This window comes from Cottoperca gobio, chromosome 4 (assembly GCF_900634415.1).
Source record: "Cottoperca gobio chromosome 4, fCotGob3.1, whole genome shotgun sequence".
Lineage (NCBI taxonomy): Eukaryota > Metazoa > Chordata > Actinopteri > Perciformes > Bovichtidae > Cottoperca > Cottoperca gobio.
Window position 1 is genome coordinate 8,749,250 of NC_041358.1, and position 72,089 is coordinate 8,821,338.

The 72,089-nt window shown below is 40.7% G+C and overlaps 1 protein-coding gene across 1 annotated transcript; it reads right to left on the reverse strand.

Moving 5' to 3' along the window:
• Positions 1 to 2,564: 2,564 nt before the first annotated feature.
• On the reverse strand, positions 2,565 to 52,108 carry exoc2 (exocyst complex component 2). Its single transcript, XM_029430166.1, has 28 exons — positions 51,987 to 52,108; positions 40,736 to 40,893; positions 38,579 to 38,755; positions 37,114 to 37,240; positions 34,362 to 34,475; positions 32,891 to 33,015; positions 25,684 to 25,764; positions 23,796 to 23,941; positions 20,919 to 21,000; positions 20,701 to 20,803; positions 19,146 to 19,264; positions 14,418 to 14,531; positions 13,897 to 14,021; positions 12,963 to 13,031; positions 12,664 to 12,821; positions 12,403 to 12,524; positions 9,920 to 9,981; positions 9,478 to 9,558; positions 8,914 to 8,973; positions 8,296 to 8,357; positions 8,140 to 8,209; positions 7,344 to 7,460; positions 5,475 to 5,616; positions 4,017 to 4,072; positions 3,759 to 3,881; positions 3,470 to 3,531; positions 3,092 to 3,151; positions 2,565 to 2,989 (listed from the first exon to the last, which is right to left on the reverse strand). The coding sequence occupies exons 2-28, from the start codon at positions 40,851 to 40,853 to the stop codon at positions 2,896 to 2,898; spliced, it is 2,769 nt and encodes a 922-aa protein (XP_029286026.1). The 5' UTR covers positions 40,854 to 40,893; positions 51,987 to 52,108; the 3' UTR covers positions 2,565 to 2,895.
• Between the last annotated feature and the right edge of the window lie 19,981 nt (positions 52,109 to 72,089).

The following is a 72,089-nucleotide window of genomic DNA, read 5'->3' on the forward strand; positions in this document are numbered from 1 at the left end:
GAAACACGTGCAATCAAAGTATCGATCTGTTCTGACTGACTTTTGAGTGACCACAACGGAATACAAGCCAGATTTGAGGAGGATTGTTCGAGGCAAGGAATGTCAGAAGTCCCACTAATTTAAAGAAGCACCATGCATAGGAAGATAAAACACTTTTTCACATTTGTTTACTGAGAGTTTGTGTGAGAGTGCACACAATGTTCATTGTTGATAATAACTGGCCTCTGAATATTGGTAGGAGAGGTTTAATTCAATTTCTCTCAATATTATGGTGTGTGACATTTACAATAAATCTGTCTGAGCAGAGCTATAAGTGTCTGTCTGTGTGAGGGTGTGTGTGTCTTTGGGAGGGAGAGTCTTTGAGTGTGTGTGTGTGTGTGTGTGTGTGTGTGTGTAAAGTTTTAGATTTTAATTTTGACTGTGAGAGAGAGAGGGGAGGAAGAGAGTGAGGGAGCACAGAGAAAGGCTGAGAACAAAAGAGAGAAGGGGGGGGGGGGGGGGGGGTGTGCATCTGTGACTGTGTGTACGATGTGGCTCTTTGCAGTAGCATAAGTAACATTTTTGGCTCTTAACCTCTGACTGGTTGGCCACCCCTGCACTAGGGTATCAAAAGTAAAATATATTATATATATAAATATATATAAACTGAAATATTGCACATGTAATATATTAGACATTATTTTGATGTCCATTTCCAAGCACTATCAATTTAATAAATGGTTTATTACAAATTATTACATCATGTAAGAATAATTAAGTGATAACTCTTCCTACGGGCAACAATAAGTGACAGCTGGTGAATGAACAGATAATGAATAGAAATATAGTAAATTATAGCTGTAATAATACAAAATATCTTTGTTGGAGAAGTTATAATTGTTGACAAATACTGAACATCAATAAACACTTATATCTACATTAAATCTCTCTATTTACCATATCTTTTTATATACCATTTATTTTGTGTTTTACCATTTATTTAATATTTATATACTTTCTAATAAATGCTAAATAGTTCAAGTATTACCCAAGAAAGTGATACAAATATAGGACAATGTTGTCAAATGCCACAAATGTGTTTCTTGTTAACTTCTGCTGTTTTTGTAAATCCAACTGCATGAATTCAACTTTTACCAAAACCCGGCAACAACAGTGAAGGTGAGTTCGATGTAAATGTCCTCTGATGTGACAAATTCTCCATTCCTTTTAATTACCCACTCGTGGTAGAAAAAAAAAAAAGCCAGATCAAAGTCTAAAACATGTTTTGCAGGTCTCGTCATCTCGTCTCTTGAATGGAACAGAGTACCGCTGAACATAAAAATAAATGTTAAAAAACTCCCCCTTCTCACCTCTGTTACTGTAAACAGAAAGCGGATAAGGGTTTAGGCTTTGAAATTATTTTGTGAATGAATCCGTGGGAGGGCAGAGAGCTAAGTTTAGAACTCAGAGAATCAAAACAACCTGTCTGCCATGCACGGCTTTCCCCTCAACGCAGTCGGGAAACCAACACAGAGAAGAGGTCTGTGGGGCATGAACAACAGAGAGTTGTAGCTCTGAAATGTAAAGGTGGGGCTTGTACATGCAAAAGTGGAAATTAAATAGGTCAACCTCTGTTGCGACAACAGCAAGTCCACCTCGTCCTCAGAGAACCTCCTCATGTGAGCTGTGGGCGCGTCACCGTCTGTCTCCGCTGCCTGAGTGACTCTACCTACCACAACCGTCCCGCTCACTCTGTAAGTCCCTACACCCACCACCAGAATCACACTTTCTGTTGCCATCATCATTCTCTGGTAACCAACTACAGCCTGTTCAGTTTGCTTCCCTGAATAACGTTGTGCACCGTTCACCACCCTGCACACGCCCTGTACACATTCTCCCTCCCAAAAAGCGAGACGCTGGCGTGCCAGACAGCACAACTGAACTGGTGAGCTGGAGCTCCAGAGATGAATGGGTTAACCCCGCTAGTTTGAATCGCAGTGCAAACAGTCTACACATATGCACCACTGCAAAATGACTCCTTTAAATTACTTTGGTGTTGAATTCTTTGACAAAAGTGCTTTTTCAAAGTTGCATTTGATCAATTCCAGGCTGGGAAATGTACAGTAATATATACAATATAGAAGTTGTGTTGATAATCAAAGGACAACAGTGTACTGGAATAAGACCAAAGTAACAGATCACATTGTAATGATCTCCACCAAGTTGCGGTATTCTGCGAAACGCCAGAGTGCGTACTACCAAAGTATTCTGTCAACGAGTGTTACCGCCAAAATGCCATAAACCAAACAGCAACTCCTCAATGCCGAGGAACAATCGCCTTTATACAATTGTAAAAGACTCACGGGACGTAGGGACGCCGTGAGTCTCGAGCTCTGACGGTACCGGAGAAAAACAAGTATCGTGTGTTTTCAAAATGTTGGTATTGACTTGATACTGAAGTATCAGTACTCGGGACATCCCTACTTAGGGAGCCTTCGCGCTTTACGCAAAATACCTGATGAAGCAGGTAAGCGGACCGTGAGTGGAAATTGTTGGTTTGACGAAAACAACCAAACAGAAACATCTTTTTAAATGTAAGTGTTCTTACTTTATTGGGCAGTACGGATGACACAGTACAAAGCTTCAGCATGTAGAATACATCTTGGTCACAGCTTACATTGCACTGCTGACCCAGCACTTTCTTGAAACTTGCCAGTTGGCCACTTGCACACTCCCTGTTCGTAGTCGTATGTGATTAGCATAACAAACATGACTGGGACTGTCCTACACAGTAACAATGAAATCAACTCATTCTGTGTTAGATTCTTGAAGTGATAAATGAAAAGAAACGGTTAAAAGTAGCACATAGGTGAGAAACAAAGAGTGTAGTATAGTGGTAGATAGAGTGACTGTAGTTTATCTCTTAACAGGCTGGATGCAGGAGGGCTGGAAGCAGGTGAGCTGGAGCTGCATGCTGCTTTTAAACTTGTTCAACAGCTCTTCCAATAACCTGGCGGAAGAAACATAAATCATGTGAAATTAATCTTTAAAGCACGAAGGAAATGCATAAAGAAGAAATATCAATGTTCCTAGTAACCATTACGAGACTCACTTCTTATCGGCTCCGCTGTGTAGCTGAGGAAGAGCGTCCAAAGCCAGTTTGAAGCTGGCACTAGAAACGAGACGCAAAGTCAAAACTTTATTTAAAGTAACAAAGACATTTATTAACACTGGAAACCAGAAAATACAGTTATAAAGTGTAAGCATGCACATGGGCCTCGCCACACTAACACACACATGTATGCACACACATACGTACGTGCACACCACAGTGCGTGCACACAGCAGAACCAGATTACTTTCACTTCCTTTCCAGAACCCACCAAGTAACATAAATAGGGATTGTCATGAGGGATGTGCGACTGCTAAGATTTTTGTTTGTGACAGTCGCTACCATAAATCACTGGGCTGATGTGTGTGCTGCACTTACTTGCTATCAGAGCTTAGGTATGCGGCTATGGCGTCTCTCAGAGCACAGAGTTCAAGTCGAGCCTGAAGACGATGCAGGGTGAAAGGGGGGGGGGGGTTATACAAAAAAAAGACAGAGAAATGAAATGAACTTCTGTAACTGTCAACAGTTGGCGGCTTGAACTGAAATAAGGCATTATCAGAAACTACAGGTAAATCCCCCAACAAGTGTGAGTGTCTACTTATGAGTCAGGGTCTTACTATGAGTGATAAACCGCTCTGTAGCTGTGTGTGCGTGTGACAGTGTTTACCTGCAGGGCTCCATTTTTGCTGAAGGAAGACACACATTGCATGAGACGACACATCTCGTCCGCAACTGACTCAACAATTTTCGACAAAACCCGAGGTACCAGGTCCTTAGACACCGTGAAGACCTGAGACACAGGAAAGTGGAGACGAAAGCATAAGAGATGGCGAGGAGACAATACAAGCTGCCGGTAAATACAGGGTTTTGATAAAGTCCAAAGAACAAGAGTAGAGATCATGGCGTGTCGGAAGGTTGTTTGTACCTCAGCATGAACTGTGATGATGTTGACCAGAGCTTCCTTCAGGTAGTTCCTCACACCTGAGGGAGAAGACGGCACAACGTCAGCAGAAATCCAGTTACACGGGATGATGAGATGCTAGGAGCTAAAAGGACGCACATAGTATTTCAACGTTTCTGTCACCACACAGATACACATCAGGCTTAAATGACGTTGGGAGAAATTCTTGCCAGAGAACGTGAAAGAACTGAAAGTGTGAGGAGGCTGCGGGCACTCCTGAGAGATCTGAGGTGCAACACACTCCAGCTGCACCGCAACAATTGGGTCACTTGAGCCCGTAGCACTCGTGTTTCACTCTTCCAGGATGGGTTCTAGCTGTGCGTTAACTCAGTTACTTCTGTTCGAACGCACATAAGGGGCAAACTGATAGCAGAGTGGTCGGGGCGCATTCCACATCCGGTTTGAATTTAACTACATAGCAATCTAGTGCCGTCTACACAACAGTACATGGCGAATGTAAGACGTTCAGTGAAATCTTCATAGTTTTAATGATTAACGATATTTATTGGTCATTTACGATAGAAATGTGATTAAGTGAGAGGATGATTAAGCTCAAAATAATGTAAATAGATGGAGCTGGAAGTGTATCTTTTTGATTTACACTGACTGTGGGGAGAAAAAGAGACATGAGAGACTTTACTTAATGTGTTAAGTTTAGAATCTGACATGTAATAATCTCTAACAACCAGAGGCAACAACCCACTGAAAGTACTGAAACTGGATCTTGAATGCAGCACACACACACACACACACACACACACACACACACACACACACACACACACACACACACACACACACACACACACACACACACACACACACACACACACACACACACACACACCAAGTGCAACAAGTGAAAGTGTCATATCCTAGAACTGCGGTCCAAAATGTTCCTCTTTCACATGCAGCCCAAACACACAAACTCACACCGGCAGGAACAAACCAGAGCAAGGCCCAACTTTCGATCAATGCTGCCTTTAAAAACTGTGTGATGAGCTGCTGCCCGTCTGACAATTCATGCAGAGCTCTAACACACACTCACGTTGCCTCACATCCTGTGCTAAGGTAAACCACATATACGCATTTAAGTTTCACCTGGGTTTGGTGCATCTGGTGAGCAAAAAGTCAAACTAAACTCATGTGCACACACACACACTAACACACATCGCTGCACACACACAACACAAAAGGCCGGGAGACTTTTAGGGGGACCGATAGCGTGAGCTCAGTGGTGTTTACAGTAAGCCTTCAAAGACACGACACATAACAACACAGAACAAACCAGAGAAGTCGAGTTCTCGTCCCACAGGACCGTTAGGGGCTCATTTCTGATATTACGGGGAACAGTTAGTGGTTTCCGCCGGTTATTTCCCCCGTCGTCCAGGGTTTATGGTGTGAGGCAGTGCAGCACAGTACCTGTAGGTGTTTGGCAGTCTCTCCAGTCAAAGTATCCAGCGTAGATGCCCGGCTCCAGAGAGCCTGCGATCGGGTCAGCTCGTCTCTCGATGTAGGCCTCAAAGAGTTTTCTATCCAGCTCTCGTACGTCGTCCACACTCACCTGGAACGCCAGGTACACAGAATGTTATCACAATATTACAAACACACAATATGTATATTTTACAGTCACGCAGGCTGTGAAAATGTACGAATTAGTTAATAACCATCAATAGATACACGTGATCCATCTCTGTCTGCTCATCGTTGTTTAGCTTTGTTGTCTTTCTTTAGTTGCAGGTCTACATTGGTATTGTGAGACTCACAACCGGAGTCACAATCTGTGTATGTGTCAACATACAACACATCTGCATGTAGGGCCGGGGAATTGAAACCAATATCATGATAGAAACTAGAAGGGCACTCAGAGAGCACAGACCTCCGCCAGGGACAAATGCCCAATGTTAATGAAAATAATGAAGTCGAGTGCATCAGCGCTGTGATTCGGATGAGCTCCAGCATGTGTTGTTCCTTGGCTTCTACCAAGTCTCATTAAAATCGGGCAGGTAGTCTTTTTCCACAACACTGCTGACAAACAGACGTGAAACATAACCTTGTTAATAAGAGTATATTTCCACTAGTGATATAGGTCTTTGATCGCTAACAGTGCTTTTCTAACTTAGCAGAGCTTTACAATTTCCTCTCGTTCACATTTTCACACACAGTCGTGCCCCAATTGTGGTCGAGCTGCCAAACAAGGCCCCGGCCAGGAGCGGTGGGACTGTCAGAGTCTCGCTCGCGGACACTTTGAGGCTCTAACCACCAACCGCACCATCATTGGAAGATTAAAGGATGACCTGCTCAACATCCTCAGCCGAATGTCAGAAAATGATGATAAACGGCCATCACAAGTTCCCAGAGCCAAAGTGGACATCTTTAAATGGCTTGCTTCGTGTCACAAACTAAAATATTCATGTACAACAATACAATCAAATTGTCACATTTCTCAAGCTGGAAACAGAAAAACAACTTCAATAGTAAACTGATTATCAAAATTGTTGTATGTCAATGTTATCTTCGATAATCAATTAAGCATGCACTGACGATACGACAAGGCAACATCATATATAACAAATAATTACAATGTTCATAACATAACATGTCCCACTCTTATCAATTACATTAGCAAGTCCACAAATGTGTAAAACCAAAACTTCAATGAATGTTTATGAAGGTCAATTAACATCTGTATCTGCTTTGAATGAGTATATGAACGTTGTCATGATCACATCATCTCTATATGTTTACCAAGATAACATAATATTGAGCTATGCACCTTTCAAGTGCAACATGTAACTGCTTCAAAGAAAAAGCGTGGGGAATTTGTTTTTCCAGTGTTAATGGTACAGCTGCGCCACACAGTGAGGCAGCTGGGAGGTAGATGCATGATGGGGGATTTCTTATGTTTCAAAGCTCTGTAAATAACTAATATTTGAAGTTCCAAATAACATCTTGCTCTCTAAATACTAATAAGACGAGATGAGTCTAAATCCAATCTTTGAAATGATCTTCACCGGTTATTACTGGAAAACCAACCGAACACTTCTTTGCTTTGTGAATCAACCATTAGTCATTGTGAGTGTGTGTGTGTGTGTCTGTGTATGTGTGTGAAGAAGAGACAAGAGTGAAAATGTCAAACTGAGCTTCCAAGACAATGACTTTTACTTGTTTTATACTGAGAAGAGTCATATTATTCAGCGTCTCTCTGATCAGCTTTGTTGTTAAGGACACCACAACACACTTGTCACCAGCAGTGTGACACACAGACAAAAACTGGAGAGTTAAACTGACCCGTGTGATCTTCTCGGTGCCTGTGAGGCCGTGCTTCTCAAAGTAATTGGCCAGGTTCAGGAAGGTGCGTCTCTCCAGGTATTGGCAGTTACTTAGAATGATCAGTAGACGCTGCTCCTATACACACAAAAACACATGTTTATACTGTTATACTTGAGAGGACACTCGTAATGCATTCCCTCGCCCTGACCTTAGCCAACACATCTACATGCATAATAAATAGTTTTTCACACACAATCTAACTAAGACGACCTACAGACAAGATATGAGACTTTAATGGGTGGATGCAACCTGATCTCCATCTAGTAATGGCAGCCAGGTACCTCCCTCGTGTGTGTGGTGTTTTTTAGTTTGCCAACTAGCCAAACACTAGATATCATATCATGAGTGACACCAATCATAACTCTGGTCAGCCGCACTCATTCGAGTCTGACTGCCTAACCCCTGCTACGCATATTTGGGCTGGGGAAACCCCGTCCGCACCCTGCTCTATTTCCCTTTACCAGAATCACTCTACGCCCTGCTCTTCCTCCTCCTCGTCCTCCTTCTCGTCTGCACTTTAACCCCCTTCTAACATCTCAAAGTAGTTACAGGAAATGAGGACGTATATGCTTCTTGTCCACAACCAGGAAACAGCCTGATAACATTTGGTGGTTTGAATGAGTGAGACACGCGTTGGTCCTGTTGTGTAAAGGAGAGAGAGCCCACGCTTTGGTGACGCTGCCAGATGTGGGACTTCAGGTGTAATAACCCCAAACAGTTTAAAGGAAATAATAAAACAAACCATCACGCTTACAGATGTTGGACTGAAGCCTTCGTGAACTCCAGTGAAGCGATCTGGAGAGGACAGGTCCACTGAAATGTTGCTGCACACACAGAAAAGTTCTAAATATGTTTTCAGAGTCAAACACACTGAAATCAAAAGATATGAAAAGGTCATCAAAATACTCACTGAGATGCTTCGATGTCTCTGTCAGTTTTAGTGCTCAGATGCTCCAAGCAGTTTATGAAAACCTGCGTTGAACACATGAACACATGAACACATGAACACACTACTGAGGTCCCAGACTTATATCTTACTCTGCAGGACAAAAGCGTTCAAGCTTAAGAACACAAGGTGAGTGCGTCAGCGGACAGTGTGTGAGATGTAGAATATTTCCTTAGATAAAGACATGTTTTTTTCAATCAATGTTGACTTTTGGACTTTATAGCACTCTGGAGTTCTTGGAAATGTATGCATCACACAAGTCGGAAACAATCCTGCGGCGCCCCCACTGGAATCGAATTCTACAAATGATCATACTAATAATAATAGTGAAGCCATATCTTTATCTGCAGCTGTGCAGCATCACTGGGTTCAAACAGAATGAACAATCATGCAAAGAAAAAAAAGAAGAAGCCGCACAGCATTCAAATGTTGATCTGTGCCTGACTGATTATCACTTTAGCTCTACCATGTAAAAAGAAAAAAAAGAAACCCTGACGCACGCACAGTGCTTTTTTTGTGTTGGTCAAAACATCCATAATGTGAACATATCTGTCTGAGTGGCTGCACGCTGACAGATCTTACCTTCATGATGCCCACACTGAGCTCTGTGGCCTGGTCCTGCACCTGGTCTAACTGCAGCACCTGGAGACAGTGAAACACACCAGAGAAGTCCGACCATCATATTCAACATACATAAAATCAGACATTGTGCTATTCATTGATTTGCGTGTGTTTTGTTGCCCTGATACGTCGTGCATCTGTGCTCCGCTATTCCTATTTTTAACTGTCCCTTTAAGGATGAATTTGAAGTTCATCCTGAGAACAGAGCAGTATCATGAACGTTTGTCTGAACTCAAGCTCCTTTATTAATTACAGGAATGGAGGATTGTGGCGTATTCAGGACGGCTTTGCTTAATAATGAGACAATTACTTAGGATGACCCTCCATCTGTGGGAACTAAAAAGTTTAACTGCAAGTGTTAGAAACTAAATGTTTCTGACTGGCCTAACAGATTACACTGATGCACCAAAACACACATGTGTCAATGGTAACAAATAAGTGAATTGAGGAGGGTAAAGTTGTGGTTATGATTATTATATGCATACTTCTGCTACTCTAGTGTATTTGCAGTGATGATTATCTCACATTGATTTCTCCAGGTTTGATCTCCAGGGGCTCTTTGAGCGACTGCAGCATCTGGATCATGCACTGTTCAAACTGTGAAGGCTGCGAAAAACACGAGGAAAGAAAAGAAATATTACAAAAACTTGCTCCTGAAAATAGGCTACAATGTGTCATCTGTCATCACAATATGGGTGAAAAACAAAACAAAGACACATTATACTTTATCTTTAATGGTCAGAGGAGATGCTTTACACAAAACACATACACATGTTGGAGAAAGACAATTTCTCTCTTGGTTTTGAACAGAACGAGAAGTAAGCTGCTGCCTAGAAAGTGAAACATTGTCATTTAAAGTGCAATACTTATATTATATTTGTGTGTATCTGACATGTGACCGACTCTCCTGGAGTATGTATCCTTTCTCATTGTGATAGGACATATGGATGCAAGAACACATCCTTACCAGGCTGGTGATTCCCTCGTTATCCACGACCCAGTCCTCCTTCTCAGCGAGCCTCTTGACATCTGAGTATACAAAAATCAGAAATACGACTCAAAAGGGCAATAGCTAAAAACATTCAACGGTTTATTGAACTCCGACGAAGAAAAGAACATTTCAATTGAAAATATAGATCCCTTCAGAAACCACAACATGATATAAAAGTTGAACCTTTTCTGACGGTATTACTATTTGATGAGTGTATGCGGGAAAGTTAAGTGAAAACCAGTCACTCTTCTCAAAATGACCACAAGTGAAACAGAGTAAGTCTGGTTTTAGTTTCATAACACTTTCTCCAGCACAACCCTGGAAGGTGAGGTAAACGGTGACAGTTGAGGACACTGAGCAGAATACAGCAGGAACAGATATGAGTCTTTGTGGGTTTCTACTAAAGAATGGCAATATTATAAATCTTCAGTTTGGATTTGTTACTGTGTCCCAATTACATACAACAAACTACTTTTATACAGTTGGTACTATATACTAATACCAGTGGCGGGCCGTGCATGTCACACTTAGGCCTTCAGTGATGTCCTACACAGTCCTACCTGAATTATTCCACCTCTTAATACCATCATTATGACGCCATGGCTCTAGAAACTATACATTTAGACAGAAACGCAGTACAACCGGTCGTTGCATCACCTTAACAACAGAGTTATATTAATATTAATATTAATATGATATAGCGTCGGGGTTGGCTGTTCTCTTCTCACAATGTCTATCTTTTCTTGAAAAGTTTGTCTTGAAAATGGCGTTGTAATTATATCTGCGACCAAATCGATCTCTTTTCCTCCTTCAGTCATTGTGGGTTGAAAAAAAAAAAAAAATCTAAATTAGCTCGTTCAAAGTTTGCTAGCTCTGCATAGCTCTGCCTCTCAATAAAAGACGTGGACGTGCTGACGTTATCGTACGCCTGCTAGCTGGCCCCGGTGTCCCCAACTTGAAATCTGATTGGTTAACGCCACAGTTTTGTCTCCGTTCACTTTAAGCTACAGGCGCCCGCACTGTTGATTCTGAAGACCTAAGGGCAGATTTCTTGGACCCTGGCAACACATCATGGCTGAAATATGATTGGATAAAAGCTCTAACATAAAGGCCAGACCTCCAAATCTCTATCTGAGGCTGGAAGCAGCGCAACCCAGAGGAAAGCTATGAAATGAAGAGAATAGACTATGGGGAATAATTTAATAGATATTTGTGGAAAAAATATATAAAAATGAAATGTATATTCTGATGATGTTTAGGCCAGCAGAGAAGGCCTTGCTGGCCCTGACGGCCCACCACTGACTAATACATGCTAATTGTACTTATTATACTGTTTTGTCATTAGCACACAAGACACAATTCACTGTTCTGTGCAAACAGGGAATGATACAATACATGCAGCAATCAAACCGTAACTTCAGTATCACACAGCCAATTAAACTAAAGAGAACGCTCCATGTGTTTCTAAAGATTTGATTTTGAAGTTTTCCTAGAGGTTAATATACTCAGTAGAGACGGTTAGTATTTAACCCTTAAACTCAGTTTCTTATGTTAATCACTTAATCAAACTCTGCTTAGAATTAGTAGCATTTATGTATTTTTCACCAACCAAGATGACATGGGCGCATAATTAGCAGCTATTTACATCATGTCCATAACATAACTAAAGATGATATTATTTGCAAGTCAAATTGACACTTGTGCCACATGATGGATTTTACGAGCCCACAGCAGTAACCTGTAGCTCTTGTCACAGTCACACACACGGTGTTGCCACCTTGCCGACTTTCTCGCTAGATTTAGCAACTTTTTAGACCCTCTAAGAGACTTTATTTCTAAAAGGGACGAGCGAAATCTTTACCATCAGGGAAAAAGCGAGAAATATATTAAAATATATTATACTGTAATTAATTCCCCATCCTGCTTAGAGTAATCACAGTGACCGGCTCTATGTCAGTACGTGTGGGCAGGCAGGAGGACGCCACTGGCCAGCAGTTAATATTATATAATGCACACACCTTTACATTTTTGTCAATAGATGCCGATTCATAAATAATTTTGTATAAATAAATCGATAAATAAATACATAGTTTGAAATAGATATTAAATAGTTGACTCTCTATAATAGGCCTACAGACACAGAATAAAATAATATTTTTTTCTGATTGTTTGCTGATATGAAAATACTATTTACACATCATGTTCATCTTTTATGAACATACAATTAAAGTCTCCAGTAAAGAAAAGGTACAACAATGTCTGTGTATGCCGTCAGTTACAGTTCTCAGAAAGAAATCAGACCGGTCAGACTTTTAAGAAATCGGAAATGGCCAAGAAAACTGTGATTGGTGCATCTCTAAACATAACACGTGTCTGGGGACATAACTCATCTTTCAAAAAAAATCTTGTTAATTTACGATGAAGCATGAAGAATTACTGCTCCCTGAGTCCTCCCTTACCTTCTGTCGTGTGCAGCAGAGTCACCATGAGGCAGTGAACTCTCAGCTCCAGCAGCAGATCCTGGATCACCTGCAGCAAGTCATTCGGGATCTCCAGAGCCGACATCGCCTCATGACACGCCCTGGACGAGAGGAAACACAGGCAACAGAGAACATAAGAGAGGGCGGCCATTAAATGGTACGATAGGCATGAGGTTAATAAATAATCCTGCATGTAACCACGTCAAGACTGCACATAATAAATGAGACACATATTCAGACCTGACGGTGTGTATGATTTGTGTGAGCCAGGCTCCAGTGAGCTCCGTCTTGTTCTCCCAGCCTCCGTAAAAACTCAGCTCCCCCTGTGGCAGAGTGGTGGGGAGAAAAGCCCCTCGAATGAGCTTCACCAGCCGATGGGTCATCTCCTCGATCATTTTCTAAAAAACACAGTGAGACGTACAAACAACAAGGTTTAGGTGGCATTCATTAAAAAAATAACTAAAATAAAAAACACACAACTGCGGTGATTAAGAATCTCAAGATAAAATGTTTGTGTAAACCGTCACAATGAAGCATACTTTGAAGTCGTTCTGTCTCTGTCTGGCGTTCTTCTTGGATTTCTCCACCTGCCCAGATTTCTCTCCAGTCTGCAGAAAGAGAAAAACAAGAAACACTTTTAATATCATCAGCAAATTAAAATAATAAATCATCAGAGTGACAATAACCTTTCATAGATTCTTTTTGATTAGCCTTTTTGCCTTATTTCTATCGTTGGCAGTGTAGACAGGAAACATCAGGGGAGAAAGAGGGTTATGACAAAAACATTATTAACTCGGAGGGATGGTTTGTAATTTGACTATTTAAAGTATATCTAAATAAAACTTTATTGCTTTTTTTAACGTAACATTTAGTTTGTTGTTAAAGCATCCCGTACAGAACCATAGAGCACTGAATATCATGTTTTGGTGTTAACTTTTAGTGCTTTTGTTAGACAAGTACATTTCCAGAGAACTAAAACATAGTATGCAGACAAACAATCTCTTAATGTTATGTTATAGTGAGTGGTGTCCCCGAGAGGGAAACCCTCAATGAAAATCAATAATTCATGTTTGTAACGTAAAGCCGCAGTGAAAAAACACTTTATTTCCGTCAGGCTTGTCAAGACGTTGGGTTTGCCACCATAAAGTTAAACCAGTCCTCTCAAACAACTACGTTCTTTCATAAGACAACATGTTTGCCGACAGTGTTATGAGGATTATCAAGAGTGATATGGACACTTCAGGAAAGACTTGTTGCTGTGGATTTTAAAAGATACTCTTGAGCTCCACAAATTCAATTCCAATTGTTTTGGGGCGGATGGGATAAATCTGAGAGCAGAATATCAAACTATCTGAATGGCTGGATAACACCAGAGGTAAGCGGGACAAAAAAAGAATTGTGAGAGAATTGTGTATCGTATATTTTTATTGTATATTTTTTTGATGTCACTGTAAAAGCTTCTCAGGCATTTACCTCACTGAAAAGACTCCCGTTAACATAAGAGATCCAAAGCTTCCAGAAGTTGGGCAACTGACCGATCACCACATCTGACAGCTTCTCCACAAACTGCACCTGCTGCGGGGTTTCAAAGCGCCAGGCTGGAACAAAGACACACACGTACTGCATTACACTAACCCCACCGACACGCAATACTTATCTGTACCGGGAGGTGACGGGGGATTCTAAGGATGAACTGGCTAACCGCACACACTTGAAAATGTCAGAGTGCTTCTGTAATTCAAAGAATCAGAGAACAAGATATTTAACTTCCAGGCACAGCAGGCGCCAGCTGATTGTTCTTTTACTGTACTGCCCGATGTAAGGAGACACACTGCAGTTCCTTTACGCGTGCCTCTTACATACTGCGATTCCCCTAAGCGCTGTACAGAATGAAAAGTGTTACACACACAAACAAACACATGCACACTCAGACAGGGAAGCCCCTCCAGAGCACGGAGTGTGTGGGTGAGTTGTAATGTGATTGTGGTGCTCACTGCTGGGCCGCGGTGTTCTCAGGCTGCCCCCTCTCTTCAGAGACGCAGTATGGCTGAGTCTGCCGAGGGCCGACGGACGGGCATCCCCCTCCGAGTCCAGAGCTCCGACACTCACTGAGAGACATAACGAAAGGAGGAGAGGGGTGAGAAACAAACTCGGGAGGGAAAAGAAACATACTTCAGATATCAAATAAGCCATTTTCATAATTCCACATTCCTCAATAAGCTCAGCAGGCTTTCACACCAAACAATCTTCCCTCGCCCCTCTCGGCCTTTCTTTATTTGTGTTCTGATCCGACTCTGCCGTGGCCCACAGCTGAGAGAATGCACCCTTGTTTCCAGGGTGAGGAAACAGAGCCGTGGGCTTTGTCAGTGCTGGGGTGAAGCGGGTTTACTTTGGCCCAACTGGGCTCAGTCATCCTTCGGTACGCACCAGGGCTCCACTAGATGGCAACAGGGAGCTTTGCAGCAGCGACGAATGAGAATGACTTTCTGCAACCACACGCTCCTATCTCGGCGAGTGAGGCGACTTTAGTGCAATGAATCTATGAGATAACTTTATGATAATAGATAATGATAACAGGCAAAGTTGACAAAAAGGAATGAAAGTGAAACACTGCAGCGCTGCGAGGGGATCAAACTTACTACAATGAAAATTAAACTTGAAAGATAAGTTTGTGCAACGCTGCAATGTAGTTTGTCTAAACGAAGGCCACATTTCCAAAACATGTGTCTGACACACACATGAGAAAAGTGTTCTGGTGAGTCACCGGTTGAATGAAGTGTGTAAGCAAGTATTGAGAAATCCCCCAGCAAAGGAGCGAACGCGGTTGAGGCGGCCACGCACACAACACAGCCATCCAGTCTAGAAAATGTAAGGAAATTCTGAATTGAGTCAGATTATCTGTAAACACACAAAGCTTTCTCACATCACACACACGCCACGTTGACACACAGCCCATATGGAGCTGGGCAGAGCCTGCCTCTGTGATGTTTTCCTCTCTTTTTACAGGGATGAGAGCTGCTGTTGATCCAGGTGTCAACTGAACCCCCGGTGTCCTCAGAATGCACAAGTGTGTGTGAGTCAGTTTAGGTGTGCGGGGCGGCTTTAAGCGCTCAAACTATTCATTATGTTGTTTCTTGCTAAAAGTCTGAAGGTTAAAATATAGGAAGTGCTGTGTATGTATGTTAAAGACGCTGAAACAATACGCCTCTGCTCACTTCCTCATCAGGTCTGATGCTTCTCTGCAGGTCCGATAAGTTCCTGTTCCCCAAGGGGTCCCTGACACCACACACACACACACACACACACACACACACACACACACACACACACACACACACACACACACACACACACGCACACGCACACACACACACACACACGCACACACACACACACACCTTACTGACTCCTGTTTGAATGTAACTTATTTCTCACGCTACAGAATATACAAGACTCGGACATTTTCACAGATGTTGACCCAAAACGTAGAAAGATATTTTAGATTTTTATGTAATTAGGACCCAAAGGTTGTTAAGCTTCCTTCTTGAAAACACTGACCTCCGTATTTTATCGTTAACCAAAAGTAAAGACAAAAATGGGTATAAAGTGAAAATGACAGTAAGAAAGCACCGGATGTAAACGGCCAGCGTTTTCCATGCAAACTGGATTTTTGTTCACATTAAACTGATGAACAGACATCCTGGATTTCTTGGTGGTAGAAAGTAAGACTTTATAAAAATGGCCCTCAGGAACACACCACCCTGCACTGATACACATGCAAACACTTGGTAAACATCCCAACTGAAGTGTGATAATTAACACAGTTCCTCTAGAGTGGTACGGAGTCTAAAATCACAACCGCATGTTTCCCAGTCAAAAGTACAAACTGTAGAATCCCTCTAATTGTTCTCTGACAAACCGATTTTCCTACGAGCAAAATGTCCTGCTAATTTTATTGATATTGGCAGAAGAAGCGCTGTTCGGGAAATAAGACTTCTGCAGTTTATAATTGAATCGGGCAGAGTCAGATTGCAGCACCGGGGCACGATGGGACTGTTTAGACATACGGAAGCAACTTGCGCTGCTATGCTTCCTCACAAGAAAGCTGGAACTTCAGGCTTTTGTTCCAACAGAGATGGATGGGTCTATTTCACATTTATGGCAATTCATAGGGTAATTAATGGAATCATAACTCCACCAGAACGGCCTCTGACCTCATACTCTGGAGACAGAGAAAAAATGACATGAGTTACTGCAGACATGATCCATCACAGAGGACTAATCCCTGCCACGTGTGATGCTGACAATAGCATAAAGAGATGGCTTATTAACACACTGAGCTGGTGAATGTGACACGAGGAGGAAGAGGAGGCCGCCAGCAGAGGGGCAGGCTGTGAGGTACCGCTAAGGGGGACCCTGGCTATTTGAGAGGAGGGGGTAAGGGTGGGAGGGAGGGGGAGGAAGCGGGGTCGAGGGAATGTAGTGGATGTGGTTTTTATGATGGTGGCTGTTCAAGGGCTGCCTGGGTGGAGGGATGTTTCAAGAGGCACGGGTTTCGTACTTGGGCGAGAGGTGAGCAGCCAAGACCGGGGATGGTAAATAGCTACCAGGTGTGTGTGTGTGAGGGGAAGAGGTGGAAATACAGGAGAGGGGACAGGAGACAGCTGGCTGCAGCAAACTACGAGAGTAGAAATTAACATTGTGCAAGCCTTTAAGTACAACGTGTGTGTATGCTTTGTCATTATGTAGATGAAGACCGTCATCACCAGAAAAATAACAGTGTTGGTCAATTGTTTAATCACTTAAGCGTACCCTGTGGAGCTTTTGACCAGTAGCCATGCTGTTTTGTTTGTATTGTTTGCCAAGTCCGTTTCCAAGATCCGTATAAGTAACTGTTTCTGTGCCATCAGTCAGCCGACTCACACATGCTCAATGTGCCCAAAAAGTTGGAAGACTTTTTTTTGCTGTATGTGCCCAGAGAGCAACTTTCATCTTAGAACCTGGAGTCCAGTTCTCTCAATAAGTCCAAGACCCACACGAGGATGCTCAGGTCTGTGCACGAGCAGGTGGGTGACGTGATGAAACTCACTCCTGCCTGATAGTTTTGCGTTATTCCACTGATCTACAATTATTGCCGTTAACAAACCAAGAAACTATTAATGCGCCAGCAAGAAGTAGGGAAGACGAGGACTGCGAACGTGGATGCAGGTTTCAAAATATTCAATATTCAGTTTTGCAACTGTTTTGACGAGAAACACAATATGTAAACAGAATTGTGTTTATTTATGAGAAAACTTCACAGGGTACCTTTAAAGCGAACCTACATTTACATTTTCCTCACAAGTGGCCTTATGTGGTTGCGCGAATAATGACTGTCCTCTCTCGGTGGCAGAGGCGGAGGTAGCGTGACGTTATTCACAACACCGCAGAAAAGTCTTAGTCCAACAGGGACGGGGAGGATTTATGAATCGCATGACCTCGACAGCGATGACCGCAACTCGTGTCCTGTCTGCTGGAAACAGTTAAGTTTGGTTTATTTTAAATAGGAAGGTTCTCTCACCTTAACCAAGAAGCTTCAGTTGCCTAGACTTAAACACAGCGTCACCTTAGATGTGGCAGATGAGGAAACATCCATTAAGTCTAGTTTGGAAAAGTCATACAGGTCATTTTGGAAGACACTGACAAATGACCGGTTATGTGTTTTAGGTTTAAGGACTTGTTGTGTGCAGTAAATGTGTCTGGTTATGCAGTGTCAGCATTGCATTGTATATAGGATATTGTTTGGATATAATGCTTCTCTTTAAACACTTAAACGTTTCAAATGACTGATACTGGTATATTAAAGTAAATAAACGAACTGTAAATGTGCATTTCTTTTTGCAAACAAGCAATTTTCACAATAGTTGGGTTGCATTTGATGTGTATGCAATTTCAGAATCCCTCACTGCCACAAGTTGTTCTGCTGAGGAATGCATGTGTGGACTGAAAAAGGGGCCATCCCTGACATGATATTTAGCTGTGGAGAGGCAGGGAACACACCGACCCCCAGATCCATCAAGCCTGAGCCCCGGAAACCACTGTTAGCCTTAGCATTAGACATGTTTATGTTCCAGCTGCACTGTGTGAAGCAGCCACCCACTCGCAATGTATTTGTATGGGTGCCTTTGTGTGTGTGAGTATGGGTGTAGGAGTGTGTGTGTGTGTGTGTGTGTGTGTGTGTGTGTGTGTGTGTGTGTGTGTGTGTGTAGGTGTGTGTGTGTGTAAGCGTGGTTGGCGATTCCTGAGCGGACGGTTTCACATTCACATTTTTCTGCTGGCTGATTTAACAGAGGAACAGCTTAATTGGGGTTAATTGTTCCAATCCATCTGTGAAGCCGTGTGTGAGCGAGAAAGAGAGTTTGTATGTGTGTGCGTGTGCAGTAAGATGTCAAGCCCTGAAACCCAAATCCAAAGCCAATGCTCCCTCACTTTCATCTTATTCATACATTCATGAAAAAATAAACACGCGGGCCTGGAGCAGAGCAGGGGATGGCGATGACGGAGAGGGGGAATGCAAGCAGAGAGCTGGTACGATAGAGAGGCAGCTGGCCTGCTCTCTTCCCTCAGCTACCTTCAGACTCACATGACATCCACCAGCCGCTTGATTGGAAATGCTAAACAGGGGCTTTTCACTTCATGTGTACAAAGGCGAGTGATATCAAACATGTGTGTGAGTTAGTCACCTCTCTGGCCACTGATGAACTCATTTCTGCAGTTTTGCATCAGCTGCAGGATCCACTTGTGTTGAGCGTAGATGCACTGCCATGCTGGGTCGCCTGGAGCGTGCAGGTCCGACAGGTACCTACACGCACAAACACACAGGTGTGAAACATTTAGATTCAAATAAAAACATTTTTTAAAAAAAGGAAACACCTCTTCTGGTGGGGAAGCTCTGAGAGGCAGAAATACAATTCTGGTGATTCATTTTTTATTCCTTATTTTTTTTTTCATCCGTGAAACAAGTTTATGTAACTTGTGTTTAGAGCGTATTGAGAAATTAAAACTCACCTAAAAGAAAACATGACCTTTTAGTTCTATTCAGAACATGAGGTAGTAGTGCACTTCAGCCTCTTGGGGCCGAGGTACAACAACTAAAAGTTATAAAAAGGAGCCCGACAAAACTAAACTAAATGTTTCCCACCTGTTGACACAGATGCAAAAAAAGTAACTTAGAAAGTGTTTCTTAGCAAAACCTCTTATTCTCAACTGTTCTTAAGTTATAAACACAGGAGATAAAACTATTTAGATCATACATCAAAAATGATTTGTCTCACTTGCCTCTTAGGGCTTCTGTAGAAGTGCTGTCTTAAAGGTACATTAGACACAAAAAGGAAGGAGCAGAAAGAAAAACACCAATAACGGCAAATTCTTGTCCCTCTTATCCATCTCTCATAATCCAATAATAATTCTTCTCCGAGGAGTTTATTTCCTGGGCATCACTCGGTGACCTGTGGGATGTCAGATGACTCACTCTCTGAGTTGTGGCCTGGCTCCCTCTACTGTCACCAACCGCTCATTTGTTTCTCATTAGGTGGCATCTTTCAAAAGATTGAGCAACCCGCACACACACACACACACACACACACACACACACACACACACACACACACACACACACACACACACACACACACACACACACACACACACACACACCATCCACGGCAAGAGTAAACAGGAGCTGAGTGGGCGTTCAGAGCCGTGCCTAATGCAGCAGGATGAAAGATGTTGCCGTGTGGTTGAGAACTGGTCTCTGTGATCCTGACAGGTCGGTCTTAACAATAATAAATCGGGAGAGACCACAAGTATGAATAGGCAGAAGGACAGAGGGGGAGAGAGAGGCAGGGAAGAGAGAAAAATAGAAACAGAAACAACAGAACGGAATAACAGAGAGCCAATAGTGAACATTCAGAGAAACGTGAGAGGCAGACAGAGGAAAGTGGACGGAGGATGAAGTCCTGGTAAACGATGACACAGACAGACATCAAAGAAATCAAAAGTGTAGCGAAAAGAGTGTAAACTATAGGTCATGAATTTAGATTTCATGTACAGACTGTTCTCAATGTGTGGAGACAATGTGACACATGTCAAGACTGAGAAATGTAAAAACTGCTGGATAGGGTTTAAAAAAACAAAACCGTTTCACATGTAGATAATGAAACTAATCAAAGTGTACGACTGGGAGGAAGACAGACGGTATGACATAGCTGTCGCAGGATTATGAAGACGTAAAGAGACCTGATGTATCTCTTCTGGTCGTGCAGCGTCGACGGGGTTTGCAGCAGTTTCTCCAGTAAGAGACTCCTCAGAGCTGCGATCCTCGTCTCAACCTCAGCATACACTAGAGCAGAGCAACAGGAAAAACATTGTTTTCAAATTGGCATTGACATTTTTTCAACTTCATTTCATAAATTTGGGGTAAAAATGCAAAAAAAAGGAAAACAATATCTGTTTACCTTTTTTGAAAACAGGGACTTCAGTATTGCCAAAGAGGGATTTGGCTTTCTCATAGTCATTGATCACCACATCGTAATCACCCTGAGAGAGAAAAGTCAGTTCAGTTAATAATGCAGCTCAGGCAGTTTCTCTTTTTCCAACTTGACAATGGTGACACACACACACACACACACACACTGTGTATTTAAGCCTCTCTAGCTCCACCCTCTGGATGACAGCCATCCAAGCTGCGCCTTAAAACAAATATACATACTGGTGGGGATAGATGCAAAAGAAACACTGTATTAAAAAAGTACTTACAATTAATAATTAAAAAAGGCAGCTTCACAAGAATCATAATGTTGCAAAAGACTGATGTTCATATAACAATGCATTTGACCCAAAAACAGCCTTTATTAAATATAATGTTCTGAAAATCATGACAATATTTGTAATGCACAGCAAAACTGCTCAAATACTGACTTTAATCAACCCCTCTGTGCCATGGTTTTAATGATATTGGACACTGAGTTTCACAAAGCTGCCATTGCTACCAATTGTATCTAAAACTGTGTGTAACAAGCAACAGGTACAAAGATTACTTAGTAACTAATGCTATTATGTTTTCACATTTGTTACGTAGTGGTATCTAGGTCTTTTTGTTTTTGCCTCTACTTTGGGGTTATGTTTATATATATTTATGCATTATATTGCAGCTATAAGGCCAGTTGTGAGGTGAAGTTACACATGGTGGAGACATCGGAGACATTAGGCTTTTTATGATGATCACTCTCCTTTGGTTTTAGAATAACCGAGGAATATTAGGCCACAGGACAGCTACGACAGCTGAATTAACTCAAGATTAGTTTCTGGAACACCAAGATGAAAACAATGGCATCACAAATAACCAGACCTAAGCACCAAACAATGCTTAGGAAGGTTCTGAGACTGCAAAACAGCTCCTCCACCGCTCAGAGAGCTGAAGGATTTGTTGATGAATGATCGAATATTTATGTCATGAAACACACAAAGGCAAACCTTTATCCACTTTTGGTATCTCATGATCCAATTTGATTTTGGTGTTTTAAATTAAAAACCTGATTCTTGAATTGAATATATAAGGGTGCTGATTTCAAGATCTACTCCAATCTGCTAATAAAGGCTGTGTAGCAAATTATGTCATGAAACACACAAAGGCAAAGCTAAGACATTAGCTGTGTTTCAATTCAGGGGCTGCATTTGTAGACCGATTACGTCACAACGGCCGCGACAGGGGTGTCCCATTTCGGCGGCTCCTTCAAATGCAGCCGACAAATGCAGCCTTCTTTTTCCGGATTTGGAGGATACATCTGATGGATCCTTCACAGCCACACGTATCCCAAGATTCATTACGAAAATAGGAAAAATGGCTCCCCCCGACCCAACAGTAACGGCAAATGGATATACTTTTAAATGTAAGTATTGGGTTTCAACTCGCTCGAATAGCTAACGATACAAATGTTATAAAATCCAAAAGGACCTTAAAACGAGACGTTAGTGACGATGCTAGTTAAGCTAGCTGCCGCTGTACGATGCAGCTTGGCTGCCAGCATCCGACCTAAGTTAGCCTTTGAAAGTAGAACTTTTAAGACCTTAACTTTCAAACCTAAGCGATTTATATTTTACATAGATTGTGGACAGACTCTTCTCTCTGCTGGAGAAACTTGTTAACAAATTAAATGTAAATTAATTGAAATAAATAATATATATAATGAATATATTGTGTATTTCATTTACATGAACTATAAATGAAAATGAATGAAAACTTATTTGATTTCAAGGTTCAAGAAGGATTTATTTTGTACATATGATTTATTAATTTAGAAAAGGGATTATTTAAACAATATAATATAATATAATATTTACAGATAAAGTTTGCTGGGCTGCCACAATAAAGCCCCTGGTGTCTCCTGATGGGGGGCATCATCTGCGGGGGTCTCCACAGTGTGTATGAGATGCCCCTCCACCGTCTAAAATACATTATGCGCAGGTGATACAGCATATCTTCAATTAAGTTTGAAAATAACTTTGGGAAGTTCTGAGACAGATTGTCACCTCGTCCACCGCCCAGAGAGCTGAGGGATTTACATTCTTGATGAATGATTCAATATCTCACTGAACACAGATTAAATGACAGCATTACAAGTGTACTGGTGTGGAGGCACCGGCTGCGTATATTTTGTATCAGGCACGTATGTGCTGGTGATTCTATTTTTATTTCGCACATACATTTATTATGGATTAGGCGTATGAAACCTTTGGTAGCTCATGATCCAATTACATTTTGCTGTTTTGAATTAAAAATCCGATTCAAAAGCGATTCTCAAATTGAGTATATAAGGGTGCCGATTTCAAGATGTACTCTAGTCGGCTAATAAAGGCTGTGTGGCAAATTCATGAAAGCAGAGTATAAGTGTGTATAAGATTTTGCAGTTTTTATATTTGAAAGGTTATATCAACTGATTGCAATAATGTAAACACACAAAGGCAAAACCTAAGACATAATGTAACATTTATCCATGCTAAATTTGCACAAATAAAACTTGTTAAAGTGTGTAGTATTTCTCAATTATCAGTGACTTCGAGAATAACAAATGGAAGTTATACAAACGTTGTCTGCTACATAAATACATTATTGGTAGGCTTAGGCACAAATAACCCTGTAGAAGTGGAAGTTATTATTAGTAGAATGCTCGAAACGACTTGGACTTGGAGTGTAGGATAACTGTCCATCAGTAGAAATCTTTAGGTTCTTTTGTAGTAAAAAAAAAACAATTTTTGGAAGTTTTGAATCGATAGGATAAAATAATCTGAATTCTTACATGAATCAAATGCCCCACCCCCAATGTGGCTGGTACCTTTTGGATGTTGCGTTCAATGTTGAGTGGCAGGTTGAAAAGAAACTTGAAACGTTGCAGGACGTTGAGTGCATTGCGTGTGGAGTCAGCTTTGTCCTTCCGCCCCAAGACCTCCTGGAAAAGAGTATCTGCAGTATCACTCGCTCCTACGAGAAACGCACAGAGACAGAAAGAGTGAGTGAGAGCGAAAGAGCAAATGAGAAACTGGGATACTATAAAAATAAATGTTGATACCACATTTCCCTTTTAATGTCAGTCTCTGGTTTTCTTCCTGCTCTGTATGCTATCTGACACAGTAGAGGTTGAGCTGCTAAGGAGAAAGTGACAGCTATCTCTCTTTCAGACAGCTGAGTGGGACCTTTGCACGACTAACTGGCTTCGTGGGTGGCCTCGGATGCGCCGTCAAATAGAAAAAGAAAATAGTTCTTCTAATCATAACAAAACCCCACCCCCCAAAACAAAACCCCTGAAGGAAAAACAGCATGGGACCCAACAGAGGAATATTTCACATTTTTCCAATCGCCAATCTTAGATGTCATGAAACTAACATTCTTATTTTGTGATTGGCTGAATGGTGCTGCTTGTTTGACGCATGAGTTTTTAGGGGTGAATGGTGGCCTGGGCCCACAAGTCTGGGGCTGTGGGGATGAAAGCTATGTCCGGCTTGGAGGTTTATTTACTCTAGACTCCGGGAAAAGGACCTGCTTATTGACCCTCCATTAGAGGAGGCACATTATCATGTATGAGATGAGAGGGTGGGAACACAGGATCTGCTAAGGGATCTGATTGTAAAAGAGAAAGGGGGGGGGGAAGATCTACAGACTGAACATACACGGAGTACATGTGTTCGGTTAATAGACGGCGTAACAGTGTGCGATAAGTTTGGCAGCACAGAGTAGCAGACTCTGTCTCTTCTCATGATTGCTTTGAGGCTTTTGCTCATTCAGTTTTACTGGAGCATGTAAAAATCAACCCAAGGACACACTGTAACTATAGATCAAAGTACGCAGGGAGAAAAAATAACCCCAAAAAGGGTTCTTCATTTGCAAGAAAGCAATTATATAATAGATTAAACAGAGTTCAAAGTTGCATACACACACACACTCACAAAGACTCTCTGCTGACTGAAATGATGCCTCCCACATTTGGTATGAACACAAACCTTCACACCCACACTTGACCTCCATGCCAAATTTCACCCTAGGTTCACCAAACCTAGAAACCAAAAGGGTGGAGAAGTGTTTGTGTACTAAATAACTTCAACTAAAGGTTTGTGACATACTAGCTTTTCGAACGCTCAGTAAATGAAGAAAGATCAAGGCCGTTCACTTCCAACACCTGTTATCGTCTTTTAACTGAGAACAGGGTTTACAAACTCCCCCCATGATGATGTTGCATGATGACACGTGGGCCAGTTCCATCTGCTGAGGAGGACTGTGAGAACTGAGCCTTGAGTCGACATTACACATAAAAGATCTGTTCCCTATTGATAATTGACCTCTGAGTGAAGTCATTTGAATTAATGACCTAGAATATTTCCCTCTCTGAATTGTATCTTACGTATAAAGCTACATTTTTGGAAAACATTAACGTAAATTGTAAGAAGTTTTGTACATAAAGGAGCCAAAAGGGTGCAACACTTTGAAGGGTATGGAGAGCAAAACGAAATCTTAAACAAATAAAAAGATTGTGGAATTTCTCATTGCGTCTAAATTCAAATCTGATTTGGCAAACCAGCTTGCAGTACAATACATACACGTCATTGTCATCGCCAAGCAATGCCTTTAATGCCTTTATGTGCCAAGAGGATGTGTTTTGGGGAAATGTCCCAAAAACTGAACCTGTACATTTGCATTTTCTCGTGGGGCTGGAATAAAAGGATGCTTACTGTTGAGGATGTTTTCTAGTCGTTGGGTCATGGATCCCTCCACTCTCTCTGTGCCATCAGACTCCAGCCTCTGGTGGATCGCTGCAACACAAGAGTCTTAAGTTTTAATACAGTGAAATACACAGAAATATACAAATCAGAGAAATAATAAAACTTAGCGTGAATGTTGAGGTGGGAAGAAATGTGAACAAAAAAAAAAGTAATGGTTCCCTACACTGCAGCGTAACTAACGTGCATTCTCCTGAGACAGGAACAATTTCAATTTCAGGAACCAAAGGTAAAACAATAAACAACTACCCCAGTTATAGATGGGAGATAACCACGCCGCCGCCGCCGCCGCCGCCCCCCCCCCCCCCCCCCCCCCCCCCCCCCCCACCGCGCCTTGCGCCTGTTCCCACGCAACAGACGACATGACCTTGTCCCAGCAGTTACTGTACTGGATCAATTCACCTAACCAGAGCCATTAACAGCACAGCTTTGTGGTCTTGGGACATTTGGAGCCCTTTGACCTGGAGGTAATGTGAATCTAAAATGTTTCAACTCTCTGAAAAATAACATTTGGGAGAGCGGAGCTGGAGGTCTGGATGCCAAAAATGACTGTTGCTTGGGGGGAGAGGGGAGAAGGATCTCTGATGGCTTGTATCCATCACTTAGCATGGAGAGCTTTACGCGGGAGAGGTACTTTTTAAAGAGGGAATGAGGGGAGAAAACAGAGAGAGCAAAAAAAGGCAGAGCGAGTGGTGTGGCTACCCCAGTGAATAAATAAATGGTGTGCAGTAGTGGGCAGTTGGGTGCTGAGAGCTGCAGTGTGGGTTTATTGACAGAGTGGAAGAGAGGTGGAGAAGGCTTCGGAGACCTTCTCGTACATACTTGGGGAGCGATTCAAATATGCAACAGGCAGACATCTCAAGAATGAAGTTAAGAGACAGAAACGTAGGAGAGAGAAAAAAAGAAGTACAACGATCCTCTCATTTCTCTTCTCCCACAACTGTAAATGCTCGCTGTTAGCAGAGCTCAGACACAGCAGAGGGAGCGGGAGGAAAAGTGAAGGGGGGAGTGTTCTGTAAATAAATATGTGGGTCCATTCTGACAGACAGAAGCCTCAAGGCAGAGGCTGAGGTATTCCTAAAACACGCTGTTCAAACATGCCATTGCCTAATCAGTACGGACATCGCTGGCCCTTTCGTGGACCTCTCGATGCCGACCGAAAATTCGACCAGATGCAGGTTAGGACAAAGGCCTGTAGACGTGGGAGTGTATATGGGAGAGCACAGGATTGATAGGGCCGAACACACAGGAAGACGAAGACACACACACTGCAGGTCTGCTTCACGTCTCCACACTCTCCCCCCTTGCCCTGCTGCCAGCTGTGTGTCCTCTGCATCTGTCACACACTGAAGGGCTGATGACGTCACGGCTAACCTAAACATCAGGTCAGAGTCCGGATAACACACGCAGCCAGGACCTGAGGAAGAGCTGCAGCTCCCGCTTCACTTCCTGGAACCGTTGAGGGAAGAAGAAAAAAACTGAATAAGAATAAAAATACAGTGTTCCTGGATTCTAAAGCTGGAGATGTTTTGACTCCTGCCGGGGCCGGGGGGCTCGGGGAATAGACGCTGGGAATCTGGCATTTTTAGAACACGGTAGCCGTTCCGTTTCCTGCATCACTGGGAGACTTCCTGTTCACACAACAATGAAAAACCTCAAATTTCAACATTTTAGTAGAAACAACCCTGGACTCCCTGACAGTCCGTCAATCGGCCGGAGCAGCTCTGTCCCAGATGCACGGCTCTGTTTGTCACTGAGGCACCATGCCCACAATCTTCCATTTCTGTCACCAGTCTCTGGTGGTTCACATGGAGTGTCTATAGGACCACTACTTTCTTCCCTGCAAAACAAATTCCCTTCTGCAAACAACTAAAATATTATCCAACAAAATATCAGCCAATTTGGTAATCACAAACTAGCATACAAATCAGACCACTACAAAACAACAACTGTCCTCAAAACTAGCAAGAATAACTTGATATAAGCCATTCAGGAATGCAACAATATCGCTGCTTGACATTACATTATTTGAGTAAATGCCCATTTGGCCTTTAAATATACAGTATATCTCAAAAGTGAGTACACCCTTTAGATTTTTGCAAATATTCTGTTATATCCTTTCAGGGGATAACATTATCCTACTGAAACTTTGATATAACTTAAAGTAGTCAGTGTGCTGCTTGAATAACAGTATAGATTTATTGTCCTTTGAAAATTACTCAGTACACAGCTGTTAATGTCTAAACAGCTGGCAACAAAAGTGAGTACACCCCATAGTGAACATGTCCTAATTGTGCCCAATGATGTTGTTTTCCCGCCCTGGTGTCATGTGACTCGTTAGTGTTACAAGGATTCAGGTGTAAATGATAAGCAGGGCTGTTAAATTTGGTGTTTTGGGCACAATTCTCTCTGAATGCTGGACAACATGGCACCTCATGGCAAGGAACTCTCTGAGCGGCTGAAAAAAAGGATTATTGCGCTTCACAAAGATGGCCTTGGCTATAAGAAGATTGCCAACACCATGAAAATGAGTTGCAGCACAGTGGCTAAGATCATACAGCGGTTTTCCAGGACAGGTTCCACTCGGAACAGGCCTCGCCAGGGTCGACCAAAGAAGTTGAGTCCACGTGCTCAGCGTCATATCCAGAGGTTGGTTTCCAAAAATAGACGTGCGAGTGCTTCCAGCATTGCTGCAGAGGTTGCAGAAGTGGGATGTCAGCCTGTCAGTGCCCAGACCATACGCCGCACACTGCATCAAATCGGTTTGTATGGCCGTCGCCCCAGACAGAAGCCCCTTCTGAAACCGATGCATAAGAAAGCCCGCAAACAGTTTGCTGAAGACAATGAATCCAAGAACATGAGTTACTGGAACCATGTCCTGTGGTCTGATGAGACCAAAATAAACCTGTTTGGGTCAGATGGTGTCCGGCGTGTGTGGCGGCACCCTGGTGAGGAGTACCAAGACAAATGTGTTTTGCCTACAGTCAAGCATGGTGGTGGCAGCATCATGGTCTGGGGCTGCATGAGTGCTGCCGGCACTGGGGAGCTGCATTTCATTGAGGGACACATGAATTCCAATATATACTGTGATATCCTGCAGCAGAGCATGATCCCCTCTCTTCGGAAACTGGGCCGTAGGGCAGTTTTCCAACATGATAATGACCCTAAACACACCTCCAAGATGACAACGGCCTTGCTGAAGAAGCTGAAGGTTAAGGTGATGGACTGGCCAAGTATGTCTCCAGACCTAAACCCAATTGAGCACATGTGGGGCATCCTCAAGAGGAAGGTGGAGGAGTGCAAGGTGTCCAACATCCGTGCGCTCCGTGATGTCGTCGTGGAGGAGTGGAAGAAGATTCCAGAAGCAACCTGTGCAGCTCTGGTGAATTCCATGCCCAGGAGGGTTAAAGCAGTGCTAGATAACAATGGTGGTCACACAAAATATTGACACTTTGGGCACAATTTAGACATGTTCACTATGGGGTGTACTCACTTTTGTTGCCAGCTGTTTAGACATTAACAGCTGTGTACTGAGTAATTTTCAAAGGACAATAAATCTATACTGTTATTCAAGCAGCACACTGACTACTTTAAGTTATATCAAAGTTTCAGTAGGATAATGTTATCCCCTGAAAGGATATAACAGAATATTTGCAAAAATCTAAAGGGTGTACTCACTTTTGAGATATACTGTACTTCCAACTCTCTACCCGCAGGAACCAAACCACATGTCAGGTAAAATGAGTTTATATCTACACTCATGTAAACCAGAGCTGCAACAATTACAGAGCAATAATCACCAACGATTTTGATAATAAATTAACCGTTGCTGTTTTCAGCGTCTAAAATATGAATATTTCCTGCTTTTCTCTGTTATATATCATATTAAACTGAATATCTTTGGACTGGGAAAAACAAGACATTTAAACACATCGACTTGGATTTTAAGACATTTTACAGCCTAAAAGATGAATGTAGAAAAGTATCATCAGATAAATCCATAAGGAAAATAATGGTTACTTAATGTGAACCTCGTCTCATCGTCGAGTGATGCTGCATAACTTCTGAGTCAAAGCCTCACACACTGTATTATGTACAGTAGTCTAATCTGCACTGATTCACGGATCAATCCCACTGGCGCAAACCACATTTAAACACATGCAGTACTGAAGTTATTTTTATTATTATTATTTATTAACACTTGTTGTCCACTACCAATTATACACACCGTTACTTTGAAGTAAGAATATATATTCTCTTCTCTCTTTCCTCTTATAATTGTCCCTGAGTCTTTGGTTTTCTTAAATACTGTTATACAATGAGATATGCGCTTGTTATTATTTTTTTCGTAGCTCTTATAAATCATGGATGCACCCATTAAACATTTTTCTCCTAATACAAATTACAATACCTCATCTCTGCTAATCTGCTAATACAGATTCCCAACAGATTCCACACCAACGGTCTCTTTTACCCACATTTCAAATCTGTCTACCACCTTTCCCTTTTATGCAAAGTGACATGAGGCAACACATTACAGCCGTAGCATAACAAGCTGGCCTGATTTCAGTCTTGTTTCTTCATTTGCCAAAAGCCGGCATTAGCTAACTAACCCAAACAGCACTGTAATTAACAAGATTTGTGGTTTGTAGATGCAAAAGTCTAAACTGTGTTCTTAAGCACAGAGTTCATAGTTCATTAAAAAGAGATATGGGATTTTGTTTGGCTATTTCTGTTGGAGATGGTTGGCTGTTCTGGTGAGCAATTAAGAAGCAATTAGCGGGGACAAGAGAAGGAGGGAGGAAGAGAAACCCCACGGATATTGAAGTCAGAGTCCCGCTGTTTGCTCTAAATATTTTCTATACGCCTCATTTCTTTTGCCAGATGTGGCTTCTCCATCTTGTTTCCACCTTGCCGCCAGCATTACACTTGCATTAAAAAGTAACTCAAGACTTCTATTAAAGTCATCAATAAAAACCTCACATGCAAGCAGAAGGGAACATAAACAGGAGAGGAGACCAAAATGTCTTGATGGTGATTGAGAGGGCTGGAAGCACTCCAGCAAGTTCTAACACAGCACATTCTAAACAAGGAGAACACACAAGCAACCTGTTAATTTCTTTCACAGCTAATTTCCTTGACATTTTCCCCAACTACATCTCAGGTGAGGTTCATTTGGAAAGACTAAGAACAACAGAGACCAGCCAAAAGCTGCTGAGAGACAAAGAAAGGATTCACAGTTGCTCAGACAGCAGCTGTGCTAACTAGGCCTGGCAGTGAGCTGCTGCAGAGCTGTCTCGAGCTGGCTGGCTGCTAGCAGCATGTCGGCTGGTATGTGGGTTTGGCAGACCATACCTAGTATACAGAATATCTCCACTTGAGCTATCCATTCTGGGACACCACTTCATTTTTTGTGACCGAGAGCCAAATCCTGGCCGAGAAAGGATGTTGTAGTGCTGTAATGAGTCATGGTGAGAAGGCAGGAGTCGGGAAGTTTAAAAATGTACTTTTAAGTCAAGTTGCTGGTCTAAATATGAGAATGTTTTTTTTTTGTGGAAATTAAATTTGAAAAGTGGGAGTTGTATGATATTCGAGGATAAAGTGATTCCCTGGTATTATGTTACTGAGTTATGGCATTTTGTGTTGTTTGTAGCCTGTTGTTGATGAGCTAGCAATTATGTTTATGTTCATTTCTAGCATATCTGTTACAGTTAATCAGAGCTTCTATTGGCTCCTGTACATTATGTTCAGTTGCCACGAAGGGAAAGAACTCATAACCAGTGAAAGTTAGTGGAAAGCATAGAAAAATGTCAAGTTCAAAAAGGACACGCTGGAAAATGCTAAAAGATTTTAAACTATTCAATAAGTTAATGTTGGTTAGCTGTACTTGAAAACATAAATTGGACAGGCTACACAGATGTGACTTATAAAGCAGGATTAATGGATTATCTTTTAGCTTTAAACCTCAAAAGTTAATATGGTGAACTTTTTACCAAACAATTGCATATTTAAACTGAGACACAGAGCAATGTCGACTATTCTTAAGAATGAAACGACAGAATTAAAAAGACCACTTGATTATTGTTTTGTCAGGTTTGTTGGTTATTTTGTTTTTAGATAGAGTTGACAATACATGTAAAGTGTATTAAACATACTATGTCTGCCTTCTTTGTTTAACTCAAAGTGTTCCCAATCAAAACATTAGATGTTGCAAAGCAAGTGGGGCATCTTTTAACCGTCGTATATTCAGTTTCTGTCTATCCCATCCTGTCACACACGTCACGAAGCATTCATTATGCCCTCTTGGTTCACAGGTCACTTGAGTCCATCCATAGTGTGTTACTTCCTCCATCGGCAGAGACTGTACATTTCCCATTAGGGCAGTGGGCACACAGTAGGCACGCTCAGTCTGAACGTGAGAATGACTGCGCATTGTTCCCATTGGTCATATTGGGTCCGTTATCAGCACTATCAGTCCTAATACTCTGGCCTGCATTGTGTTGGGCTGCTCCGTTTATTTAGATTTAGCCACTAACAATGAAAACATTGCCTCTCTCCCAACTGGGGCACAAACACACGGAAAGCAATAATAATAATGATGGAGGCAGAAAAGTGTACGTATAAATAGTAAAGGGAAGTAACTGAGCGGCTACGGCGGGAGGAGAGGGTAAACAGACAAAAGTATGAATGATGAAGCGAACAATTGATTTGAAGTACCTGGCAGAGCGACAGCAGTCAGTCTCTGCTACCTTCAAATCGTTTTTGTCAACTGAAAGTCCATGTGGCCGTGTGTGTGTGTGTGTGTGTGTCTGTACCTCCAGGCTCTAGGGAGACTCATGTGAGACTGTGTGCAACAGGTGAGAGCTGATCTCATTTTGATGAAGGTGAATTAGCCGTGTTGAGGTTGGCTGGTGTAGCTGTAGTACGAAGTGGAGGGTTTTCACACAGCGTCCAAATGAGCCTCTTTAATCAACCGCTGCTGAACCGCATGTGGAGGGGGAAAAGAAATCCAGAGACACGCACACTTGCACGCTTTCCAAAAATGAAAAGCTCTTTTCTGAGCAGAGATGAAGAGTGATGATTTGGACGTTTGTGTATTAAATCGTAAGGCCGTTTGGTGCGATGCCATAGCACACAAAAATGTGTTAATCCCTCTCACCTGCCAGAGCGTCCTGGGCCTCAAAGAACGTACTGAGGCCTCCTTTCACATAGGCCAGACTCCCCTCGTTCTTCTTAGTAGCCTGCTTCTTCAGGTTATTGGCCGCAATCTTCAAATGCTCAAAACTGAGGAAACAAAAACAAAATGATTATGCCATTATATTAAGGCCTGCAACTTCTTATTAGTAATTACTGTCATTCATTTCATAATTTGTCTCGGTAATTGTTCAACTGTTTAGTCTGTTAAATGTCCCAAAATATTGAAAAATTACAAAAGCCCAAGATGACGTCTTCAAATGGCTCTAATGTACGATGTCAAACAGAAGAGTCATATTTAAAAAGTCAGAACGGACAAATGATTGATTTTTGATATTTTGAATTTTGCACACAAGCATGAATCACAGAAACACAATCAAACACATATTTTCAGCCAATGTAAGTACGTGTGTTCGAGTCCCAAGTGAGGTTTCCTCCGCAGGAAGAAACAGTCACCCAGCTAGGTCCAAACAGAGGCCCCTGGTCATGCTGGATCCCGGGGTCTGGGTTACTGAAGGGCTAAGCAGGGGGAGAGGAAGCCAGGAGAGTCCAAAATAACTCTCCTCTGCCCTGACATGACAGTCAACTGGGCTCAGGGCTTTTGGGTCAGGAGGCTGCTTCGTCATCTACATACCTAACTGCTCTCTGAAGGACCATGTGAAGATTCAGCCACGGCACTATAACCTCAAAGTGAATACCATAAAACTAAAGTGCAATACATTTTCCCTTCTGTCAGTCATTGCCATTTCCCAGTGTGTGGCATAGGGCTGCAACTAAACATTATTTTCATGATCAATAATCTATGGATTATTTTCTTGATTAAGTCCAAGGTGATGTCTTCAAATACTTTGGTATGTCTGACCAACAGTCTAAAAACAAATATCAACATTTGAGAAGCTGGAACCTGAAGGTTTATTTGACCAATTGTGAAAATTGTTACAGATTACTTTCCTGTCGGTTAAATGATCGATTAACCGAATAATTGCAGTTCTACTGGACTATAATAATCTGTTGTCAATGTCTATGTGTAACACATGAAGTAACCTGCCACTGATCTCACCTGCCAGCAACGAGTGTTACTAGAAAAGACCCGTAGGAGTTGCTAGCACAGAGACCAGGACATGCCAGACTCCCACTATAGTTCATGGTGTACTCAGCCAAGCCACAGGGAATTAATCCTAGACCTCAGTTGTGTCTCTGCAGCAGCCTGTAAGGCTCTTGTCTTTTGTGTCTCTTGTCTAGTTACTTCAGTTGAGGACAAAAACATGATGCAAGTCATCCAGTGGCTATCATGTAAATTAAAGCCCACATTGCTTCCTGGAGAGCTTGGGACAAAGGGCCAGAGTCTATTATTTATAGTATATTATTGTTTATTTTTATTTTATTTTCCCCTTTGTATTAGTAGTTATGAAGGATGGTGATGACAAAGGACCCACCTGGAGCCTGTGTGGTTTTCTATGAGGTACCAGGTGGCAGAAAAGTTCTCACTGGTGAAGTCTCCACTCATCCCTGGAAATGTCAGCTCGATGTCTTTCTGTGGGATTTTGCCTCTGAGAGAAGACGGGTGAACACAGAGCAAAGGACAAAGAACAACTGCACTTTATTAAAAGAGTACACCAAGGATCAAATCATGCAGTGCAAACTGTAATGGAACTAAAACAGAGAAAAATAATAGTAATAATAATAATAATAATAATAATAATAATAATAATAATAATAATAATACATTAGACTTCTATAGCGCTTTTCTTGTGACTTAAAGACACTTAATAAATGTATAAATAAATGAATGACAGGTTGGCAAAAGTTTTGAGCAAATTGTAAGTTCCTTTTTTTAATGTGATGTTGGGGTCAGTGTTTGCCAGAAGGGGGCAGTGTGCAGCCAACAAGTACCCAGGCTGAGAGAACTTGGCGTGGGAAGTGCAGTGTGTGACGCCTGGGTGCCCCTGGAGGGCCCAGCACTCATTAGGGAAGTTTGATCTCTACTAATGACCCGTAGCCTACACAAACCAAACCCACCACCACCACCACCCACTCTGCAGATACACACATACAGTATGTAGACAAACCGACACACGGGCAGTACATTAAGGTCTATGGTGTGTGAAACAGAAAAACCATACACCTGGTGACGTCTGATGCACACGTCTGTTCAGATATGTGACATAATATTATTTCTGCAGAGTTGTTGCATAGGGATATATGACTATATACACCACTATATACTACATACAATAATTTGGGCAGTGAATATAAGAACTGCAGGAAGAGATGTCGCAATAGTTAAGATGGGAAACTGAGTAAAGTTGCAAGCTTCAAAGGTTTAAAGTATATGTATCAAAGACTCAGACGTTAAGTGGCATGTGTTTTAAACCTGTGTTTTTCTGTGTGATGAAATTGATGTTCAAGAAAATGTTTAAATGTGCAAGAAGTGAGTGGTTTGAAGGAATCACACATCAACAAAAACAAAAACAATGAGTGAGATGTCAGAGGAGAGACTATTTGGTCTGAAATTTGAATTGAAAATATCAAACTCAGATGGCTACTAAAGACAGTCCCATACAGCAACTACTGCTCTCTAATCTTACATGTAACGATCACTGCAGTCCTTTTCTGCACCTTTACATCGTGTGTTATACTGATCGTAAATGAGACTAGCGGAGGGCACTCTGCAGCTTCCTGATAGTATTCACTTGCCTGCGGAAGTGACATACTTCAAGGCTCTAACATGTATTCAGTTCGCAGAAGACACTAAGTGGACAGGTTTCTTAGCTTTTTGATATTTAAGCTCGTCAGTTCAGCAGGCATCAGGTGCTGTACGACTACAGCGTGGACCAAATGACGAGAAACCGACTATTTCACCAGATGAGACAGTTTCCTCTACGGTCCAGGATCGGTAATAAATATTTAATGACAAATGTATCACTCAGTTTATGTGTTAAGTCTTTCGTTAACTACGTTCTTAGTAACTTCTCTGTTAAAACTTGAGGAATGTCTTAGTCATATGTAAATCAGTCAGGCTCGGAGAGCATCTGTAGAGCTGTGTACTCAAACAGTAATCAACAATGTAGTTTGAAGTCTGAAGACACTGCGGCTTTGAACTTTGAGCTTTCTTGCAAAGGTCCATGTTGCTTCATTATGTTACGATGACTTTTTGTGTGCCTGACAAAGTTGATCAAATGTAAGTCCTTAGCTGCAAGAACTGCTATTTAAGAAATGATAAAATCACAATGAGGTTGGCCTGTTGGTTTAATAGCCAAGCCTTTCTTTTAAAATATATTTTCCCAGCATAAATGAAGAGTAATTAAAAAAAAGAAATAATCAGGTTTAGTCCCAATTCACAAGACAATTCAAAATTCACATGAGTGTTTGCATTGGTTCAGTGCAAAGAGGAGAATCTTTGCGCTACCTAACAGACCTTATCTTGTGTCACTATTACCATCATTTTGTAGTTAAGCATGTGGAAATATTTAGTAACAACTAAGCTCTACGTAGAGACATTATATCTAGGCCAAGTATGACGTTACAAACAGCTCGTGCAAACATCTACAGCTGAATAACAATCCTGTGACATCACCATGCAAAGAGTGATGCTCTTTTACTAACAAACAGCTCCTCCGATTAAATTGTATTCTAAAACTAATATGTATCGGATCAACACATTACTGTCAAAGAGAACCGTGTTGACTTGTTATGCTGGGAGACGAGTGAATGGTCCAGCCTGTCTATGGGGGTCTCGTCTCTGGCCACAAACGGTCACTTGCCCCCGGCCCCTCTAAACCAAACAAACGCTAACCCAGAGATGCCAGAGCCCGAAAACACAAACTATATATTACAACTTGTGCTCTCCCTGCCAGGCGCGTGGGAGGCAGCACCACGCTGCCTGCTCCAAGGCGGTATACAAACATGTGTGTGGGTCGCTGCCTTAGTTCTTTCCAAATCCCTTTCTATCGTCCGTCGTCCTCTCTGCTTTATACACAATTATTCTGTTTCCACTCCCTGTGAGCAGCGGTTAGAGGCTCTTTAGCCATTGCTGTGTTGGCATAATATTTCAAACGCCTGCATATGGGGAGAGTTTGTTTCTGTTTAGGGATGTAAACCATGACTCGATGACTAGAGCGCGTGTGTTTATGGCGGTGTGATTGTGCCGAGTGATTTTTGTGTGCGTGCATTCGTGTGTGTCCGTACTTGTCTATCTCGATGCCCAGTGGATTGCTGGGTCGCAGGGAGAGGGGGGAGATGCCTTTGTTGCGGTCGGTCCTCATGTCGTAGTAGTTCATCTCCTCCACCCACACAGCAGACTGGTCCAGGATACCTGCAGGACAGGAGAGGCGTGTCACACGTCAATGAGTTCAACAACACATCCCAGATGTGCACGCACGCACGCACACGCACACGCACACACACACACACACACACGCAGCACCATAAATTACATTTTCCTTTACTAATTGTTTTAACTATGTTTCTTCATATTGTAATTAAACTTGTGCAAAGTCTACTCTACTCTGTACACACGCCACATATCACATGTTTTCAGGTTCTGGTAGAGAGATGTACAGCGGTCGAGATAGCTCAACACACTGCAGCTGCAGGAACTACATACAAATGAAGAAAACACAACTCAAATCTCACGTTGACAACACAAACAATGCATTAAGGAAAATCTGCAAATAAGTCAAAGCAATTTGGCATAATTTTAACAGCTGATCATTTATCTGCTATCTTTTCATTATCACAATGATGCATAATAATATGAATTTCCCATTATCGACAGACAAATTTATAGGCCACAATATGTTGTGCTAATCCCTAACATTCACCAATGTGACAACACATATGCGGCGTAAAGAAGTGTGCAGCAAATACAAAGACGGCAAGTCCTACACAGAAACAGACGTTTTCAGGAGACACACAAGTGTTTAGTGAAATGTTAATGCTGTGTGTTAAAACTAAAATAAACATTGTTAGACCATTTGTGTGGTTGACTTCCACAAATCATATCACATGAAACACACGACCAGGAGTGTGTTCATCTGATTTTGACAAATGGGTTTTTGACTTGAGTTTTATTTATTTGCAGAATTTCTTTAATCAATGCAATGTACTGTACGTGTTGCCAAAGTGGTGAACTGTTTATTTTTTAATGCATTTGTCTATTTGCTTTTTAAGAAAAAAAAGGAGCCCACTGTCTACTCTCCCTCCTCTGTTGCTTTTCCTGCAGGGTCATTTTAAAATCCTGATAAGATGTGTTTATCCGAATCAAGGCTGCAAAGAGATAAGAGAGTCACACAGATTGTAAAAGCCCTCCACGACAAACTTGCAATTTTGCATTAAATTAATTTAATTTGTCAATTATTTGACATAAAATGTTTATCATTTACCATTTTGATGATCAATTGATTGTTTATCAAGAATTGTAATTGTTAGTCAGGGGGACACAATGAACCTTTTGCTCTGGGACCTTTAGTCATCCCTTTTTATTATTTTCTGACATTTTATAGACTAAACATTTCAAGCAATTCAAAATAATTGTATAAATAAGAGTTTTATCACTAAGGTAAATAATCATTAGCTGCAGCCGGAGTTGCATCTTTTATCTGAACTTATTGTCCAGGTTGGCAAATAAAATGTTTAGTCTTAGGAGTCTTACCAATCCTCTCGGGCCTGAGCAGTTTGAAGGAGACCGTGGAGGTGCCGAGACCCCCAGACTTGGTGGTGACAATGATCTCTCCCTTGTCGTCTTTGGCAGGACCCACGCGGCACACTATCTTGCTGGCTGACATCCACTCGGCTGTCAGCAGGCAGTTATGGCCGCAGATCGACAGACCTGAGACGGAAGAGGGGGGGGTGAAAAGGGTGAGAGATACAGCCACACAGTGACAGCACAAATAAACACCATGTAGCACCGACACACACGCAGACAATCTATAACAAGAGGAGCTCACTCAGACAGAATTGGCGTCTATCAGCAAGTTTAGTCAAACTGTCACCAGGGGTCAAAGCTCAAGTTGGGGTCACGATGGGTGTGGGTGGCCGTGACCTTCCTTCCTCTCACTCAGCTCCTTTAAGCTAACGTGTGTCACTTCAGTGCTAAGTGGCCCATTACTAGCACAATATGCACTCTGCTCCTACATCTGTCGTCCTCTTTTTAAACCCTCTTGAAAAGCATTTGGACACTAGAAGACAGACACCGGGATTACTTTGACAGTTCCAGCCGAGAGGATTCAAAAAGCTTCACTTAACATCATAAAAGCCTGTGAAAGCTGATTAACAAATAGACCATAAAACCGTGAATAATATGCCAATTAGAGCCCCATTTCCTGCCTCTGTTCTCTACTGGCCACTTTGTTTGAATACATAAGCACTCACACACATTTGTGCATATCTAATAGTCTAATTCCAGGCCCCAGGGACATTCATGGTCAGAAATAGACCTGTATCACTGGCCAGAGCATGGCTTTCAAAGCATGGAGCGTTGTGTGAGTCCTCTGGACTGCCGTCCCCACCCACTCCCGTTTACCCAACTCTGCTCAAATCAAAGTAGGGTAGAGGAGGTATTGGCCAATATGAGGGAAAATATCGGCACAGAAAAAGTGTGACGTTCAAAACACATAATGGGAACAAGATGGAGGTAGTCCATCTGTGTGGCTCTTGAAAATCATAAAAAAGACACCAAAACAACTCTATGTTGATAAGTTCTTGAGTTTCTCAAACTAGGCATAGAGTATCTAAATATTTACAGAAAGAAAAATGTTGTGTGTTGCACAGAGTTGGAAGAATTGTCACAGTAGAAGGAAAATTGAATTACATAACAGGATAATATCTCAATATTTTACTTGGTTGGTCTGTTTTCTGTCTGTTTTTGCTAAAATCTTTAAAGAACATTTCAAATGAATTATAAGGATGCATCTCAAATCATAATTGCAATGAAATAGCAGAACATATTTTATTTTGCTTTGTGTCAAGAACCCAACTGAAAAGACTTTAGTAGTTCAACACATATTTAAACATGTTAAACATTTATGTATACGGCCAGTTTAAATTAACAGTTAATTATTGCTACGTATAAAACTGTGTAAAAAAATAAAACAATTATCATATATATTATATTATGACATTTCATTTAGTTACGTTTAGAAATATTTTTTACTCAACTTATTATATTGTCATGAAAGTAAAACCTAAATAGTTAAAAAGTGATGAAATATTCTTATTCCAGGGGGGAAAAGGAATCAGGCGTCTTGTCCACTTACGTATCATATAAACAAAAACAAACTTTACACCAGCCTGTTTAAAAAATGGGGCCGCTGTGGTTTGTTGATGGATAAGTTAATGAAATCAGTTAATACGACTTAAGTCATAAATACTAGAGCAGAAAATAAATGACAAAGATAAACCAGCTATATTTACTCAACATAAGTGTCCCTCTGTTTAAACAAAAGCAACCGTACGAGATAGAAAAAAATTAAAATCATCACCTAGGAATGATCATTACAATAAAACAATAGTAATGTTAATTACACAATGTGTTGACATATATATATAATAATGTAATGTGCTGAACTAAGAAATATCTATATAATGTATATTTATCTTGATTAATACCTACATACATTTATTAAGAAAGATGTCAGAAAGAATATCAAGAAGGAATGTAAAGGACGAATATTGACGTCTTCAGTTACATGAAAATCAATTATCGCTGAACAGAAATTAATTTAAAAGAAATTAAACAAACAGAAACAGAAAACACTTGACTAAGACAGAGCCGTGTGTGCGGTTGGTCACGTGGTTTTAAATGCATTACCGATGAGGTCGGCTGGGCCTGTGCCTAGGTTCTCTCCTCGGATGGTGACTTTGGTCCAAGCCGCACCCTCCTTGGGCGAGATGCCCGTGACCAGCGGGGGCTGACGGGTACGAGACATGGTGGCCTGAGGTGGACGGGAACACCGGGTCAAGCAGCACCTGGACATGGAAAAGACAAAGAGACTACATAAGAGCACTACTACATTAAGAGGACGGAGATTTGTTTCTGAGGCTCCAACATCTGCCTAATCTTGGTAATATCAGCTGTAAATAATTATTTCCTGACCTGTAAAAGGAGAAACAGTTGATAGAACAATATAATATTCTCAGGCTGCAATTTATTTTCTTACATAGCGAGTAACACAATACTCAACAAACTCCACACAGTTCAGTTACGGTATGAACGACATCTAATAATGAAGCAATAGATAATAATATGAGTATCGAGAAATAATTAATTACTTAAAGAAATCTAATCAAAGGTTTTAATAATCAGTTCATTATTTCAGTGATTTATTGCATAAAACTTTTACTGGTTGAAAATCAAGGCATAGTGAAAATAATCTTTATAATATTATAACTCGAAATATACCGAACTAGATTATGAAGATAAACTAAGAGGCCAATTATTGCTGAAAAATGGGCAAGGCATTGTCATACAAAATACAAAACATATCTGCAGTAAATGACACCATAATGTCTTAAAAAGAGGATCAAAAATAATCCTTATGTGAACCCACAACCCCCTCCTGGCAATAAATATGGTAAATTATTATTTTTTACTTCACCGGCGGCTTTTACTGAATCACCAGGCAGCCAGATATTTAAATTTCTACAACAGACTGGGGACAGCTAAATTTGAGCAGAATTTGGCTGGCAGCTCGTGTTAATTTCCCGCCCTGTAGGTCTCCAAACAATGTATGCATTGCAGCAGTTATCTCTCAGATAATAGGAAAAATAGAGAAGGGAGCCAAGAATGAAGGAGCAGACAGAGAGCAGGGAGGAAAGGAAGAATGTAAACCTCACAGCGAAGGATAAATAAACCTAGCCTCCCCAATCATTCCACATAAGCCCACACAATACAGTGCAGATTATGGTACCAACGAAGGAGCAACCATGAAAATCAGTTCATGTTGGGGCTGAGCAAAGGAAGAGAGGGAAAGATTCCAAATGAAAGGATGTATTTGAGCAGCACAGATGTTTGCTAATAAATTACTGCCAGGTCTCAGAAAGGCTGACCAATCTAGACTCTCTGAAGTTTAAGGGAGGCTTCCGCCCTTTTGCTCGGCAGCCAAAACACGTTCTCCACAAACAATGCTGGAGTTCACATGGACTGGACCTGCAACAAGAATTGTCAACTCGTTACACTTCGTTTCAACTCGGTGGAGTGGGTGGATTCGAAGGTCTGGAACCAGGCAAGATGGTAACCCTTTGTACAGTTATATGGCCGCTAAATTAGGTCCCATGGTGTAGGCGCAAAATGCAAATCACAATCTCCCAGAGATCAAGTTCATCTTCAAATTGTTTGGTGAGGGCCAGTAGTCTGAAGCACAGACACATTCACCTTTACAATGAAATAAAACAAAGAAAAGCAGACGGGCTAATCCTCACATTTGAGGAGCTGGGACAAGCAGTGTTTGTCATTGTTGCTTGATAAATTATTCTAATTATTAGTCTGCGACTTTCTAACCCTGGGGCCGAGAGAAAATGGGGTTGCCCGATATGCAAACAGGGTCCCAAGAAGAACAAATAAATAAATAAATAAATAAATAAAATGTTTAATAGTAGTGTTAGTTAAATTAAAACAACAACAACATGATTGTTATGATTATGTATGTTGCATGAGCCTTGAACATTATGAACCTTTACCTTCATAATAAAGCTGAAACAAGAATCAATCAAAAGGAAATTCATTGGCACCTTTTTTGACAATGGTTTCCGTCGTAAAGGCTAAACATTGCTAAGAATTATCTTCTGTGAGGATCTTCTGGTGGACATCTTTGACTATTTTCTGAAATTTTACATACAAAATAATTACCCAAGTCATTCCTTAATGGATAATGAAAATAATCTTTAGTTGCAACCCTACCTCACAGGGCTGCACTTTGATGTAAGTTAGCATTCATAGAAGTTGCACACATAGTGCAGCTCTCTGGCACCTGCAAGCACAACTTTCTCATTCGACATGGTGAGTTTAAATAAACATCAGTGACAACATATTGTGCTTTACACTCAGTGGCCACTTTATTATGTACGACTGTAAAACCTATTGCAAAACTTCTTCCATAAAGTCTTTTATGTATACTTTTTAACTAATATTTTTATGTTGTAGTATTCTTCCCCTGTCATGTATGTAAATGAAGGACACCTTTCAATATAATGCAGTCCAGTACAACACCACCTTCAACTGTGACCTCAGTAATGAACATGAAATTTAATTTATACATTTTCAACAATGTCAGTTCAAAAACTGAACATTATAAACTTTGTGAAGGTAGAATAATGTCAGAGCTGCAGTATTTAATTACAATAGATTGTACAGCTGTACCTAATAAAGTGGCCTATGAGTGTAAGACTATTAGTGATCAATGCAAGGTCAAGTACCTGCCTGACATTTTAAAAAGTATCGAATAGCAAAGACATATTTATTTTTAAAGAGCTGGGGTTAAGACAAAATACATAAAATTGGGGTCGGAAACCAAAAAAAGGTTGTTAAACTCTCTGGATTACCAAGATTGTTATTTTCCATCGATTGACTAAATGACAAATCAGTAAGAGATTAATACTGAACAATTAAATTAATTACTGAATATGTGGCTCATGGCACTAAGGAAATATCACAAGACTTTGAAGAGTTTTGAAATTTAAGGAAAAGTCTTAAACAACAAAAACACTGAGGGATAAAAAAGCTTCAGCGGGACAGCAGCACATGTATTAACCTAGAAACCTCCGAGAGTAGGAACCTTTCTGGGAAACTGTTATGCCACAGGGCCCCCGGAGTTCAACGGGATTTACCTCATGTAGTTGCTGCTGCCCTGCGCTTGTCAGAGGAAATGGACGGACTATGGATCTGACATGAAGAAGATAAGAGGTTAACAGAACTAAAACAAGAGCTTGGTATATCCTTTATCAATCCCATATGTTTAGAGTGGGAGCGCTGAAGGGGCAGAGGACAGGATCTTCATTTTCTACAATTCTGCTTCTGCTTCCAGGAGTGTTTCTAGATTATCCCCCCCCTCCACATCATCTTGGAAATACACGTGCACAAACACACAGATAGCCGCCCACGCATACACACACTTAGACACACACGCTGGGCAAAATGACAGCTCAGCTAGGTTGCGTGCGAGGGGCCCGAGCTGGTGTTGTGTGGTCTGTGTGTATGCGAGTATGTGAAAGGATCTGCGGAGAGGTCTGGGCAGTGTGTGTGTGTGTGTGTGTGTGTGTGTGTGTGTGTGTGTGTGTGTGTGTGTGTGTGTGTGTGTGTGTGTGTGTGTGTGTGTGTGGTCTGGGTGTGTGGTCTCTGGCGCGGGCCTGGGGAGAGCCTGCTGACGGCTGGGATGAGAAAAGAGCCGCTGTGTTTACTTTACTCTGGGGGCTGTGCATGGACACGGGAACACTGCCCAGACCCCTCTCTATAACACTTGCACGCACACGCACACGCACACGCACACGCAACAAGTCACGCGGAACCCAAGCGGACACAAGTCTAATGTCACACACCACCACACATACCCTGTAAACTAAGGCAATAGAAACTATAACTTTATACAGAACGCGGACAAACTGAGTGAATTTTTCCTTAAAGTAGCATGAAGAGGAAAACAAAAGAAAAGTTTTCTGAAGCTCCATCTGGAAACTTATGAGGTAGGCAGCATTTTCCACAAGAGGGATGAAGGTATTAACCTCTAGGGGGCATCAGAGGACCCCCACAAGAGCATACCCCACTCTCTTCCAACATGTGGCAAGCCATGTCGTACTGCGAAGGCTAAATTTAATCAATGACAACACACAACCAGATTTAGCCCCCTTTTCTCTCGCTCGATTCTCTTCCAACCGTGGTGCTGTTAGCCCCCAGCCCCAACCTCTCTCTCTCTCTGGTAATAGGGCTAAAAAGGCAGGTTTGTTTTCCTTGGAGGCTGATTTACAAACAGCAGGGTTGGCTCTAATCTGTGTGGTAGCTGTGGAAGTCTGAGGCTTGGGATCTTCTTGCAGCACTGATGCTAACAAGTGAAAACCCTTCCTTGGCCTTGTGCTCGAGCATGCAGACACAAAGGAAAGACTTTTCACTAAAGCTCTAAACAAATCTTTTTGTCACATGAAACCATTTAATTTCAAGATGCCACACGCAGCACACCCCGAACATGCTGTGCTCAAAGCTCTATGCTAGATGGCAGCAATGGATTTATTTTTCATGAAAAAGGAAGACCGATAGAAGATATTAGCAGGTGACTTGATAGTGTCATGTAGACACCCAGATTTTCAGATTAGGAAATGTGGATGATTTTCCCCTGCTATTTGGGTCACTAGTGTGGAGAGACAATAGCAGCACACATTGAAAACCATTTAAATAATCACAATTATGATTGTGGCTTAATAAAGCTTGTGATATTGATGCTTTGCGTTTCATGTAGGTCTACACAAACTGATGCATCAAATCAAGCGTTCCCTATTTACTGGTAAACTGTCTGACACGTTTGTTTCAAGCACAACGTGATTAACCGGCCTGCAGGGAAGTTACAGTAAACAAGGCAACTACATTTTCCATACAGGCTTAAATCATTTTTAATTGGTTGTAAATTGGGATGAATAGTATTGTTCAGTATTTGCTGCTATTTGAAATGAAATAGCAAATATAGATTTACTTATATTTGAAATCAAGATCACAATATAGCCTACAAATAATTGTGGATTGCCATTAACTGTGTCTCATTGTACGTAAAGTCTTTACAAAAAACTAAAATATGAACTCATCTTGCAAGGGCTTTAAAGGTAGAGTCTGCTATTTTAATGACAATACACTTTTTGGCAAATTGAGTGAATATCTCTACTGTAGCTGTCAGCTCTGTGTGTGCACAACAGTGACATACAAATCCAGTGTTTGTGTGTGTGTGTGTGTGTGTGTGTGTCTGTGTCTGTGTGTGTGTGTGTGTGTGTTTGAGAGAAAGAGACAGAAAGAGACAGAAAGAGGGGAAGAGAAGGACGAATGTGGACTATTGCACGCAATGCTTCTGTGAGTTATTAATAATAATAATTTGAATGTCAACAATATTAGTGAAGCAGCGAAGAACTATTTGGTACAGCCCTATGAGCCACACAACACTATTCCAGCAGAGGAAAGGCCATGGTTGTATAAAGAGAAAAGCAGTGGGAGCGGGAGGGACGGTAAATTAATCTGACACGTGCTAATGTTCTGAAGGACGTATAATGGAGGTATTTGTTTGGTGTTGAGTTCAAAATCAACTCGTCCATCGTTCTCCAGAATCACAGACTCCACCTTTTATTACAATTTTCATGGAATCATTATTTGGATTCAGAATTTTTCCAAAACAATCTTATCAACAAGATATGATTCCACCAAAAGCTGATTAACAAAAACAATAACAATTGTCTAGATGTAAAACAATTAGTCGATTCACTATTATTTATTGTTTGATAGACTGAAAATGAATCAACATCATAATTAGTTTGCAGTCATTTGCTGATTCCAGCTTCTCCAACAGGAGTTTTTCATTTTTAATGCTGTATATCTTAAAATTGAGTATTTTGGGGTTTTAAACATCCGAGTCATCACTTTCGGATCTGAGAAATTGTGATGGGTATTTTCCCTATTATTTGACATTTCATACACAAAACAATTAATTCATAAATTTAAAAAATAACCGTCAGATTAATCGAAAGCATTTCTAAAATTATCACCCAACTCTGAATAACAAGAATCATAATAGCCTTCCAAATAAAGGACCAAAATGAATTGCCAGGAGGTTAAAACATCACAAGTACTCCAAACTCTGACCTGTGGTTATTTATTTCAACAACTTGTAAACATGACAAACTCTCTGCAGCACCACAGCCACATGACTATCTCGTGAATAAGGCGTTCATACCTTAGATCTCACTGTCCTGAGCTCAAAGGTGACTCACATATGGCAGTGATTGGCAAGTGTGTGTGTGTGTGTGTGTGTGAGAGAGAGTGTGTGATGGTTTAGGGGGCACAAAGGGACCCATTTAGACAGCTCATCACCCTAACCCCCTCCGTCTCCCATCATAGTAGCTAACTCACTATGGCGGCGGCTCAGAAACACACACACACACACACACACACACACACACACACACACACACACACACACACACACACACACACACACACACACACACACACACACACACACACACACACACACACACACACACACACACACACACACTCCATTTCACTCTGTGCTCCCCAACATTACACAAACACCAGATTCCATCAAAGATCCCCCTCTCGACTCCTCTGAATGGACAGAGCGGGCCAAACATCAGATGACTAGTCTGATCACACAGGCTGGGCGAAGCTTTGAACAACCCTCCACAGTGCTCGCTCACACCCAGGCCGCCACATGCCTCTAAGATGTGGAGAGGGCAATCTAGCCAAATTAACCATAATGTGTGTCAACTGTATCATATTTCAAATAAATGGATCATACATTATAACATGAACTGTGCAGGTTCTGTTTAACAAAACAGATGTTGCCTGCGACCACTGTCCAGTCATCATTCTTCACAATGAGTTGGCATCCCCTGCGCATCCACAGGGTCCCAGCGTTCACAAAGAGTCTTTCGTGACAGAGAAAGAGGACAGAGTGATCACATGTGCGCCTCTGGCTCACTATCCGACCATCATGTCGTCTGCCCACAAGCTTTGTTATCTCTAGGGCTGTCTGTTTGTTTGTTTGTCAGTCTCAAGTGCTTTTCAGAGTTAGGCCTAACAAAGTGAAGACCCCAATTTCCCATATAAAAATCCTGGAACAACAAACAGAAATATGAAGTGTAGGCCTGCAAATGCAGCAAGATGTTTTCAGAGGATTAAGAGACTGGAGACAGACGGCTTTGCCCAAATGACGTGGCGAAATGGAGAGATTTGAACCTTCATGAGCCGGGCTATAACACTGCTGTTTTACATTAAGAAAACACATCAGCAGCGTGAGAACCATCTTCACAGTCACATACAATCAGGAGTATTTACTGAAACACTGTAGCCCACAATATAAATCAACACTTTTATTTAGGCCTGCAACTTACTATTAACCTTTTCTTTATCAGTTAATCTATTGAGTACCTTTTCTATTAATGAATTGTTTATAGGGCTGCACATAATTGTGGCTTAATCTTTAATTGTTTGTTTCATAAAGTTTGTTTTTTTCTTCCCAAAAGTCCAGAAAAATGTTAAACCAGTAACCGTTTGGCATTAAATGATTAACTGAATATCAAAATATCAATTAATAGGGGCCAAAATATAGTAAAAAGTAAAGATATGTAAAGTGACATCTTTAGAGTAAGTAACAGTCTAAAGCCGAGAAGATCATTCAATTTACAATATGAAACGCAGAAAATCAGCAAATCCTGTCATTTGAGAAGCTAGAACCAGTAAACGGTATAAATAAATGAATGTTAAATGTTAATAATCAAAATTGTTGTGGATTATTGCTAAGGACATTGACTAATTATAATCATGTAGGGCAGCAATTAACAATCATTTTACTCATCAAAAGATCCTTTGGTCCATTAAATGTCAAAAAACAGTATTAGGGCCTAAAGGAATGTCTTAAAATTGTTTCTTTTTTGTCTGACTAACAGTCTAAACCCCTTAATATACAGTTTACTATCACATAACAAAGCAGAAAGCACCAACTCCTTGCATTTAGGAAGCTGAAAACAAGGAACGCTAAGGGAAAATGAATACTAATAATACATAATCAAGACAATTAGCCTATATAATAACTCTGTGGGATTGTATTCAATAGTTCTGAATCTTGCTAGGATCTACTTTAAATAAGCTGACTCCATTATTGAACTTGTCTCTTTGAGCTGTGTTGTGACCCGTTTTCCCAGCCCAAAGCTTCTCTGTCTGTCTGTCCAGGTCTGACTGGGTCACAGAAACCATACTGTGAAAACCAGTGGCCCAACAAGCCTGTCAGCAGGGAGGAGGCTACCAGGTGGGGCAGACTGCGGAGAGCAGACAGCGGTGAGAGAGAAGTGCCGCTTCACAAACAAGGCTGGGCCTGACCCCCGTCGCTCGATTAACCCCGAGGTCTACGGAGCAGCGGCACTGAGAAAAAAAGCCTCAAAAAACACAACCCACCACATTCCACCAAAACAAACAAGCAGGGCCACCCAAATTTTTCAATTAGAGCCCCAAGAGGGGGGCAGGAAATGGATCAGTGTAGCGTTGCCCCCGCCATCCCCCAGCCAAGCAGTGCTGACTTTGGGGAAGAGAAGGAGATACACAGTGCTCTGTCAGGCTGAGGACTTTTTTAGCATGGATGTCGACACACATGATGGAGGAGCTCAATGACAACTTATTCCTGCGACATGGCGCCCGCCTGCAACCAACCTGTCAATCAATTACTCTCATACAATCAATCACTTGAACAAACACACATAGTAAGGTACTGTCTCCCCTAAAAAAAGCTTATTTAAAGAAAGCGCGTTATAACAATATTTGACAAAAGTACACAAGAGTAGGGATTAAAGAGGTTTAGACTCTGTTCTGTTTAAAAAGTGTCACAACAGGGAGGACTTGAGGTTTTTTAAGTAAGTAATATATTAGCCTAAGACATACTAAAAATGTTATCGCTGCTTACTGCAACTTTATTTGGTTTCTATAAACAAGCAAATTAATGGACAAAACACCAAACTTGAATCTGGTCAGATTTACATAATGCAACACTTCACTTGAGTCCATCGCACACTAAGGGCTGTGCACAATATATCATTTCAGCATCGACATTGCAATATGCGCACGTGCAATAGTCACATAGCAGGATGTGTGATGGGGCAATTTAACTCAATCAGGTCATGCTACAACTTGTTTGCTACTTGATAGAAAAGGAAAACTCGAACGGTTCTCATTGTCCATGACTAATCTGGTGTTTCCTATAAATTACTTAGGGCCACAAAAGTTTCACAATGAAACGAAAATATTTTTACACACAACATATGAGGTCCGTGCAGACTGCCCGGGAGATTTAAGTCGGCCAGTCAGGGACCGAGAGCCGGTCATGGCTGTGTTTATGATGAAATTGTTAATTTAACTATCACAGATATCAGTCTGTTTATTTCCAATATGGTGCAACCCTACCAACAATCATAACAGCGTGTTTTAAATATATGGTTGAAGGAAAAAAAAAGCCTTATTCACTATTTTCTGATATTTTATATAAAACATATCAATTGTCTAATCATGAAAATAATCAGCAAATTAATTGATAATGAAAATAATAATATTAAGCTGAAGCCCTACTGCATATTTCAAAATACAGAGCAGAAGTAGCAACTCCAACTCTTGTAAATCTTACAGAAGAGCAATTAACTGAAATCAGAATAATGGTAGCTTAAACACACAACCTATAGAGATATTATATATTATGTCTTTTCCTACACTTCCAAATGTATTTCCTGAAGCCTCATATTGGCATTTAATTATACCTCTTAAAAGAGGGGACATTGATCTTTTCTATCTAATCATATATTAAACTAAAAAATAACAATCATACCTGAAGAGAAGGACTGATATCCAGTTTGCAAAAGAAACCAACAACTAATAACTCATTTAAGTACAGATAATCTAAATGTGTATTGCAAAGTCATGGCATTAAGACAAGGCTGAAAACTGTTTTACTTGCATCAAGTTACTTAACAGGACGTAAGGTGATTGGACATTAAATATAAACCAATACTATGCCATCCACAATCAATGAAGTAGTTATAGATTAACAACTTGTGTTTAAAAAAACAAAACAATTCACAGTATTCTGTGTTTATTTTTTATCAAAGTGTCATCCAATCAATGAAAGGCTGCCTTTCGGAGTCATATGGGGTCATTTGGTGTAATAATTCTTCTTTTTGCTCATTCCCATCTGTATACATGAAACGTTTTTCCAAGTATAAGCAAGGTGTTAAGTGTGCTTCAATTTCTTTGTTTTTATAGAGCCCTTCATGGGCAATCATTATTTCTGTGTTAAAAGGTAGTTACTTAATCTATTTACATTAGAATGGACTGCACAGTGTTTATAGAAGTTGTGAGAGAAATCATGCCACCTGGCAATGAGTAACCTGTGCAGGCTCTCTCATACATACAACACTCCTCAACTGATATGTGCTGTCTCAAGTGACAGTGTAATTGCTTCACTTGATGTGAGAGATGAATCCAGTGCATGTTTGAGGATAGGATGGAGGGATGAAAGAGGGAGGTTTCTGAGGAGGAAGAAAGATACGGTTCTGATTTGATTTATTTTGTATTTTGTGCAGGGAAATCCTTAACATTACGAAATATGCCAAACATTTAAAGGTCTGTGGATTATCCCAGGACACAAATTCCGTTTTTGGAAAGTCAAATTGCTGTTTGTTTGTGCTATTCACTGTATGGAAAAACTCTAAATGAATCAATCACTACTTGGAGACAAGCAGAAGATAGAGAAAGGGGGAAAATAAATATGGAGAGAGAGACTTCTAAGATAGGTTTGCAAAATAAAGCAGTTAGAAAACCAGTGACCACCGCTAAATAAGACTTGATGCGGCACTGACTCGCCGAATATACTAGAATACGTTAACGGCTCTCAGGAAGTCTTAATATATGTTCGCATACACAAGCAACGCAACCTCACCGTTAAATTGACAGATATCTTAATGGAGTTCGGTACAGCTAATCGTATTGCCGTTAAAACTGTACAATATGACAACATTAGCCGCATCTGTCAGCTGTTTCTGCTACCATGGACATCCGGTGCAGCACACCAAACAACCCATCAGTAATTTTAGAGAAAGAGAAATCAGCTTTGTTGACACATTTGACGTCTAACTTTAGCTAATGTTAACCTGTGTTCGCTAGCAAGCTCGTCGTTATTCCAGAAGGGTTAGCAATGGCTGTCATTTGTGTTCGTCGTAATTTTACAAACCGCAAATATTATCACATATAATATCACAATGACTTTGACTCTATCTCAAGCATTTAGTGGAAAAATAGCATAGAGAAGGTAACTTACAGTTTACAGCGGTTAGACTGCAGCGACCGTTTCCTGTATAATGTGACTACTTCCGGCTTTCCGTTCTCAGACAAAGCCTTCAAAATAAAATTAAAAATAACTAAACTAATATTAATTTTGACACATTCTTTTCCTGCTGAAAACTACAATGGAAGTATATATACATTTTATTTGTGTATATTCTGTGTCCCACTTTGATTAATTAAAGGAGGAAATTATGATACCAGAGTTTATTGAATTAAAAGTAACTTAAACATTGCATCTGCTACTCTATTTCATATTCTCTACATTTTAGTTCCAAGTATACAGTACAGTATACAGTATACAGTGGTAGAAAGAAACTAAATTAATTTGGTCAGCTAATGTACTTAAGTACAGTGTTGTGGTTCTTGTACTATACTTGAATATTTCCATTGTTATGTTGCAATAAACTTCTACTCCACTACAGTTCAGTGGTAAATAGTTTACTTTTTACTCCACTACATTTATCTGGCAACTGCAGTTAATTTACAGTTCAAGATTTTACATATAAAACATATGATCATCTCATAAACTATGATGAGTTTTAGATTGCACTACTCAACAGTGTATAAAACTGTTCAAATTAGCTTTAGCTCAAACAGCCATAACATTACAATGCTGCTTACATGTTAATGCATCAATGATAATAACCAAATAGTAAAATGTATTTTATAATAGGACACATTGAAATGGGCCACTCTGTATAATGATTACTTTTACTTTCGATACATTTTGCAAGTACATTTTGCTGATAATAGTTTCTACTTCGGTATGACATTTTAAATAGGACTTTTAGTTGTTCCAGTGTGTGTGTTTTTTTACATTGTATTCCTAATTTGGCTTACCTAAAGGATCTGGATACTTGTAATGCTACTGCAGCCTTACAGACATCCTTTTTAAGAATTAATGAAGCTATTGATGTGCTGTCTGATCTATAGGTCATCTGGTTTGTGCTCAGAGTTGATGTAAGATTAAATGCAGCAGAACTATCATTATTAGCTTACATGCTCCTCTGAAGTGTTGGATGTCCTTTGTGTGAGAATTCTGAGGCCCAGTGGGAGCTTTGCTTCTTTCCTCCTCTCTCTTTTCACGGTGCATCACTGAGGTATTTCCACTTGTTCTGGGAAAGGCGCAGCATCATTAGAAAATGCAACAGAGACCACCCAGGCACACACTAGAACACTGATACCATTACATTTATCTTACCAAATTGTGCAGGGCAGAAATAATTTCTGCGATAAGGCAAGGCCCAATCCCCGGGGAAACATTATTGTCCAATTAGACGGGCTAATCTGATAATTGAGAGATCAAACTGTGACTTGGGAGTTTGCTCAGATGTTGATGCAACACAGGGGCTGTTTGTCTGCATAAACATCAATTTACAGCAATGACGCTGAAACATTTTGATCTTAGTCCCAGTGGTACAGCCTTTGCCATTGAATGAGGACATCAGTCACATATCACACATACCAACCGGTGAATCTACAAACCAGGGGTAAAATATGGCACATGTAATGTACCATATTTTACCCAGGAGAGTATTTAGACAATATGTAATGCCAATTTTTACATTTACAATAAAGAAAAGCAAGAACCCATTAGCCTTTGTTGTTGTTGTTGTTGAAGGAAGAGTTTAGGGAAGGACATGCATTTGATTTCTTGTCAAGACTAAGATTAAACAATCACAACACTTTCATATCTGTTTGTTAAACATGAAGGTGAGAAGGTGAGCATGAAGGCTGGAAACAGCTACCCTTTTTCTGTCCTAAGGTAACAACATCCACCTAATTAAATGTAATCTTTATCTCACCCCGTTGCGTATGGAGTGATCCCCTCGCAAGATGGCCTCTACTGTTATATTTATATCTGCTTTATTTCTATAATCTGCGCAAAAACTGAAGTAGCTAAGCCAGAAGTTGTTTCCCTGTTTCCAGTCTTCATGCTTCTCTAAGCTAACAGGCTGTTGGCTGTAGCTTCATATTTAAGGACAGATAAGAGAGTGGCATCGATCTTCTCAACCAACTCTTGGCAAGAAAGCCAATAAGAGTATTTCACGAAATGTCAAATGTGTCCTTTAAACAACTATACACACTGCTAACAATATTCTGATTTAGCGAAGAACATGTGTTTGCATGATATGTTTTTAAATAGCACAGGCTTTCTGAGCAGGTGTCCCAGGTGAGTTCCTGAGGGACACTGCTGATGCCTTGATCCTGGCTGTGACCCCCCAACCCTCTGCGATCCACATCCCGTAATGGCACATGCTGCGCTGGCACCATTGCTCATCCCTGAACCCTATTGTTCATTGTTTGTCCTCTCCAGTTTTTTCCCATGGGCCCCTGGCCAGTGAGAGGAAAAGGTCACTGTAAATATTGCACTGAAATCCTCCCTCCCTCCCATAGAGCTCCTGAAGATGGAATAGGCGACCAGTGGGTGAGCACTTCCTTCCTGTGCAGGGCATTTCAACTGTAAGACATCAAACACGTATGAATCCCTCAATGTCAAAGATCACTGCATTGAGATCATATGCTCAGTGTTGACATTACAATAACCTGGGCAGGTCTTGGCTCTTTGTGAAGAACATCAGATAGCATAATATCTACATATGTGGCTCTATGTGCCATCTCAAAGCTGTCATTTTTCAAGAAAACAGGACTGTACACATGAAACACTTCTTTGTTTCTCATTATAAGAATGTTAACCACACATATCCGATAGCTGCTCTTTAGTCAGTCTCTGTAACTTTTTAATAATATCTTATTAATGACTCAGCATGAATCCAATCCCTGACTGTATTTTGTATCTCCGAAAATACACAAAACATGGATTCCAATGGAAACTAAGTGAGGCTTAGCAACCCCTGACCCATGTGTGGCTAATTACTAGCCTCTAGCACTGCTGTTAATATAAGACGGGGAGATTTTAAATAAACCCCTGATATTTGGGTTTGTTTTGCTTCTGACTGGCGCTCCATCTCCTGCTGCTCCCCTTTCCCGGAGGAGTCCAGTTCCCTGGGCTCACATTTTGGGCTCCGGAAATTCAGGCCTGTGCCAGGCTTAGCTTGGAAAAGCATCCAGATGAACACAATGGAAGAGGGAGAGTTGGGGGAACAGAGAGCCTTTCAGACTGAGCGCTGACATATTGCTTGACAAAGTGTAACATGGCCAATAAATGGATGGAGAGTGGAGGGAATAAGGGAATGATTTTACAAAGAATTGGCAAAAGATCATCTTAAATACTGCTGATGATATCTCTGCCATGACTCTTGAGGAGATACCTCCAGTGGTGTCTTGCCATGTAGGAGCTTGCAGCCAGGTTTCCATTTGATGTTTCAACTAAAACAAGACCCTACATCACCCTAGCGGCTCAGTGAGTCTGTACTTATAGGCACAGTGGTGGTCTGAGCTAAATGCTAACATCGGCATGCTAACATGCTCACAATGCCAACATACTGATGATTAGCAGGTAATGCTCACCATGTTCACTATGTTAACATGCTAACATTTGCTAATTACCACTAAACAACATTCCAGAGACCCGAGGCTGATAGGAATGTCATTAGTTTTGCAGGTATTTGGTGATAAACAAAAGTATATTGAAAGTTAAGGGATCATCACAGTGATTATAATTCCTCCTGAGGGAAGGATGAATGTCTGTGCCAAATGTAATGGCAATCCATCCAATGGTTTTGAAAACATTTTCCATTAAACCACAACAGTCAACCTTCACTCGTGTGGTTAAAAACTCAACAGCAACAACTCTTTCTTATCCTTGTTCCTCTGGATTTTTCACAGAACATGTTGTCAAAAGTTTTCACAGGAACCATTTCTTTAGTAGAAAGAAGCTTCAATTAAGTATTTCAAGCGAGGTCTGTGGAACGTCCTCCCCCGCAAATAGAGTGGACACAAGACACATGTCCAAGTTATTATCTCTGGGAATTTGGGGGCATTAACAAACTGAGAAGAAGTTAATATTCTACAATTACACACAAAGCTTTTCCAATCAATGTTGTTTTACTACCAAATGATCAAATCACTTCATGAACTCATAGTGACAAACTCACAGACTAATCTCGCAACTCTGCAGTTGTCCTCAGCTTCACAGAGTGTTTTGGCGTCTTTGAGCTCATTGTTTTGGTTTTACAGCCACAACTTCCACTAAATTTATTTTTAGTCGCACTGCTCTCATCACCCTAAAGCTCCATACTTCATTCAAATTCATCAGGTGAACACAAACAAGGCGTGAAACGAAAATGAACCTCTAATGTTGCTGTGCCAAAACAATCTAAATCATTTAAAAATAATTTAAAAAGTTAAAATAAGGAGATTGCCTGAATTATAGTATATTCTGACATTGTGCAGATTTGAGGGATCTGAAACAGCATTAGACCATTGTGTGAAGAAAGTCAATTTAGACAATATAATCTAGAGTAAATGAAACTGCATGCCCTGTTTTTGTTTTCATGTATTTTAGGAAATCTTTTGTAACGCCTTGGGTAGGGACTACAGATGAATTCTTCAATGTTTTGAGCACCACAAAAAAAAATCCATTTACCAAATTAAACAAAAACTATCTAAATGGCTAAATACCACACGGCAAAGGTGAGTAAATCTGTTTGTTTTTAGTGTGTGTGTGTGTCCGTGTGTGTAATTTGGGTGAACTGACCTTTTAAGTACTACGACACATATGATGGGAGAATTCCTGCAGTTAAGAATTTGAAGAAAAAGAGTGGGTGTGAGAGGGTATAAAGGGGCATTTTCCCAAATATGTTCAGGCTTTTACCACCCAGGTTAACATAACATGTTCCTTGCCTTCTCATAACACCACTACTTCGGCCCCCCAGGCCAGACAACAGGCTACTGTGTCTCAGGAGGCGAAGACAGGATCGGCCCTGAGAACTGTGTGGGAACACTCTCTGGGAAAAGTTTGGAAGGTAAAATTAAAAATCCACAAGGGTGCTAAAGACGTGAAGTGGAACCAGAATGATACACACATTGTCTTCCAAAAGGTTGTTGTTGAGTACCGCCTCATATTTTACTGTTACATGTTCATCCCCATTCGATCGAGTAACATAACTTTGAGAGGAAACAGCTTTCGTGCACAGGGGCCAGCTGAAGCCATCGAAGCGTGCTGCAGTGTGTGCTCCGTCTTTGATGAAATGTGACAGGTCGGAGTGTGTTCATAACTGTTTGTGTTTATAAACAGGTGGACTTAGTTACAGCTGGGGGTTATTTGTGTGCTGGCTGGGTCCGAGCCAATCGCAATCAAGAGGAGAGCATAATAAAATCATACCCGGCTCAGGCTCTGTTTTCTGTCGTCATTGGTCAGATGTTTAAAGAAAATGTATTGGTCTGACACTACCATATTTTCACTTGTAAGATTATATCCTTTTTTAAAGACATTCCCACTGTAGCTACATCACTTGACTTAATTTAACCATGAAATGAAAGCTTATTATAATTTTCATTTTTCATTTTTTTGACACATTTTTTGCAAAGGTGGGTGACTTGAATTTCCAAATCATCGTTGTTCATTTTTGTGGTAAAACGTATCTGCAAAGAGAAAATGTATTCTTTATTTCAGTTAAATCAAAATCAAATGCTGACCGAGGGAGAAATACATGTATAAAGGATTTTAATAAAATGTTATAGAGCACTAAGAACTAATAACAAACTTAAAGTAAACCACACAATACAGTACCATTTGAAAAATAGGGGACCCATTTCAAAATTAGCGGATTAAAGGAGACGTCAGGGGTTAAAAACACCACATGACTCAGACTTGAAATAAAATGATATCTTATTTTCTACTGTGTGAAAGGAAGAGAGGGTCTTAACTTGAATGAGCTCTCTAATGCTACACTTGGGTTTTCTGTCCCATGGATCAGCCTGTAAGGATTTAACACCCTCAGGAGGAACTCAATTGGCCTCAGTGAATATTAACTGGACTTAATGTGCAGCTCACAAATGGTTTAATAATATGTCTTCATTTCCTTTGTTAAACCAATGACATTAAGGATTCAGGCCTTGGCGGGCAGCCTCACTTTGTCCTCAGGATTTCCCTCTTTTTGTGCAGCCCAAATATTTCCAGAAAAAAACCCCCATTGTGGCTTCAGCCCAGAAGGGGGCGCCCAAGAATGTCATTTATGAACCTGGCCTCCCTCTGTGGTCTCGTTTGCGGAGGAGGAGAACTAAAGATGTACAGTAGATGAGACAAACACAGAAAGTTTTGTTCAAAAGTTTGTTACTTACAAGAACCCTTTCCCTGCTCCTTGAGTTTCTACACTGGACTTCCATATTTACTGTAGAACAAACCTACACAGGGGATAGACAAAATAATAAGAACACCATACAACATATTGCAAACCAGTAAGAGCAGCACCACTAACACCCTCCAGAGAGTGGTTATTCTTGGAAATGTTTTGATATAAGTGCTCAGTTTGGCAAGATACCGAAACACTTCTTTCATAATTACCTTCACTGAGAAATATAAACGTTTTTCTACCTAACCTTTTCTTTTCATTTAACAACAAAGCCAATGTTCTAAAATATTAAAAGTGATCAAAACACAAGCAAGAACCTTGCTAAATAATATAGTCTAACTTTGGCAAAATTCTGATTGAACAAATCAACAAGATTACAAATGTGACCAGACACACATTGCCAGCTTTCCGTATTTAGACATACAGGTACCATACCATGGTGGGTACCAAAAGCTTTGAGCCTCAATATTCAGCCTTTACAATAAAAAACTATCTTATTTATAAAACACTTTTGTAAATTCTTATAATTAATGGGTACTATGAATAGTAGCCTGTAAAAATAAAATAAATAGAAAGCAATACTAATTCAGACACAAACTAATGAAAGAGATCTAAACAAATGCGGCGTTTGTCTATACTGTTGAGATGAGATGTAAAATGTAAAATATATATAATGGGAGCTAGGTGTGTACCAGGCAGGTACATAGGTAGGTAGGTAGGTTCCTATATTTTGCTTTGAGAATCCATTCACATTTATAAAAGGTGCGCATTGATATTTGCACATTACTTCTGTACAAGCAGAGACATCAAACACAAACTACAGGTGTGTCAGGAAAAAAAGATTTCTGGCTTATTTTGGGGGCATAAACGTATACGGTTGAGAGTATGTGTATGTATGTACACAAATGTCATATGCCATATGTATATACATTACAGTGTGTGTGTGTGTGTGTGTGTGTGTGTGTGTGTGTGTGTGTGTGTGTGTGTGTGTGTGTGTGTGTGTGTGTGTGTTGGGGGAGTTGAAGCAGAGAGGCTGTTTGTAGTGAAAACAGTGAGAAAGAAGACACAGAGAGGAAGCTAAACAAAGGCTGCTCTTTGAAGTACAGAGCAGGGTAATGCTATTGTGAGCAGGTTATTTAACCAACACAAACACAAGTTATATGTTAACCGACGACATATCTGATCATCTGATAATATGTGATATATGGTATAATATCGTATAAATAGTTCAGATTAAAGGTAATATGTCGTGTAGGCTATAAATTGTACTATTAATGGCTTGGAGGCGGCGAGAGATTCACCGTGTTAAGTGGATGAGGTAGTGTGGCATACAGGAAGGGAAATAGCATGTGGGAGGTGGTGGAGGGGATGTAAGGAGAACTATAGGATTGTGTATGTTGGAGAGGTGCGCAGTGCAAATTGAGGTCAGTTTCAGCCGAGTAGCCTTTTAGCTTTGATCCCTCAGCTGAACTGGATGAAAGACATCCTGCTTCCCTCGCCAAGGAGGGAGGAAGAGGAGGAAGGGGAGGCGAGCAGGGGGAGGACCTCAGTTTTCTACCTGACAAATATGGCTTGATGCAGCACAAACTGTTTCCTCTATTACACCGATAATCTTTTATTTTCATCAGTCTCGCCTCTCCTCTGCCAAACTTGCATCATCGCCCACACCTTTCTGTATCTCACCCCCCTTCCCCTATTCTTGTTAATATAGATCCTGATGGGCTTCATCAATGCTTTGTATCTCCATCTGTTCTTCCCTGACTCCCTCTCTTCTGTTGTTTTCCTTTACAGTAAGTGCATTCAAAATCTGAACTTTGATCCTCCCACGACCTGTCAGACAGCAGACCCGAAGCCTGGAGCAATCCGCTTTTTGCGTGTGTGGGAGTCTTTGCATGTGCAATCTGGTGCAAAAGCATCCCAGTTCATGTCAATTACTATGCACATGATCAAAAAAATATTACATAATGGGATTATGGTGTTTAGACTTGACTCACTGTGTCACTAATGTGTCCTAACACTGTATGTGAACCAAGCGGCAACCTCCGTGTCTGAAAAGTGAAACCAATACGGAAGTACCTTAAACTTGCATCTTTCAAATGGCGAGCAAGCAGCAACTCCACTGGTTGCAAAAAGAAGTCCAATTGTATAGAAGTCTATGAGAAAATGACCCGACTTATCACATTTTCCTAATGGTTTATGGTCTCAAACGCTAGTTTCAAGTCTTAATCAATACAGCATTTAGAGTAAAATAGACGATGAAGCAATGTACGCATTGTCCAGTTTGTGTGAAGTTTGTGGCTTCATCTTAGAACTTTAACCCTTTTATAGTGAGCTTTCACCTAAAAATGCCTTTTTCAGAATCCTGTTGTACTTTGCTCCACCCTCTCATGTCACAGCTGGTTACAAAAAAACAAAGATAGGCGACGGCCAAAATACCAAACTCGAGGCTTTAAAACGGTAGTCCACAAACCAATGGGTGACGTTACGGGGACTATATCCTCTTCTTACATACAGTCTATAAAGTGAACATAGTGTGGATGCCATGGTGCAGTGCAGCACCTTCCAGTTAAGCAGTAGGACTATGTTTTTGATTGGAAATCTGGTTGATGAGTGGATAATTGCCGTTTATTGGGTCTTATGTTTGTGGTTTTGAGCATCATTTCTATCAGTTACGATAACATTGTACTCACCAAAGGCAATTTTCAGAGCTAGGGATACAGGGAAACCATTGCAACAAAGACCGACATTGCAAGAAATAGTCGGATAATCAAACTAGTAGTAGACAAACTCATTTGGAAGCCAAAACGGAAAATTGGCACCCAAACTGTTGTAATTAAACATCCATTACACTTTGAACGACCGTACTTCAATCAGCACAGACAACACATGTAAAACCAACGTGCACAATAATACAGTTCATTTAGCTGACACTTTTGTCAAGTGCAAACAATCATGAGGATCATTTGATAAAAGACTTTCACAATCACCCCAATTCAGCACTTTTATTCGGACTGAGCCTTATAAATAGCCGCCAATCAGAGATCCCCCTAGAGAGCCATAGACTGGGCCTTGACACTGACGTTGGTGGTGGAGGTGCAAAGTTGCAGCATAGACTGAAATGTCAGCAGAGACACGAAACATGTTTAAATATCGGCTAACCCGATCATTGGATGATAGGAAAGCCTGCCGACAAATCCAAGTGAAATCATTTGATAACAAGAATACAGATTTTGGAGTAACTGGAAAGGCTGTTTACTTAAAAGAATTCAGACCAGACCTGTTCGAATGTCCCAACTATCCGAGGATTCATTGTTTAAGAGTCTTTCATTGTTGGAGAGTCCATCAGTGCTAAATCTCCTGTGGAGCTATTCAAGAATTGAACATGAGAAAATGAATGACCATACTGTCAAACTACAATGGCACTCAGAGACCTCAGCCAAGGCCAAGTCACATGCTCCTCGGTCGTGACAACGTTTCCAGCTCTCACCTTAACTTCATGTTGCATTTGCTCATTTCCCATTTTGCATTCTCTCATTGTCTTCACCTTTCTTCTCTGAAGCTGAAATACTTCAAAGTGTTTCTTTACACTGGAAAGAACAGACACATATGGAACATAAATGACAGGATGGAAATATACATTATGTTCAAATACAATAGAGCTCAGGAACAAAGAGGATTAATAAAGGGCCACTTTCCTGTGTTTGACATTGGACCATTAGAGCGTAAATGTCCTGTATGTTCTTCATTTATTTATTCTTGTCAGAGTAGAGTTTGTAAATGAGGAAACAAGGGAAAGAGTCATCTGGAAAGAGAGTTTGGACAGTTAATTCATCACAAACAGAATACAAAGACGACCAATAGTTACATTGTGTCCATGCAAGCGTGGCGGTCTATTAAAGAAGTGGGAGGATGCAAATTATGTCTGTGAAATAAAATAGAGCTTTAACCAAATCTTTAGAGATAATCTGCAGTGATTTGGCATTGACGGAATAATTTAGCTGACCTGGCACCCATTCAATCTGAACCCTTTCAACCTGTGTGTGGGAACACAGTAAACAGTGCGTCAGTGAGAGATTCTTAGAGAAGAGGCTGCGCTCCTTAAATGTCTTTGTAAATATCATAACAGATGTTGGATTACCTGATTATACAACAGAACAAATCTGCAATGTAATGATGACTCGCATATGGTATGGAAACATGCAGCCAAATAATGCAATTTTGAAACAGTCTCCATCACAATGCATGACTAATATTAGCATAAACAATCCAATTATGACAAACAAAAGCCAACAAGATTAATAGTTCTCATGTTTACTCGATTCTTAATTTTGAGCTCAAACTTGATTGATGGACAGGTTGACGACTTACACGCAAATGCTGATATGCCCTGAGGAGAAACACAACAACAACTGAGACGAATGACATTCTTTTTCTTCAGTCATCTTGCTTCTTAGCATGGTTATGGAATCCCCGGCTAAATTGCATAATGAAACAAGTTCCAACAGCTGGATCTCTCTGGCTCTCAAACTAATCTTCTCTGACAACTTCTTCGCTGCCAGGAAGGCACCTCATTCAATGAACTGAGGAACAGGTTCTTCTATAATGGATTAGTGCTCTGCTCAAGTCTTAAATTAGGTTGTTATGCAGTACAAATAGGTTGTTATTCACAGGTGTGTGATGTTATCCTTTGGGGCATGGGCGGATTATGAGACAATGGACCCCTGGGCACAGACATGCAAAAGGCCCCACCAAGTTTCCTACATAGCAGCAAGACACACAACACTTATGGTGGTTTTGCCTCTTTTTTTTTTGCTTTTGGTTTTGTATCATTTTGTGTGTGTTCATTGTGTGCCTCTTTGTGGTCATTGTGTGTCTTTCTTGGTCGTTTTATGTCTCTTTGTAGTATTTCTATGTTTTTCTGGGTGACCCCGACTTTTGAATCTGAAGCCTGATTCGACTGCCACTCTCACAGTCGAATCATCAGAGTGGTAGAAAAATGTGGTTATGAAACAAAGGATCATACCATTAGGGCTACGGTATGTGGGGGTGCTGAATGTCTGACCTTACATAAAATTGCTTTGTTTCTCCGAAGAAATCATGATACATATACCCTATAGCCTATTTTGGTATAAATATCAGTGTTGTGGGATCCATCGGAGCAGCATCTTGGCGACAGCCTCAGAAATGCTAAATAACAACAACACAAAATCACTGTTTCAAAATCAAAGAACCATTTCTTTAATCAGAGCACTCACATAAGAACGTAGCACTATGAGAGCGCTAAATATATGTTGAATGTATTAAGGATTCTCTGTCAAATCAGCAGGGGAAGGCGCGTAGAAACAGTTCTCTCCGTCTAACTCAGTTCAGTCCTCTGGACAGCGGCGCACCTACACATAACAAACAGCGCTGTCCTGACACAACAGCTCAGCGATAGTCACATGTATCTCTGCAAATCATTTTATTGTTTTTGCTACTTTTTCTATAGATAAATTAAGCTCAAACAGAGGGGATCAACAAGCAAGAGAATCAAAACAAAAACATGATTTGACGATCAAACGACGATAGGCAAGACTTAACCAATCAGATTCCACTATGTAAATCTTAATCAGGGACACTCCTATTTCTTTGTGGTCAGTTTGTATCTCTTCCTGGTCGGTACGTGTCTCTTCGAGAGACATATTACAGGTGAAGGCCAGGGGGCCCTGACACTTTGGGCCCCTGGGCCTGTGCCCTGTAGGCTCGTCCAATGTGCTTTGGTGTAAGGAGAAATAAGGTCCTTTACGTTTAAGTAAAAGAAGAAAAGCATCAATGCAAAAAAACATAAAGTAACAAGTGACTATGACCAGTCAATATTACCCTGATAGACATGTTGACATATCACAGTAGGAAAAGCACAGGTGTACATCATACATTGAAGGATGGTTGATCAATAGAGATCCTCACGCTATGGCATGTCACCTGGTGGTTTCACAAATGTGCCCTATTACCTTGGATGACCGGCCCTTTTCAGTCCGGGTCTGAGCATCTCAAGCAGGCCAAATCAGTGGCATCTTTTAACTCACTTGTTAAAAAAAATAGTTTGTGGTTATTTCATGGTAAACTTTGTTACTATGTTTAGAATGTGAAATGTGATATTAATCAATAATATAATGATGATAATTAATGTAGCTGTCAATTTAGTGCAGTGGAGCAGAAAGAACAATCATCCCACCTGAAATGTAGTGGAATACAAGTATAAATTAGAATAAAACAGTAATACTAAAGTAAAGTACTTCACGATTACAGCTCATCAAGTAAGTAACTAAAGCCCCTTTCACACATACACTGCAACCCTGAAATGATCTTGACATTACTTGGAGGAGCTGTATGTTAGAACACAAATGTCTGGATCATGAAACTGACTTAACCCTGAGAGCTCCCTGTGACAAAGGCCGTGTTTATATCTGATTGAGCCCATGTGTGAATAGAGTCTCTTATGTCCGGTATTCGCAGCGTGGGAGTGGGTGTGTTGATGACGTGTCTATCGCGGCTGCCGTGAACCATAAGAAGACAAACCTCCAGGTGTGAAGAAGAGGGGTCATTTAAATGAAGACGCCAACAGAAATGTCTAACTGGAGTGACGACAAGATTTGAAAGATCTGTCTTTAAGGGCTGACACTGAAATGGTCAGACATATTCAACGAACGCCAAAACTCGGCTGTTTATGAACAAATTAAGAGCCGTGTCGTGACGTTCCTCCTGCAAGACACAGACAATCTCTTGATGTGTGCTACATGTTTGAAAGGGAAACTTCAGACAACATGCAGACCTTATTCTCCAGACATTGTCTGGAGATGATATGAGAAAACGGCTTAAATAACCTTTACTGCAGAATTTTACTTCTATACAGAAGAGAAGAGCTCACATCCACGTAAGTGTCCGTAGGATGGGACAGGAAAGGTAAGAAACTCCAAAATCAATCTCACATTCGTATTTAATTACCTCCAGCTCCCACCCGCTTGTGTGCAGCAGGAAATGGAATGTGCATCTGCATTGGTTAATGCATTTCATAAATGCAACAACCAGAGCATCATTAAAAACTAATGGTTTCCTCAATGCACATCCATCATGGGTCGACAGCCAGCAGACAATGGTCACGCTCCACACACAACGACACAGACATATTATCAAAATACTTTATGTCAGCATATAGACACTGGGACAGAGAATTCCCCAGATGTGCGTAGGTGTAACTGTCATTCAGTTTACACTAAACACACCTACACGTGGTGACGCAGAACCCTATTGTGCTCTTTCAACACCCAAGGGTTGCCCATCGCGTGTGACTGCTGTGCAAAAGGCGAATGCATAGGGAGGTTTCTTGGATGTTAAACATGTCATCCAACCTGTTTCAGCTTATAATGAGGTGACAGTTGGATTGTTATCAGGAAGCCAAACAAAGGCAGGATTGAGACAGATTCTGAAACCTCAGTGGGCTGCTCATTGACCTGGGATCAGCCCGGCTTCAGGCGCATCATCAAAGAAAAACATCAAACCCAAACTGTCTGCAAAATACAATGATAAAACAAGCCATAAATAGCAAAACGCCATACAATACCTTAAATATCAAAATGTGGTTAATAGGCATGTACCAGTATGCTGATTTTACAGTGTTCTCCACATGCAAATCTTTTGTGACGTGATACCCTTGATTCTTTTGTCTGTTGTTGTCTGGCAGGTTCCTCTTTAGTTTCTTTCAGCTGAGTCTTTTGTGTACACTTTTCCACTACATGGGGCCAATGATTATTACAAAGGTCCTCTGAAAAGGAACATGTTGTTGACTAAAGTTGCAGACAATGAATGGCCTTTAAGGGCTTGAACATAATCAATGAAACATTCAAACACAGATACTTTGACCAACCCTAATTCCAAGCCGTCCTTTATTGCATTTTATAATGCTTCATCCCAAGCACGAGCTGCTGTCTCGACATGGGAAAAAGAGTTGCGATGAGGTGCATTTTTTTTATTATTATTACAATTCAAGCCTTCAGGTATAATAAACTTTGGAAAGTTTCTTGAAGTCTCATCAGTAAATGATTTTGGTGCTGTTCATCTGAGTGGTGAGCCATCAGGAAACCAACCAGCTCAGCCAGAGAACATTATCACCTCTACAGGAATATAAGAATGCCCTGTAAGTATGTTCAACAATAGCCCCTTTCACTCATTCACTCACTCACACTGTAACCCTGAAATGATCTAGACCCTTCCCAGAGAAGCTGTGTGTGAGAAGGCAAATGTCCGATTCGTTCGGACCGGACATCAAACAGACTTTACCCTGCCACCTCCCGAGTACAAGCTCTGTGTAATGACTAATTGAGCCAATGTGTGAATAAAGTCATTGTCATGGGCAATCACGGCGAACGAGTGGCGGGTTGATGACGTTTCTAGGTTGAAGAAGAAGGAAAATGCCCATGAAAATGTCTAACTGGAGAGACAACGAGATTCAGGGACTTCTGTCTGTACTGGCCGACGCAGAAATGGTCAGACAAATTCAATGCAAGACAGTTGTTGCTTGTGATCAAATTACAAATGTGCTCCTTGACTGCTGTGTAATTTGCATCATGGCGTGCCTTCTTTACATTCTACCAAGGTGCCACCCCTCATCTAAACCAAACAAAGTATTTCCAGTAAGTGAGAACACTTCTGATACAGGCAGGAAAGGGAAGCTCTGGACCTGATTCTCTGTATATTGTCCAGAGTTCATACAAAAATGTGTGCTTGCATACTTGCATAAAGTTTGTCATGGGATATATATTCCATGTCAGATTGAAATGTAGAAAAATGCAAAAATTAGTTATTACGCTGCCTAAAGCAGTGAGCGGATTCTACTTTTTTCCTTAAGTGTATACAATAGGCATTAAATTGTAAGTTTTGAACTGAAGTATAGATAATATTTAAAGCCAGCACTCAAGGCCTCCTTCAGCAATGTAAATCAGTGTATGTGTGTGTGTGTGTGTGTGTGTGTGTGTGTGTGTGTGTGTGTGTGTGTGTGTGCGTGTGCGTGTGCGTGTGTGTGTGTGTGTGTGTGTGTGGGACTACAGGCTGCAGTTAGTGTTTCACCAGAGAGGCTGTGTGGTCCTCTAGTCTCCTGCTATTAGTTTGTTTACAGAAGTTAAAGCTGTGAGCTGCTGAGTGCCCGGGGCCAGCATTCCAATACAGTGGCTCATACAAGCATGCACGGGCACACTCTGCAACGCTGTTGTCTCTCAATACAATATATGGAAACCCGCAGCACCGAGCAGCACGCCCAAACTCCCATTACGAGCACTACTTTTTTTCCGGTTTCTCTTCTGAAAGAATCCATCCCTCCTCTTCACTGTACACAGCTCCTCTTTTTTTCTTGCTTTTTATCCATAGTTCAGAAATCCACTTTGAAATATAATCCACACAATCATCGCTTCACGCCCCCAAACATAAACACACGACGGCCTCGCTATGGGAATGGATGGAAAGTGGTGGTCTGGTCCATGTAGTTTGCTGAACGGCAGGTGATAGATGTTGAAATGATCCGTCACACATGTATTTGAATGTACAGGTGAGATGGCTTGTGCTGATAATACACGACTGACATGAATAGTGGGCTTCATACACAAATAAGTAATAATACCAACTGTCAAGTAAAACGTTCACATAGACGAACTCGCAGAGATGATGAAACTAACAGTTGATTGATGAGATGACATGTGTGCAATTAGTTATGGGCCTGACAGCGACTTAAAACTGTTTCAGTCTCGGGTGAATAGAAAAATATGCAGACAAAATTCCTAAAAAAAGACATATTTGAAGAATCTGTGTATCTATCTATAGCACACACTCTTACGTACCTGCACGTCAAGTAAAAAGGAAGGAATGCAAATAACCTTTAAATGTGCAACCATACAGTTGGAACAAAGCAAGGAAAAATTGTTCTGCAGTAATTAGCCAGGGTCAAAGGCTTTAAAAAAGAAAAGACCGCTGGTTGTATTGAAAAGACTGTATCAACTGCCTCTACAATAAAATGGCTGTCATTTCACATGCTGATAAGAATGCCATATATTTATCTCTTAGTCTTTGTCTGAAGATTTTCGTAGGTAAACTTTTGAGCTACTTATCAGTACAGGTGTTACACATGTTGACACGAAAGCCTCGATTTTGAATGATTACACACCTGAGCTGGTAATGGACTCGCTTTATCTCGTTTAAACAGTTCTGATTGTTGATAGGCGGGCATGTTCACACCTAGAAACAAGAAACAACACTGTTCCAAAGCTTAACTGCCATTGTTCTCTCAACCCGGGGTTGCAAATAAACTATTTTATTTTCTTGAGTAATCTCGAACCAAATCCTGACCAGAACACACGTATACAGTTTCAGAATTAGACTCTGGTGAAATAACGCTCTTTGTAGAACTTCATAATAATTTGAGTCGATCCACACCTGTTGTTTCCACTGCATTAATATTTTACTCTCCATTCAACAACCATAAAGCTGTCATCTCATTTGGGTTAATGGGAATGCTTAGTCATTCCAACAAAGAAGAAAATTGGACAGTATGCAGACACACCCTGCGCTAATGGCCCCAAACGCCGTTGGCCACAGGTATTGCCGAATTCTCCACTACTTGGCGAAAGGCCCAGGTCCTTCAACGCAGAGGATGACTTCAGTTTACAGTCAAAGCACTTGTGTAGTGTGCAGTCACGCTATCCAGAAACACATTGAATAACATCCTTCAGTTGTCCCGCTTCAGTTTCAGATGGCTTTCAATTTGTCTTTGCTTCCGTAAACATATAAAAAACTAAATATAAATAATTATCAGCAACGGGGATTTTAAAGAAGCATTATTGATAACATGTTGACAGAAAATATCAAATATCATTTGAAGAATAAATGTTCTTTTATATCAGATTATAATAACATTATTACTGTAATATTTCTGTAACATTGTAATATTAACATTATGTCAAAAAGGTACATTGAAAGTACAGTTACTAAGGATACCTTTTATGCATCTAGAATTTGTACACTAAAGTAGTAAAGAGTGTTGCATTACGGTGTATTAAACACAGGACTTTACACATTCAAAGTGTGCTTTTATTATAATTGGTTGACCTCTTGTGATTAACTCAATGTGTTGGTTGGTGATGTGCATCTCAGGTATTTTTCCGAGTTTGTCTTTTACAACTTTACTTTATGAATTTGACACTTTGACATCACAGGACTTTTCCCTCTTCCCTTTACAAGATGTTTGACTGTTAGTTTAAAAGACTCCTGGCTGGGTGTCCGGTAGCTCACCTGGTAGAGCATTTAAAAAGCGTCCTGATTAAACATCATGTGTGAGAACTTTACCGCTCTGCCTACAGCATGTACATAACTGCTCATTTTATTTGCATCAACAGATGGATACTCTACACTTGTACACCTTGGTACTCATCAGGTAGAGGCTCTCACATTGTATACACTACGCCGACCACACTAACCCTAAGACACACACATTGCTGCTGAAGCCATGTCACAGTTTACACCTTGATGTCACCTACTGTATGTCCACACCTTGGAAGTGCAGTTAAGGACACGGCGTAGCCTATAGAAATAATGTAAATAAGCAGGTTAGTCATCTTATATTATCAGGCCCAACCCGACCCACCGGGTGAGGATGTAAAAGCTTTAATTGCACTCAGCTTGTAGTTTTTTGTACTTGGAATTATTTTGGGTTTTAATTGAGGCTCGGGCCCAAAAATGCTGCTGTGTTCCGGCCTCAGGTAGGGCTTAAACAGAAAGCCTGATTTCTTTGGGCCTGATCAAAGCTCTACTCCTGATGAGAGACAAAAAAGAGCAACAGCAGCTGATACTGGAACTGCAGAGAAACTTCTTGACCTACTTGTATGATGCTGGGACACCATTTTAATAATGACTGAACATGGTGGAAGGTCACATCAAAAATAACTGGATTTATTTCCACTCAGTTGATAAAAAAACAGCAGCTGGAAGTTTAATGGACCGACACCCACATTCTCAGCTACACTGCATGTTGTCTTAAAATAAAATAAAACTCCAATATTGATCTTCTACTGTTTATTCTTCAGCTTTTGACACCTTTAGGTTTTGAAACTATTTATGATGGATGGAAGTTTCAGAGCTGGAGCATAGAAAGAACATTATATTGATTGTTTTTAACATCTAAAGAACATACTGTACCGTCATACATTGACATTTACCCTCAACAACAAATATTCAGGATTTTTTTTTTTGTTATTGTCGCTTGTCAATTTATCAATGTCACTCCTTAATTTCAACCTGGTCACTTTCTACAAATTGCATAAAAGTTTAATATTTCCTTGATTGATTTGATTTCCCTCTGACCACATTTCTTGTAACCTAAAAACAAGATTTTCTGAAATAAGTGCACAAAGACCTGAAGTCAATACATTATGTACAGTTACATCACAGTTTGTGAAGTTAATATGAAAATTGCAACAGATCTTTATGACTGACACCTAATCCATATAGTGTAATGAAGTGTTTGTGGTACGAATGTGAACAGGCTGAACATGATACTGACTGACCGCTCTGCTGACGCCTCACTGATTCCCCCGGGATGCTCATTTATGTAAGTCAGCATGTTAGTGATACGACAATATGACACGGTACCATCTCACTTTGTTGTTTTGTTATGTAATGGGGATAATTTATATAACCGTGTGGACAATATGACACGTAACAGACATTTTAGAAGTCACTCAGAAGCTGTATTGTGTAACTGTCATGTTCCCAGGGGCCGTCTTTGTTTGTAATGTCTCCTGAGAGTGCATGTGTCTGTATAATATGTAACGGCCACATGTCCCGAGCCCTCCGCCTGTGAAATAACCATTTCTATTTTGGTCACTTTCTCCACAAACCTAACAGGCATCATGTAGCAAAAAAAAGAAGATGTTGTGTGTTTGGCTTTACATCCAGAAGTGTGTTTTGTTTCAATGCATTTTGATCAGTTGGTTCATTAGATTTGTTTAAATATGTGTGTTTATTTGCATACTTTTACGTCTATGTGGTCATGGGAGAAAAAGTGAAGTCGTTAGTGCTTTTTTTATTTCACACATGAACTGACATTTCCATGTTTGCAAAACTTTTTTATGATTTAGAAAAAAATAAGTACAAACCAACTATTCATGTGTAATGTGTTTGCATCTACTTCATTACACAACTAGCATGTTTATTTCTAGATAAATCATTTTAAGAATGTCAATGCCCTAAATTGACTTCTCAAGCTTCTTTTAATGATAAAAGTAATAAATCTGCTTTACTTCTGGAAGGCACTTACACTTGACAGAAAACATGTACCACATAAAAACATTTACAACCACAGAGTTCTACATGAAATCAAGATAGTGCTGTTAGCTGATTGGGAGCAAACCTTTGAAAAATTCTGTTTTCAGAAGCAAGTTTTATTTTTCTCTATTCTCAGTTTTTGTTTTTTCTTCTGTTTTGTTTGTGAATGACTGTCTGACTTTGCTTTGTTCCTTGTTTGTTCCTTGTTTTTAACCTTATGTTCTGTACGGTGTCCTTGAGTGCCATGAAAGGCGCCTATAAAATAAAATGTATTATTATATCCTGGAATTCTAATCAATACATGGTGTTTGTACATGTGACCATATTACATGGTAAAGACAGAGACTGCATGTGTGTGTGTGTGTGTGTGTGTGTGTGTGTGTGTGTGTGTGTGTGTGTGTGTGTGTGTGTGTGTGTGTGCGTGTGTGTGTGCGTGTGTAACCACAGAGCAGGTGAAGTAATGCCTTTCAGTGAAC

Bases quoted from the DNA above. Each gene is read 5' to 3' on its own strand.
- exoc2 (XM_029430166.1), bottom strand. From the start codon at position 40,853: ATGTCTCGTACCCGTCAGCCCCCGCTGGTCACGGGCATCTCGCCCAAG. The intron at 3,532-3,758 runs GTAAACACTGTC...CATCGTCTTCAG, and splicing joins GCAAAAATGGAGCCCTGCAG to GCTCGACTTGAACTCTGTGC. The intron at 2,990-3,091 runs GTGAGTCTCGTA...TTCTTCCGCCAG, and splicing joins CACAGCGGAGCCGATAAGAA to GTTATTGGAAGAGCTGTTGA.